At 34.7% G+C, this 72,089-nt stretch overlaps 6 protein-coding genes, 1 non-coding gene and 1 pseudogene across 7 annotated transcripts in view; 3 read left to right on the top strand and 5 right to left on the bottom strand.

Moving 5' to 3' along the window:
* The window catches only part of LOC141691574 (secreted RxLR effector protein 161-like), a 597-nt gene extending 492 nt beyond the window's left edge, over positions 1-105 (top strand). Inside the window, exon 1 of the mRNA XM_074496313.1 lies at positions 1-105. This exon is cut by the window's left edge and continues 492 nt beyond it. Within this exon, the coding sequence (XP_074352414.1) occupies positions 1-105 (105 nt within the window).
* Positions 106-6,745: 6,640 nt separating this feature from the next.
* LOC141689164 (uncharacterized) lies at positions 6,746-8,096 on the bottom strand. The gene is made up of 4 exons (XM_074493351.1): positions 7,954-8,096; positions 7,246-7,348; positions 7,020-7,086; positions 6,746-6,931 (listed from the first exon to the last, which is right to left on the bottom strand). The coding sequence occupies exons 1-4, from the start codon at positions 8,030-8,032 to the stop codon at positions 6,890-6,892; spliced, it is 291 nt and encodes a 96-aa protein (XP_074349452.1). The 5' UTR covers positions 8,033-8,096; the 3' UTR covers positions 6,746-6,889.
* Positions 8,097-12,700: 4,604 nt separating this feature from the next.
* LOC141691573 (mogroside IIIx synthase-like) lies at positions 12,701-16,709 on the bottom strand (annotated as a pseudogene).
* Positions 16,710-27,122: 10,413 nt separating this feature from the next.
* On the bottom strand, positions 27,123-32,405 carry LOC141693973 (uncharacterized). The gene is made up of 4 exons (XM_074499175.1): positions 32,262-32,405; positions 30,266-30,514; positions 28,225-28,472; positions 27,123-27,701 (listed from the first exon to the last, which is right to left on the bottom strand). The coding sequence occupies exons 2-4, from the start codon at positions 30,480-30,482 to the stop codon at positions 27,354-27,356; spliced, it is 813 nt and encodes a 270-aa protein (XP_074355276.1). The 5' UTR covers positions 30,483-30,514; positions 32,262-32,405; the 3' UTR covers positions 27,123-27,353.
* A 3,687-nt stretch (positions 32,406-36,092) lies between these two features.
* Positions 36,093-46,998, bottom strand: LOC141691572 (putative inactive disease susceptibility protein LOV1). Its single transcript, XM_074496312.1, has 4 exons — positions 46,901-46,998; positions 45,799-46,451; positions 40,868-43,546; positions 36,093-36,370 (listed from the first exon to the last, which is right to left on the bottom strand). Exons 1-4 carry the CDS (start codon positions 46,996-46,998, stop codon positions 36,093-36,095), a joined length of 3,708 nt encoding a protein of 1,235 aa, XP_074352413.1.
* Positions 46,999-51,436: 4,438 nt separating this feature from the next.
* LOC141694328 (small nucleolar RNA R71) lies at positions 51,437-51,542 on the bottom strand. The gene has a single exon (XR_012563645.1). It is a non-coding gene; the product is annotated as a small nucleolar RNA R71 (small nucleolar RNA).
* On the top strand, positions 51,537-55,778 carry LOC141691570 (uncharacterized). Its single transcript, XM_074496301.1, has 6 exons — positions 51,537-51,732; positions 51,957-53,182; positions 53,229-53,926; positions 54,116-54,245; positions 54,291-54,752; positions 55,152-55,778. The coding sequence occupies exons 1-6, from the start codon at positions 51,537-51,539 to the stop codon at positions 55,776-55,778; spliced, it is 3,339 nt and encodes a 1,112-aa protein (XP_074352402.1).
* Positions 55,779-55,815: 37 nt separating this feature from the next.
* On the top strand, positions 55,816-56,379 carry LOC141691569 (uncharacterized). The gene is made up of 2 exons (XM_074496300.1): positions 55,816-56,081; positions 56,172-56,379. The coding sequence occupies exons 1-2, from the start codon at positions 55,816-55,818 to the stop codon at positions 56,377-56,379; spliced, it is 474 nt and encodes a 157-aa protein (XP_074352401.1).
* Positions 56,380-72,089: the final 15,710 nt, after the last annotated feature.

Raw genomic sequence — 72,089 nt, 5'->3', positions numbered from 1 at the left:
AATCTTGTCAAGGAAGATCCAGTTATAACTTTTGTGGATAACAAATCCGCAATTTCACTTGCGAAAAATCCAATGTCACACAGCGGAACAAGCACATCAATATAAAATATCATTTTATTCGAGAACAGATGAACGAAAAAATTGTGGAGCTGGAGCACTGCAGGACATAAGAAAATTTAGCGGATATTTTCACCAAGCCGTTGAAGCCGGACGTGTTTGGAAAAATAAAAAACAAGCTCGGAATTTAAATTCGAGTTTGAGGGGGAGTGTTAGAATTTCAAACTCTCCACCACCTTAATAAATATTTACAGCTAGTTTTTAGTACATGTTGAATAAAAAGCACAGATTCTGAGGTCAAACATTAATGCATGCACCAGCTAACACTAGAAGTAAAAGATTAGTATTAAAAATATTAAGGCAACAGCTGTTGAGTTGTAAAAGATCAAGGTTGAATCCTAGAAAAATGGTAGGCTGCTCGTGTTATCTACAAGTGAAATACAGTAGTTGTGTATGAAAAGAAGACTAATTTGCATGTATTCAAGCCTATAAATATGGCGTTGCTGGTGTATTCCAAGTTACAACACATCAAGTGATGAGAAATAGCAGTGACAGTGAGAATTTTAGAGAGTTGAAGCTCCCTGAGAAAAAAAAGGTTGTAGCCTTGTGTGTAACCAAGAAAAGTTGTATCTTATTATTATTAATATATAAAAGTTTGTGTTTGGTTTATAATCAAAAATATAAATATTTGATGGAGCCCATTCACGTTTTCAACATAAACTACGTGTGTTTGCATGTTGTAATTAAGGCAGCAAGCAGGTTTCTATGCTGTTTTTTTCATTACTAACAGCTCCAAATGCCATATAAACAAGCACAAAACGTTTCTAGCTGGAAGCCTCAAAATCTATTCCTCAGAAGAGCATGTAATACGATAAGTTGTCATAAATGTAGTTCCTGAATATCATAACTCATAACCTTCAATTTAGTCGAGGATCAAATCCAGGCCCTTGCTAGGCATCATACATATGCCAGATATACACACTTGTTGTATTACCAATACAGACCTTAGAGATTTCTAATAATGGTAACTAGAGGAAGCCGTAAATACAACAGATAGAGAGGATATCATTTATATCCTTTTTAGGAGTATTCAGTTAAGTTACAATTGGTGAATAAGTTTATTCCATTAATCGACCACTAAAAAAATGAAATATAATTTATACTTTGCCTTGTAGCCTAGTGGATGTCCTCTCCTCTCAGTAATAAGAAGTTGATGGTTTGAGCCTCCTTGGAAAGAAGCAAATACCCACAACATATTGTTGTCCCAGTGTCAGTGATTAGTATAGTGAGTATGCTTACTGACTTTTTACAAAAGAGATAAACTAGGCATAACAATTACTAATTTAGGCACATATATATGAGGCAGAATAACCTTCTTACGTCTAAATATACGAGAAATGAGAGAAGTCAAGTGAAATGCATATTAGAGCAGAAGGCATAGAAGAGAGGACAAGTTTGATCACTATGTAGGGCTTACAACATAGGACGTAGAGAAGAAAAGCTTCTCGAATTAACATTGAGATATTTCAATTTGAGTGTGATTCTTTCCAAGCAGCAACAAACAACATTCGTCTTCCAGTTTCTTTCTCAAAGGGAAAAGAATAATTGCAAAGTAACCCGATGAAGAAGATAGCAAATCACAACTTAAAGAGTTCTAAAAGGTATGTGCATTTTACTGTACTTATTTACCTGTCCAATACCAGGGCGATAAGACATAATGATTGAAAGGAATGACTAGAAAACATGTCACAAAAATAAAAATGTAAAACTTAATCACTATGTTGGTGAAGCATGTGCAGAGGCCAACAGAGTTCCAACTTCAAGATGCTAAAAAAAGTAATAGTACAAAGGAAATACAGAACTTGAATCTGTGAAAAATGAAAAGTAATCCTCCTAAAGTGCTACGACTAATGACACCTTGACCGAAGCCTTTACAACTAAATATAACGTGCTTCCCTCTTTGTTCTTAATGCAAATTGACAGGTTTAATGAAATCAATGACACCTAGTACGGGAACACAAAGAAACAGGGCACCTTAAAGGGGAATAGAAGGTTGCTGGAGTAGCTCATTGTATTTAATTGCATATTATACATAGATATATTAGAGAGAAAGAGTATAATAGGAAAAGGAGGGGAGATCTACAACAGTTTTAGAGATTCCTGCATGCAGTTGGCTAGCAGAACACCCATCTCAATTTCTTATAAGGTGAAGCAATTTAAAAGACACAAGCTAATAATTAAGATAAAGATGGACGAAAGAATGTAATAACTCTTAATATATACAGATCTTGCCTGCATTGAACATTCGGGAAGATCCATCTCCTTCCCTCCAATATCCACTCTAGAAGTTACAGATGTTCTTTCTCAGAGGTCATAGATTCTGGTCGCCCTTGATATTTTCTTAGATTTCTGTTCCATTTTCTGACCAGACACATGCTGCATATGCGCAGAGACATATTCATTTCCCACCTGGATTGCCATACTCCCCTGGCCTTCTCATCTTTCTATATGAACAACTGAAAAAACAGCAGATCTGCGAGCATACTGAGTCAGCAGATCTGCCAGTCGCCTAAATGATTCAGTTGACTTATCTGACATTAATAAAGAAAAGTTGACTATCATCGATAAGTGTTGCATCGGAGATCCATCATCCAAGTGCAACTCATCTATAATCATTTGCATGGTCTTTAAATATGCATTACAAATGGTATACAAGGTACAAAAATGATTAAAAGAGAAATAAAACTATTGCCTACTCACTGGTAAGAAATAGTTAAAGACCGCCACTGGCTAATTGCTAAATCTAGTGATAGAGGATATTATCATACAAAATATGTACTTCAAGAATTTACCAGAGTCAAAGGCTGAGGTTGATAATTACTAATGTCATCATTCTGTAAACAGTTTTTTGTACTATCATCGAGAGATAAATAATGAATAGTACTTGTACACTGAACTTCAAAGGAAGCACCAACAGCTGCAAAAATCACCACACAAATAGATTAATGATATCCATGTTACATAGGGAGAGGAATACACTAATAAAATTATGCAGATAAACCTTGTTCTCATTGAAAGCGCATAAGTAGCACCATTTATGTACAATGCACACTCAACATAGATCTTCTCTATCTTGTCCTCTGCAGACTGCACCAGAGTTCTCATTCTCTGTTTATAGATTTGACACAAGCAAATAGGTTAATTGACACTAGGCCTACTCCAAACTTCACACAATTTAGAACTATAATACATGCTCCAGATGTTTCAACATTAAAATGCTCCAGGAAGTAACATAATGTAAAAACAACGACCTTCTTACCTCTGTCAAGATATTTTTAGTATGTTTCATCTGAGACTCTGAGTCAACTGCAGAAGAAAACGTGTAGCAACACTTATTCTGCATGCTAGTTTCAAAAAATCAGTCAATTCAATGATGAGAACAAAGGTATTCATCAGAAATAATTTAACATTATAAGTGAAAACAAAGATAGGATCAGAAACAAAACTGAATTAGATTAAAATGAGTTTGCCAACTTGTTTTTTTACTTATATGATTCCGCAAACAAGATGAACTTGAAGGATGAAAGATGAAAGCACTAAAGCAGTAACAACTGTTGGGCTTGCTGAGCAGGCCTAACTCCACATTAGTATGATATTGTCAGCTCTGGGCCGAGCCCTCACGGATTTGTTTTTGGGCACCTCCCAAAAGACTTCATACTAATTGGAGTTGTCTGACTGCTTATATTCTAGCAAATTGCACCTCCCACAAACGATGTGGGACAACTCCTAACAATCTCCCCCTTCACACATCGGGTCTGACACCTGTCGATTCTGCCTCCTTTAGTGTGACCAGGCTCCCCCTCGACCCATACTGAAAGTCCATATGGCTATCTGCTCCCCCTAGGCCCAAACTGGAAGGCCCGTCTGCCTTTTCCCCCATTCTAGGGCAAGCCCATCTGCCTCTTCCTAGGTCACTTCTGGAGCCCATCTGAGATTGTTATGGACCGTTTATAACCTGAAGCTCTGATACCACTTGTTGGGCTTGCTGAGCAGGCCTAACTCCACATTAGTATGATATTGTCCGCTCTGGGCCGAGCCCTCACGGATTTGTTTTTGGGCACCTCCCAAAAGGCCTCATACTAATTGGAGTTGTCTGACTGCTTATATTCTAGCAAACTGCCCCTCACACAAACGATGTGGGACAACTCCTAACAATTGTTGTTGAGTATACAACAACGAAAGCAAAACCCAAAGCGAATAAACAAGAACAAGAAAATAAACGACAATCACACAAGACAAAGATTTACGTGGTTCAGAAATTCCTACTCCACAAGCCGCACTAATTTTGTATTGCTCCCTCACAATTTGTTGTGTTATGATTTTACAATTACATGAGTATTTATAAGAGAAAAAACTAGGCCTAAATCAAAATTACAGTCCAAATCTGAAAAGTAGACTAATCCATAAACTAATCTGAATCTGAATAGTCTATTTTCATGGGCTTAATTAATAGACTCCACAAAACCCAACAATCTCCCACTTGGAGTCTGGCCAATCTTCACTTCACTCTTGTAAGTCTAGTAAAATCAATTTTTCAATCAATAACTCTAACTAGTGCAGTGCCTTCTCATCAATCAATTCTGAAGGCCAGTTGAAGCTACACAAAGCTTCAACTTTTCATTCGTAACCACCTTAGTCAACATATCTGCAGGATTCTTTGAACCAAGGATTTTCTTCAAGGACAAAGTACCATTGCTTATCAACTCTCTTGTAAAGTGATATGTCAGCTGAATATGCTTCGTCCTAGCATGAAACACGGGATTATTCGCAAGATGAATAGCACTCTGACTGTCGCTATACAAAGCATTGTCCGCCTGTTTCTTTCCCAACTCCTCAAGAAAATTTTTCAACCAAATCATCTCCTTACTAGCTTCAGAGATAACCATATATTCTGCTTCTGTGGTTGAAAGAGCAACACTCTTTTGAAGTCGAGACATCCAACTAACTGCGGTGCCACCCAAAGTGAAAATATAACCCGTTGTACTTTTTCTTGTGTCCAAACATCCACCCAAATCTGCATCAGAGAACCCTTCCAAGATAACATCTTTCTTACTGAAACATAGTGCAACCTTGGATGTGCCTTTCAAGTAGCGTAACAACCACTTGACTGCTTCCCAATGCTCTCTTCCTGGATTAGACATAAATCTGCTAACAACTCCCACTGCATAAGCAATGTCTGGCCTTGTACACACCATAGCATACATTAAACTGCCAACTGCAGATGCATAAGGAACTTTAGCCATATCTTTCTTGCCTTTATCCGTTTTAGGTGATTGCTTCTTTGTGAGATTAAAGTGACTCGCCAACGGTGTACTTCTGGTCTTTGCATCCTGGACACTGAATTTATGTAACAATTTCTCAACATACTTCTCTTGAGATAATTTTAAAGTACCTTCAGTTCTATCCCTTATGATGCTCATACCAAGTATTTGTTTTGCTGCACCCATATCCTTCATCTCAAACTCCTCAGACATCTGTCTCTTTAACCTGTTGATTTCCCTCATATTTGATCCTGTTATCAACATGTCATCAACATACAACAACAATATGATATAAGATGAATCAAACTGTTTAAAGTAATAACAATGATCCATAACACTCCTCGTGTACCCATTCTTCATCATAAAGCTGTCAAACTTCAAGTACCATTGTCTCGGTGCTTGCTTTAAACCATACAAGCTTTTTATAAGCTTGCAAACAAGGTTTTCTTTCCCAGCTACCTGAAATCCCTCTGGCTGAACCATGTAGATGTCTTCCTCAAGATCACCATGTAAGAACGCAGTCTAACATCTAGTTGCTCTGGATGTAACTCCTCTGCAGCCACAATACTTAGCATAATTCTAACTGTAGTCATCTTAACAACGGGAGAAAATATATCGGTATAGTCAATACCCTTTTTCTGTTGATAACCCTTGACTACTAACCTTGCCTTGTATCTCTTGCTGCCATCGCTCCCACTCGCCTGAAAACCTAGGCTCTTGATACCAGTTGTTGAGTATACAACAATGAAAGCAAAACCCAAAGCGAATAAACAAGAACAAGAAAATAAACGACAATCACACAAGACAAAGATTTACCTGGTTCGGAAATTTCTACTCCACAAGCCGCACTAATTTTGTATTGATCTCTCACAATTTGTTATGTTATGATTTTACAATTACATGAGTATTTATAAGAGAAGAAACTAGGCCTAAATCAAAATTACAGTCCAAATCTGAAAAGTAGACTAATCCATAAACTAATCTGAATCTGAATAGTCTATTTTCATGGGCTTAATTAATAGACTCCACACAACCCAACAACAACAAACAAAATTTTTACTAGCGACAATCACTATATAATATCTTACTTCAGGTTGCACAGACGTGTCAACAGTCAATACTGGGAACAATTACGACTAACTGATCATGCATTAATCAAGCTAACGTGCATTAATCAAGCTTACAATGCACAAACCAATTATTTTCTCTATATGTCACTACAATCAATCACAAGTAATTCAACAGCATCAAAATCTCAAGTATTCAATTAAAACATGGAACCAGTAAGACACAACCATCAATCAAAATCACAAGCCAACCAAAAGGATAAAATCTGAAATAACAATCATTAACAAGCACCACGTAACTAATAGCCAAGGTCGAAACCACTGTCAATTAACTTCGTTTCTACAAGCACAATTATCTGATTGATTTATTACAACCATAAACTTGACAATCCTAAAGTTCTAGTTCTAGATAACTAGATAATAAACACGAAAATCAGAATCTTGTTAGCCCGAACCCTTGGAATCCAGAACAGACTTTGGCCTCAACTGCATTGTAAAAAACACAAACTAAAAATCAGTAAGTGCCTGAAATTCATTCCAAAATCTGTTCAATTATGCGAAAAATTATCTATACCTCATTGCTGTGCCCGCATTTCTTCTTGCGGCAATTCTTTGCACGCACATCCAAACGCGCATAGCATCTGTTCATTTACGGTTCTTTAATTATAAATCCGTAATTAAAAGCTTAATTGATAAACAACGTTTCCAATAACTAATCAACATATACAGCAATTCTTTAAAACAACAGTAAAAAAACTCGAAACAGTTTAAATAATTTTACTAATGTAGGAGCTACTTACTTTCTGCAAATCATCCGATTCTGGTTGTGTTTCTGAGCGAGAACGACTAGATTAGGGTCAATCTTGGGTGGGCCTCCTTTCCCTCCCCTTAGTCTCAGAACATCTGCACAATAACATGAACATTAATTATTTCACTACGTGACATAAACGCAGAGAATTAGAGAGGGAGAGAGAGGGACAGAGAGAGGGAGAGAGAGGGAGGGAGGGAGACAGAGAGAGTGAGAGAGAGGGAGGGAGAGAGAGTCAGACAGAGAGAGGGAGAGAGAGAGAGACCGAGAGAGTGAGAGAGAGGGAGGGAGAGAGAGACAGAGAGAGAGAGGCAGAAAAACACAAGAAAAATAAACAGTACGGACAGAAAGTCGGTTAACTAGCATAAAATCAAATCAAAACAAGCAAAAGGAACAGTACGAACAGAAACTCGCCTAACTCCGTACAAATATCAAATCAAAACAAGCAAAAAAACAATAAGAACAGAAACTCGCTTAACTCAGTCTACATATTAAATCAAACACGACTCAACTCGGTAATATATATTGCATATATACTTTACCGCTACTTCGTCCTCAAGCAAACAAATAAAAACAACAAAACTCGTCGGACGACTCACTAGTCCACACTAAATACAACATTACAACGAGTAAGACTCAGTAAACTAAGCGATTAAACATAAAAACCTGTACGACACAGTAACGATTCTATTCAACTCACCGGAAGTCTCCTCAACAAATAGCTTGTGCGCGAACTCAGCCGAGTCGGACGAGTCAACCAGTGAAATGTTAGTGCTCATTTTTTCTCTTGTGTGTGTAAATGTGTGTGATTGTGTGTAGTGTGTGTGTGTGAAATGAGGTGAGGTGGTGCAAGTATATAGTACTGTTAGTGTATGTATTGATCAGGTTTGTGTGTATAGATGCATTATTTCACTTGTGCTTGGGCAACACGAATTAAGGTAAAAACAATTTACTTTCTTTTAATTAGTGGGTAAAAATAAAATGATAAATTTAAGTTTTAATATTAACAAATTTATTAGTGGCTGGGCTTAATGTTTCCTAATTGATTAATTCAAATTCAAATTTCATTTTTTTGTCAAAAATTAAATTTAAATTTTATTAATATATGTTATTATCTCTATTAATTACAATTGCAGAGGAGATAAATTACAAATCCTATTGGTTTTCTAGTAACTTCATAAAGTAATAGATAATTAATTTTCTAGTACTGTATAAGCACTAAAGATTTGTGGTTTTGAACCAATATCATGATTATAAAACTTTAGGGTGATTTTTTAAAAATCGTTGTTATCGATAAATCAGATAAAAAAATATTTGATTCATTAAATAAATTATTGATATTCAACATTAATTTCAATATTTAAAATTTGTAGCCCTAATAGATATGAGTATTTTTGATGTAATACAAGTAAATTATAAAAATTGGATCATAATTAGCAACAGACTCAGTAGTAGAAAATTGTTTGTTTGTATTTACCGTCAAACTCAAGTTTATGGGGGGAAACATAAACTTTTAAAAATAGACGGTCCAAGTATATGAAACATACACAATCACACTATAAGATTATTATAACATCTTTCCGTGAATAAATTTAACGTTAAAAATTATCTTCATAAAAGAGATCACATTATCTTTCCCCACTTACTATATTTGTCGTTGCTATAAAAACAGCCGGACATCACAATCGAAACAATCAATTGCAAATAAATGGTCTTGATTCCTATACTAAACTTGGAAATGTTTATAGAGGGGTGCCTATATATAGGGTTGCAGCTTCATATCAACACGCAGCTGCGCTTATATTTAATAGCTTTTGACCCAAAATCAAATTCTTGGCTTGTTTAAAAAGGCGTGGAAATAACTTGGCAAAAAAAGCCAGGGAATAAAGTTCTAAGAGCAAGGCATGGTGGTGAAAGTTGAAAATTGTAATTAACCGATTAAAATACTTTCTCAAAATTAAATTAAATAATTAATCAAAATCAAAATAATGTTAGATATTATTCTAAAAATATTCTTCAGTTGATGTATTTGAATTTTAATTTGATTTTAATTTATAAACGCATATATATGTATGCAGATTCACATATTGTTATGAGTAATATTATCATTCATATATTGGAAAACAATTTTGAAGGAAAAAGTTTTGGAGTCTATGCCTTTTGCTATAAATACCGATATTTTCCAAATTTTATGATGATAATTTTGGAAGATAAGAGAAAAGACTCTGACATCCTTGCATTGCAAGTTTCAAATCAAACATAAATTGGTATCCCATTCGGTATAAATATAAATCAAACAATAAGAAAAGATAAATACTCTTTTAATCCCATTGAATTGTATAGTTTAGTTTGAACAGAAGCTTATTTAATAGAAAGAGTGAGTGAGAAGAAAGGAGTAAGTAGAGTTCTATTTAATTTTATATTATAAAATTTTACAATTTTTGATAAGTTTAATGAATGAAATATCATGAAAAAAAAATTTATAAAAATAAATAAAACGGACGAGATAATTAAATAGAAAACGTATTTTATATATAACGAGCATCAACATTATGTACCAGTCACATCAACATTATGTACCAGTCACATTCAAATAAGGGTACATGTGCAACCTCGGGAAGCAGAAGCTTTAGGATTGAAGGAAGCATTAGCATGGGCAAAGTCCTTGGGATTAAAGAAGTGCATATTCGAAACAGACTCGAAGTTGCTGGCAGATGCTTGTAAGGGAGAGCAGGGACGTTCATATTTTCACACGATCGTCTTAGATTGTATTCAGTTTTTTAAGCATTTTGATGAAATGCTAGTGCAATTTGTGCATAGGTCTGCGAATGAAGTAGCTCATACATTGGCTAGAGCGACTCATTCTATGTCAGACTCCCAGGAGTGGGTGGATGTTGCTCCGGGAATTATCTATGATGTATTGATTAATGATTTGATTTTATGAAAGCAAGTACGTTTATTTCAAAAAAAAAATACATGGGTTGCCCCTAGCTATGATCTTTTTTAGGCCTACATTAGTAGTAACTAGTAACTCCTATAATTAAGTAAAACCTAGCATATAATAATTTATTAATCCTCCAATTCTAGTAATAATCCCAAACAGGATAGATTCAGCAATTGCTTCCAAAACTGGGTGAACCAGTTGGGTCGACCCATGAACTTGAATATTTCCCTGTAGAGCTGTTCGCGAACCGAGCTCCAGCTCGGCTCGTTAAGGGCTCGGTTCGTTAAGGGCTCGAGCTCGAACTTGAACACAAAAATGTGTTCGTTAAGAAAACGAGCTCGAGAGGAGCTTTTGGTATGTTCGGCTCGAATTCGGCTCGGCTCGGCTCGAAAAAAATTAAAAAAAATAAATTATTTTTTATATATTTAATTATTATGAATTTTATTCAGATTTTTTATAAATATTTTTAAATTATTGAATTATATGAATGTCTAACTATATTTTGAAAAAATTCAGATATTAAAATTAAATTTTTTAATTTGATATTTTAATAATTAACAAGTGATTTAACTACTACTTGTAGCTAGTATTTATTTCCTGATTGGTGTTTCGATTTTTTAAATATTTATGAATGATCCAACCGTACGGATGTTAATATCTATATATTTTAGTGACATGATAAAAATTTTAGAAAAAAATAAATTTATTTTGTTTGTTATTTTGACAATCAACCAATTGTTTGAACACTACTTGTAATTAGTGTTTAGTCTCATATTAATGTTTCAATTTTTTTAAAAATATTTATTAATGATCTAACCGTACAGATGTTAATATCTATATATTTTAGTGACATGATAAAAATTTTAGAAAAAAATAAATTTATTTTGTTTGTTATTTTGACAATCAACCTATTATTTGAATACTTCTCATAAATAGTGTTTAGTCTCATATTAATATTTCAATTTTTTTAAAAATATTTATGAATGATACAACCATACGAATGTTAATACCTATATATTTTAGTGACATGATAAAAATTTTAGAAAAAAAATAATTTTATTTTGTTTGTTATTTTGACAATCAACCAATTGTTTGAACACTACTTGTAACTAGTGTTTAGTCTCATATTAATATTTCAATTTTAAAAAAAAATATTTATGAATGATCCAGCCATACGGATGTTAATATCTATATATTTTAGTGACATGATAAAAATTTTAGAAAAAAATAAATTTATTTTGTTTGTTATTTTGACAATCAACCAATTGTTTGAACATTACTTGTAACTAGTGTTTAGTCTCGTATTAATGTTTCAATTTTTAAAAAAATATTTGTAAATGATCCAACCGTACGGATGTTAAGATCTATATATTTTAGTGACATGACAAAATTTTTAGAAAAAAATAAATGTATTTGATTTATTATTTTAACATTCAACCGGTGTTTTGACATGTACTTATAACTAGTGTTTAGTCTCGTATTAATGTTTTGATTTTTTTAAAAATATTTATAGATGATCCAACCGTACGGATGTTAATATCTATATATTTTAGTGTCATGATAAAAATTTTAGAAAAAAATAAATTTATTTTGTTTGTTATTTTGACAATCAACCAATTGTTTGGACAGTACTTGTAACTAGTGTTTAGTCTCATATTAATGTTTCAATTTTTAAAACAATATTTAAGATTGATCCAACCGTACGGATGTTAATATCTATATATTTCAGTGACGTGAAATTTTTTTTAGAAAAAGATAAATATATATGATTTGTTATTTTAACAATCAACCGGTGTTTTGACATATACTTGTAACTATTGTTTAGTCTCGTATTCATGTTTTGATTTTTTAAAAAATATTTATAGATGATCCAACCGTACGAATGCTAAAATCTATATATTTTAGTGATATGACAAAAAATTTAGAAAAAAATAAATGTATTTGATTTTTTATTTTAACAGTCAACCGGTGTTTTGACCTGTACTTGTAACTAGTGTTTAGTATCATATTAATGTTTCGGTTTTTTTAAAAATATTTATGAATGATCCAACCGTAGGGATGTTAAGATCAATATATTTTAGTGATATGACAAAATTTTTAGAAAAAAATAAAAGTATTTGGTTCGTTATTTTAACAGTCAACCGGTGTTTTGACCAGATTTTTTTAATTCAGCTCGGCTGGGCTCGGTTTTGTTCGATAAAAACTCGTGTTCGGCTCGTTCGTTAACGTGCTCGAGCTCGAACATGAGTTTTTGTTCGTTAAGAAAGCTCGGCTCGGCTCGGCTCGTCAAAAAAAAAATGAAAACTCGACTCGGTTCGATCAAAACTCGGCTCGGCTCGATTCGTGAACAGCTCTGGATCCATGCATCTCGGTTTCGGTTTTACTGCTTGTTTCTTTTGGACACAGAGCTTCTTCAATTCTTTTAACAACTTGATCAATTTCTTTATCCTTTTTCATCTTTATTTGATAGCTCAATTCACTTACTTTTTCCCTTACAAACTCATCATTTAATTAGCAATCTTCGAATCACACTTGCAATCTGCTTAGGATGCAGCTGTCTTGCATTGATGGGCTGATCAATATGCATTGGCATTGCAATGATTGGCACACCAAACTTCATGCTTTCAATCACAGAGTTCCAGCAACAATGACTAACAAAACCACATGTGTTCGCGTGTCCTAAAATCTTTTTGTTTGCGGAACCCAACCCTCCACAACCATTCCCCTGTCATAAAATCCGAGTTTTTACAGTTTATCTTCAAGACTAATTTTCTCTCCAAGCGGAAACCTCATGACCCATATGAAATTGACATTACTCTGCAACAAGCCCTCTGCAATTGCTTCAAAATCCTCGTTCGAGAGAAAGTACTCACTCCCGAATGAAACAAACACAGTACACGCCTTCTCCTTCATGTCAAGCCATTTTATAGTCTCTGAATTCTCATCTGTCATCTTTAACATTGTTAGTAGGTTCTTGAACCAAAGGCCCAACAGGAACTATTTTTTTCCCACACAAACTCGACAAATACTTGTTGTACTTTTCATCAATCTCATTAAACCCCTTAATCAAAACCACCTCAGTAGATTTCTCAATGCAATCAATAACCAGATTCGACCGATATCTCTTATGATCATCTACAGATTTTCTCAACTCCGCGATATTAGCAGTCTCATAATCTCGATAATAAATCTGCGAGTAAGGGAACTCAACATCCGGCTTCTTGTATGCATGAAACAAAACTGCAGTTTGTGTCGCGCTGCTAGTTATAAACTGAACAGCAGGAATATCAAGCTTGAAAGCGGCCTGGGGTGCCCACGGCTGAAGAAAATCATAAACAAGCAAATCAGGTTTATATTTTGCGAGAATATCAGAAAAGTCATGTTTTGACATGTCAAAGGCGTTTTCCAGAGTAGGCATGAGGTTTGATGGAAGTCCAATAGTGAAATGGTAACAAGGAGGGAGATCTGGTAAATTTACGAGTAGTTCAATCAGTTGAATCGAACTGTCCTCGAAACCAACCTTGTTTTCGATGGATTTTAAGGTTAACTGGTGTGGAACAAAGATATACTGTGAAATTTCTTTGGCTAAGTTTGTTTGCGAGCTCTAAGTATGGTGATATGTGCCCGTGGCCTAGCCATGTTGGGTCTTATTTTCTATTTTGTTCTACTTAGTTTTGTTTGGTGTTTGAATAAACAAAGTGTAAGTTGCAGTATCAGACTTGATCTGATGTAGTTGCTATTTAGTAGGAGTCCAGTTAAGCGTGTGTGGAGAAAAACCAGGTGAACATCCCTGGTCTTTAGGTTTTTTGTGAGTGTCAGTTATCTTATCTTATCTTATCTGTAAGTCCTGTATTATTCTCATAATTTAATATGAGTCCCAGTTATATTTCATTTCATTCAGAAAACTATCAGCCTAATTCTTTGAATGCTAGTTTAATCCTTACATCTGGTATCAGAGCTTTCTTCCACCTAGTAAGCACTCTATCAACAAGAATGGCGACGGAATCAAGTAAGAGCAAGGAAGGACAAATCGGCTTAAGCTATCATATGCTGACGAAGACTAACTATACTGCATGGGCTATGAAAATGAGAGTTTATATGCAAGCATACGACGTGTGTGACGCAGTAACCCAAAGATCCAAAGGCCAACGTGGATGATAAGATGGATAAACGAGTTTTGGCCATAATCTATCAAGGTATCCCAGAAGACCTATTGTTGACACTTGCAGAGCGAAGAACAGCTAAAGATGCTTGGGGAGCGATAAATACACTATCATTGGGTGCAGAGAAGATTAAGATGGCTAAGGCTCAAATTCTTAAAGCTGAGTTTGAGTCCTTAAGCATGAAGGATTCGGAGAATTTAGACGAAATCTACATGAAATTAAATGGCCTGGTTGCAAACATTTGGGCACTTGGAGAGACAATTGGAGAGGAGTATGTTGTGAAAAAACTGCTAAGGGCGGTTCCAACCAAGTTTCTACAAATTGCTTCATCCATTGAGCAATTTGGAGATCTGGGAACGATGTCTGTTGAGGAAGTAATTGGCTCTCTAAAGGCACATGAGGAACGGATATCTGGACAGGAAAACAGCAAAGAAGAACAACAACTCTTATTAACGGAGGATGAATGGTCAAAACGTGAAAATAATAGTGGAAAACTCTTGCTTACACGCGAAGAGTGGCTGAAGAAATCAAACCGATGAGGGTCACAGTTTGAAAACGAATATCATCATGGAAGAGATAATCAAGGTGGGCGTGACAGAGTTGACAGGAGCAAAATCAAATGTTTAAATTGTGGAGCTTATGGACATTTTGCGGCCGAATGCAGAAAACCAAGAGGGAACAGACTGCAACGAGGAGAAGCTAACCTCACACAAACAAATGACGATGAACCTGCACTTCTGATGGTTATGAATGAAGTTTGTGAAGATGAAGTAATTTTTTTGACTGAAGGTGTGACTCTAACACAAAGGAGACAGAGGAGAATACTTGGTACCTAGACAATGGGGCTAGTAACCACATGACGGAGCACCATGATAAATTTCAAAATTTGGACAAATCGGTGAGCGGACAGGTAAAATTTGGTGACGGTTCTCTAGTCAAAATTGAAAGGAAGGGTTCGATCAGGATTGCTTGTAAAAATGGTGAAATCAGAGTATTACATGGAGTGTACTATATTCCTACATTGTGAAGTAACACTATCAGCTTAGGCTAGCTTTCTGAAGAAGGGAATCGAGTGGTACTTAACGGGGATAGTTTGTGGGTTTATGACAGTTGTGGGCGTCTTCTTATGCATGTAAAACGTTCTGTCAATCGTCTCTACAAAATTCAGATTGAAGAAACAAAAGAAGCTTGTCTACTGACAAAGGCGGAGGAAGAAGCATGGCTATGGCATTCACGCCTTGGGCATGTTAATATCAAAGCAATGCATCTGATGTCGAAAAATTAAATGGTGTGTGGACTTCCCTCAATCAATCAGCCGAGAGAAATCTGCAGTGGGTGCCTTATGTCTAAACAATCTCGTAAGCCTTTCCCTTCTCACCCAACTTTTTATTGCTAAGCATGCATTACAACTTATACATGGGGATCTTTGTGGGCCTATTTCGCCACCTACTCCAGCTGGTAATAAATATTTCATGTAGTTGATGATTACAGTCGTAAAATGTGGGTCTTTATGCTCAAACGAAAAATGAGACACTGATTTCTTTTAAGAAGTTTAAATTACAAGTTGAGAACAGAAACCAGAAAATCCAGGTGTTTCGCACTGACCGTGGAGAAGAATTTTGCTCCAGAAACTTTGAATCTTTCTGTAAAGAAACAGGCATATCAAGAAATTATACCGCGCCCTACAGACCACAGCAAAATGGTGTTATAGAGCGCCGTAATCGAACAGTGATGGCCATGGCTAGAAGTCTTTTAAAAGAAAGGAAAGTACCTACAAAGTTCTGGGGAGAAGCTGTCAGGCACGCAGTTCATATCTTGAATAAACTTCCTACTCGAACACTTTCAAACATCACTCTACATGAGGCTTGGTATGGTCAAAAACCAAATGTTAACCATTTGAAAGTGTTTGGTTGCATTTCTTACATGAAGATCCCAACTAATTTCACACACAAGCTTGATGATCAGAGTAAATTGTTGGTTCATTTTGGAAGAGAACCGGGAACCAAGACATATCGATTATTTGATCCAGACACAGGGCGTATACATATAAGCAGGGATGTCATTTTTAATAAATCAAAAGGATGGACTTGGCAGAAATCAGATGATAGTAGTTGTACACAAGCAACGAGACAGTTTACTCTCGAAAATTATGTACCAGATACACAAGAGGATCCTGAGCTCGACAATGAGTCGTCTCCAATGACACCAATCACAACTGTGTTTTCTTCACAGACACCTGAAACCGAAGACAGTACCAGCTCTAGACCTGAAACTCAAGCAAGTGCCAACTCCAGTGTTTTCAGTAGTGGTGTTTTCAGTAGTGACAGTGAGCCACAACGCTACAGACATCTTACAGATATTTACAACACCACTGAAAAAGTAGAGATCTAAGACGAACTACTCTTGTCAGGAGTAGATGAGCCAGGAAATTTCGAGCAAGCTGTCAAAGAAGAAGCCTGGAGAGTTGCAATGAATATGGAAATTGATACTATTGAGAAAAATAACACATGGCAGCTCACTGAGTTATCAAAAGGACACAAAGCAATTGATCTAAAATGGGTGTTCAAACTAAAAAAGGACACAAACGGGGAGGTGATCAAACATAAAGCACGTCTGGTGGCAAATGGCTAAGTGCAAAAACATAATATAGATTACGACGAGGTCTTTGCACCTGTAACCAGATTGGAGACGGTTCGTCTGTTATTAGCACTCGCTGCCAAAAATGAATGGGAGGTCCATCATCTTGATGTTAAGTCTGCTTTTTTGAATGGTGTTCTCCAGGAAGAAGTTTATGTATCACAACCTAAGGGCTACGTACGAAAGGGTCAAGAACATAAAGTTTATAAGTTGTTAAAGGCCTTATATGGGTTGCGTCAAGCACCCCGTGCATGGTACTCTCAGCTAAACAAGTGCTTATTTAACTTGGGTTTTGTTAAGTGTCATTTTGAGCATGCTGTCTACATTCGAAGAATCGGCCATGAGTCATTACTTGTGGGCGTTTATGTTGATGATTTGATAATCACTGGAACTAGTCTTGCAAGTATTGTCAAATTCAAAGGGGAGATGAGTAGTGAATTTGACATGACTGATCTTGGAAAGTTATCATATTATTTGGGTTTGGAGGTTGATCAAGGGAAGGATTTCATCAGTATAAAACAAACTACATATGCTAAGAAGGTGCTCAAGAAGGCAGGAATGAGCGAGTGTAATGCAGTGAAATATCCTATAGAGCCAAAGCTACATATTGATGCAGATATAATTGGTGAGCCAGTTAACTCGACTTATTACAAGAGTTTTGTTGGAGGTTTACGATATCTGGTTTATACACGTCCTGACTTAGCATATGCGGTGGGAATAGTTAGTCGGTATATGTGGAATCCTACTGTGCTGCATTTAAATTCTATAAAGAGGATATGTCGTTATGTGAAAGGTACATTACATTATGGTTTGACATATACCAAAGGGCGTGGCAATTATCTTTTGTTTGGGTTTTCTGACAGTGACTTGGCTGGGAGTGTAGAAGACAGAAAGAGTAAAGGTGGGGTGATTTTCTATCTCGATAAAAGTTTGATTTCTTGGATTTCACAAAAACAGCGATGTGTTGCACTCTCGTCGTGTGAAGCTGAGTTTATGGCGGCTACGACTGCAGCTTGTCAATGCATATGGCTTCAAAGGGTTCTTAGTTATATCACTGACATTAAACCAGGTCCGGTTGTCTTGTATATTGATAATAGGTCTGTTATCGATTTAGCAAAGAACCCGGTATTCCATGGAAGAAGCAAGCACATTGATGTGCGCTACCACTTCATTCGAGATTGTGTTGAGCATGGGTTAATCGTGATCAAACATGTCAGTACAAGTGAACAACGTGCTGATATACTGACTAAAGCTCTGTCTGCAGCCAAGTTTGAAAAGATGAGAAGTTTGCTCGGAGTTAAGAACCTGGAACGCGTTTAGATTAAAGGGGAGCATGTTGGGTCTTATTCTAAACATGCCTTATTTTCTATTTTGTTCTACTTAGTTTTGTTTGGTGTTTGAATAAACAAAGTGTACGTTGTAGTATCAGACTTGGTCTGATGTAGTTGTTATTTAGTAGGAGTCCAGTTAAGCGTGCGTGAAGAAAAACCAGGTGAACATCCCTGGTCTTTAGGTTTTTTATGAGTGTCAGTTATCTTATCTATAAGCACTAGTATAGAATGGACTTTTAGCGTCGGTCAAAATTGGTCTAAGGCGTCGGTTATTGGGCGTAGTACATGAAGGGGACGCTATAGGTATAGGTCTGTAGCGTCGGTCAACTAGGCGACGCTAATACGGTGTCTGTGTCGGCTGAAAAACCGACGCTACAGGTCTACTAACCGACGCATAAAATGTGTGTAACAGCGTCGGTTTTTTTAAATGGCGATGCTTATAGTCATTACATAAGTGTCGGCTTTCAGAAATGCCATCGCATTAAGTCTATGCTATTTAGTGTCGGTTGTTGAAAAATGTCGTCGCCTTAAGTATTTGTCTTTTAGCGTCGGACACATAATAACCGACACCTAAAGTCTTTTTTTTTGTTTTATTGACATTCTAAATAATCTGCTTCATATATATATAGTCAACAATAAAAGCCACAAAAATAGAAACATAACAGAAATCTCATCAGAAATTTAATTAAAAATAAATTTAAAAGATTTGATGTTATATATCTTGTTTACAAGGAAGAAGTACATTCACTAACAAATCTAATAAATTACAATTTGAAGAAGTTCTCTGGCACTCTATTTCCCTTTTAAAATAATGTTGTACCTCTGACTTTTGATGTAAAAGTCGTCCCTTATTTCCATACTTAGTCTTCCTTTCTCATATGTATCACACAAAGACGACAAAATACTGAATCTGCATCATAAATTATGGAAAATTTCAAAAGAAAGTTAGTACCAAAAAAAATACTAATTACCTTTATAAAATCAGTCAAACAACAATACCGATAACATAATTATTTGTTGCAGCCATACTGATAAGATCATAGTGACCAAATAAAAGATGACTAGAATTATTTGTCAACTCCAAAGAAATTTGTGTGAACCAGAAGACTCTGATTAGGATAGTTTGAAATGCAGTTATAATAACTTAAGCAGGAAAATTAAATGGTCTTTTTTTACTCAATTGGCCTTCTTAAGTGTCCTATAAGTTTATATCTTGAGACAGAGATATCATCAGTGAGGCCTTAGTAGTTACTTACCAGGTTTATAAGTTTCCCTCTCTTAACTTCATATATACACTATAAAAGAATGTCTTTATGTAAGACTAAATATTAGCAGGTCATCAAATTTTAATGTATTTCATAAGGTGTAAGCTCTAAAATCTGAATAATGTTAGTTAAGACATTCTTTTGCACAAAAGACGGATAATCACCTCTCTATTCGATCACTAAACCTCTCATGGTTGAAGTGTTTCTTTCCATCTCAAATTAGAATAGTTCCAGATTATAATTTTATAATTAAAATCTCAGAACAAACAACATGATTAAACTTAAAGAAAGAGAAGATTTAACCAAGCAAACCGGAGAAAAGAAAAATATACTTGTAGCAGAGACAAGGTCGGTAAAGAATTAGATTTCTGCATGGTGAGAAATAGAGCCTGGAAGAATGATTTAGAGATACCTTTAACCTGTATATCACAAGTTTAATTTGTGAAGTAAATTTTTTGATATAATTAAATCATTTTCGAAACCAAAATATCAATTAAACCACTGATAAAACCACAACCACTAGTTCCTCTCCTGCATAACATATAACACATAACAATTGAACAGTTTATTAAACCATAGTAATAGACTCACAAATGATGTCGCATTATTAACTAGCAATCCTGCATTCACAATCACTGCTGGTTAGAGATTAAATTAAAAGCACTAACTAAATTCAACCCTTTAGAAGTAGCATATAGTGTTAATAAAAATCTTATTCTAGCCAACTTGCTGTATAGTGTAGATTGCTTCACTTGCTTATATGTCACCTAAATTATTCTTATAAGCCAATCCTCTGTTCTAAAATTGTTGACACAAAAACCAAGTAACAGCTTTCTAACAAATAAGTACAGTAACATAGTAGCACATAGTCCTATATTATAGAGTATGTAACCTTTACTATCTGAATAGATGAAATAGATCACAAACCCAGATGTTTTCAATAGGGATCTCAAATCGAGCAACAAGTGAGAAATGCCAGGTGGTTCCGTTACCTTATTAGGGTTGAGCAAGTAATCATATAGAGTATTCTCGCCCCATGTTACGGCAATATAGAGTAATCATATAGATTTGGCCCTGAAAAGATCACAGGATTAAGCACAAAACTAAAACATGCAAATTTAGATAAACAAGCACCACAGGAAAATGATGTACATCTATAAGGTTTACATGGTAAAATTATTTGTTAGTTACTACAGATACATGCTTCAATCGATTAATACATTGTATGTCGATGAACATTGCATACGACATAGAGATGTGACATCAAACTTAGTGAATTAGAAAGTACGAAGCATATTACATCAAACTAGTCATTATACATTCTTATATGCAACATATGTCATAAAAAATACTAGTCATTATTCTTATATGCAAGTGAAATAAAGCGAGAGAAGGGGGAGAGAGACAGAGAGATAGCTAGAGAGAAATAAAGCGAGAGAGAGGGTTAGGGATTAAGAAATAGAGAGAGAGGGAGGAATAGAGAGAGAGGGAGGGAGATGAAATAAACCTGGGACGAAGCAGGAAACAGAGATGGAGATGAAATTGACCTGCAGCTTCTTATCGGCAAAACTGGGGGCTTAATCAGAATAACTGCAATATGGAGATGGAGCTGTCGATTGGAAATTAGGATTGTTCGGTCGGGTAGGCATTAGACGGGATAAATTTGGAGTATCTCTTTTTTTTCAACTCTTGAATATTTATCCAGACTAACAAAAACTAGTATTTCATCATTTTTAATAACTAAGAGGTGACTATTTATTTTTAATTCCACCACAGAGGTGTTGATTGACTAAATATTTGTTCTTATCATTTTTTATGAAAAAATAGTTACAATTTCCAAGACCTTATGACGGAGAGAAAATTATTTAATTAGGTTTAAATTAAACTATTTTCTATAAATTCTTGTTAAATATTTTTTTATATGTTAACCTTTCAATAATAATAATTAAAATTTGTAAGCAAGTTTTATCAATCAATAATAATAATATCCTAAATTAACACAATACTTAATGCAAGTTTCATAGTATCTTTTATCTTTAGTTTTTAGATAACTTTACATATTTAAATTAGAATTTTAATAGTAACATATTAATATCTAAATATCAATAATTTCTTACAAATGTAAATTTATCATTCAATTTCTAAGAATAAATTAATACAAAATATTTGTATTAGTAAAATTAAGTACGTACATTAAATAATTTTTAATTTATTAATTTTAAAATATATTAATAATATACTTTGATCAAAAGTTGGGAGATAATTTTGAAACTTATGTGTGTATGAAGTTTTGATGAAAGTCCAAAGAAATTATTAGTCGTGTGTTTATTGTTTAATATTATATTTTATTATATTTTGAGATAAACCATCAATTATCAGAGGACTCTTCTATATAGTTCGTGATCTTCCCATTTCTATGAACATGTAGCAATATTATAATTTTTTGAATATATTTTTATAATTATTGAAAAATATAGTAATAAAAAAACCGGACAACTCATTTAACAAAGTAGTAATTATAAGTTGGTGAAACATATTTACTGGCAGAGAGGTTTTTGTCCTAAGAAGAATGTTTGCCTACTTTGAAATTAGCCACCGGCTTAAAAAGGGGAGATAGACTTAAATTTATAATATTTACACTAATTAGTATTCACAAGTGTGGAAAGAGAGTAGAGTGGCCACCGATGAGACGACCTTCATTTTGATGACTAAAATGTCTTTGTTCTAGAAATTAAAAAGCATTTTTAATATTTAAAATTTTAGTTATAAAATATTTGTAAATTTTTTACTAAATAAATTATTTGTATTAATTATATATAATTAATTTCAACAAATAATATACTTTATAAGTTACAATAAATCACTTAAATTGTATAATATAAGTTAGGTGGCGGGATCAAAGATACACAAAAAATATGAATTTGACAAACTCGTCTGACCCAGAAAATATTAGAAAAATTCGATTAGCAAAAGTCTACCTGGCTCGCAGACTTAAATGGGCCACATTTTTTTCTTGAAGATGTTGTCAGATATGATCCAGTAAAAACCAAAATTTAAATTTGATATGGAAAAAAGCCCAACATGATCCACATAAAACTCTAATCCGGTGAAAATCGGAATTTTATGCAAACTTTTGGTTTAATAACAAAAAATTGATAACCAAATTGTTTTAAAAAAATGGATTGAAATTATTATTGTAAGGAAATTTTTTAGATAATTAAAATATTTTTATTCATTATATTTAATTATTTAAGTACAATTAATTAATTAAGTAAGAAATTGTTATAAAAATATTGAAATTGTAATTTATGACCAACTTTCTTAATTTGTACTTCTTAAAGAAGAATAAAATATATCATAAATAATTTAAGGTAAAGGGTAGCTAGCATGAAAAATGAAAATAACCTACAGTGTCGGCATTTTTGAAGGCGACACTATAAACAGAACCTTTAGTGTCGGCATTTCTAGACCCGACACCTTAAACAGAACCTATAGTGTTGGTTCCTAATACCTGACACCTTAAACAGAATCTATAGTGTCGGTTCCTAATACCCGACACCTTAAACAGAACCTACTATTGTCGGTTCCTAATATCCGACACCTTAAAACCAACCTATAGCGTCGGCATTTTGAAACCCGACGCTATAAAACACTTTTAGTCGTCGATTTTTCAGTGACCGACACATTTAATGGTTAATAGCGTCAGTTAAATAGGCAACCGATGCTATAGATCTAGAAAAAATTACAAGAGGCGTCGGTTTAACTTATAACCGACGTATAAAAGCAGTATAGGCAACGGTTCCCTATACAACCGACGCTAAAAGTGCGACGCAAAAAAGCATTTTTGTACTAGTGAAGTCTTGTATTATTCTCATAATTTAATATGAATCCCAGCTTAATTCTTTGAATGTTAGTTTAATCCTTACAAGCATGGGAACAGCAAAACACTCAACTTTTTTTGCATGCATGAAAGTTTCTCTTTGATAACTATTTTTTTCCTCTCAAAGCTAATGTTGTAATGTGTGGGTTAGAGCTTTATTTATAACCAACAAAAATTGAATCATGAAAACTATTTTAATATGAGAAAGATGTCAAATACTATCTTTGGTAATATAATTTTATATCATGATTCTGTTTAATTTTACTGGATAAAATTTAACTTATAGCATCTAGGACCATCTTTTTTTTTTATAATTGACTTGTATACTGATTTAACATCCATATTGACCGGTTAGGCTGACCGGTTAGGCTGTGGATGGGAGGTTGGGAGGGAGTGGGTTGAGCTGGGTTGGGACGGGCTCATAAGAACCATGTTTGGGAAAGTTTGTCAAAGCACGAATTGGGTTTTGTGAGGGTTCATCAAGGGTTGAAAGGGGTTAATTTGTAATACAAAAAATTGAACTTTTCATTGGGGTGTTGGCAGCTTACCTTTTTTTATTATCCTCTCTCTTTCACTCTCTCTCTCTTTCTCACTCTCTCTCTATTAAAGTTTTTTCATTTTTTTTTTCTTTTTATTTTTTTTTTAATTTTTTAAAAATATCTTAAAATTTAGTTAAAATTTTTAGATTAAATTTAAAAATATTCACTAGTTTTTCAATATATAATTTATATATGATAAAAACCAACATTACTCCAACTCCAAATCAAACATGTCAAGGGTTCAACCCCTACTAACTCTGCACCTACATCCAAATGAGGTAAGGGTTCAACCTAACCCAACCTAACCTAACCTAGCTGAACCTAGCTCAACTCAACCCCTCCCTCCTCAACTCCCAATCCAAACAAGGCCTTAAGGTTCGGATTTATAAGATATACGAGTAATTTGATTTTATGTGTAAAATAAGAATGTAGTGAATTGTTACTCAAGAAACGTAAATAAAATAGCTAAGAGAGCCTAAAATATTTTTGTATATGATAAAGTGTTGAACAAATTTATTGAAAATCCATTTGATTTCTTTTTTGACTGATTTTATTAATTAATAGAGTAATTTATTTGCATGCTACTTAAACATATTTCCCAAGGACATTAATATTGATATGGAAATTCTTAGAATGCATACGGATATTTCGATACAATCGTGGGATATAAAAGGGACATAAATTGCTCATACATGATTGAAATCGTATGAACTTTATTTGAATATCTATTATTATTACTTTTATTTTGGCAGAATATAGTTATTATTGTTGAGTAAAATTCTTTTCTAACTTGGGGAACATTATGAAGGCAGGCAATGCAGAGCCTCGACATCAGGAAATGTTCCCGACATGCGTACGTTATAGCCATATTATAACATCTCAATATCAATCGATAAATCAACTCTATTCAATTGAAAAGGTTATATATTATGAAGATTTACCCTCATTACAAAGAATGAATATACTGTTTTCAACTTTTCATAAAAGACCCGGGCTTGGATATTATAGCATCTCAATGTTTAGCTAAAAGATCGATTACAAATTAATAATCTTTATTAATAAGCGAAACCTGTTTTTAAATGCTATTTTGATTTCACTAATTTTTTGGTAAAACCACCTTTTAGTTTCACTTTTCATTATTCATGTTATAACTCAAGTGTATTATTTTTATCCCTTTTTAAATCCTATATAATTTATAATTCTATATATATTATTTTTATTTGTTTTTTTATTAATAAAATTTTTAAGTGATACTTTATTTTCACTTATTTTTTGGCTCTATCACCTTTTATTTTCACTTTTTATGAAATATAAGTGTATTATTTTTATCTTTTTTATTTCTATATAACTTATAATTCTAGATGTATTATTTTTACCCGTTTTTCTTTATTAATAAATGAAACCTATTTTTAAGTGATACTTTGGTTTCACTTAATTTTAGTTTCACGGCTTTTTTTTATGATTCATGTTATAACTATAAGTGTATTATTTTTATACTTTTTTATTCCTATTGAATTTTAGTTCTATATATATTATTTTTACTCATTTTTTAATTTTTTATAAGCCATGATTTTTTTATTTTTTATAGCTTTAAATCCTATTTTTAATTATATTTTAAAATAAATAAGTTCATAAATTGGCTCAACTAAATAGGTTCCGAGAAATATAAACCACGATCGAGTAAATAGGCCATGTGTTTAAATTAAAATTTTTTAATTTAATTTTTTTTAATTTGTTGGTAGAATTCTATTTTAATAAAATGGTATGAATATTATAAAAACTGTATTTTGGTTTCACTACTAGAAAATAATAAAATTATTCAAACCGTAATATGATTACACTTCTATTTTCGTAGAACTCTAAATTATTTCTTGATATGATACTTGGTTTTATCTTAGTATGGTTACGCCGTATTTAGGTTTCACCCGGATATTTTTCTTTCATGTAGAGTTCTATGTTGTTTTTTAACAAAATATAGATTGGAATCATATATAATTACGATATTTCTATTTTTCGTAGAATTCTTTTTTATTTTTTATTAAAATAATAAAATGGAATCTTTTAAACAATGTTATTATTAATTAATAAGGAAATCATCTTTTAAGTGATACTTTTGTTTCACCCCTTTTAGGTATTACGAATTTTTGGTTTCACCCTTTTTTAAATCTTACTATAACTCTAAATATACCATTTTTATTTTTTTTATTCATATATGCCTTATAATTCTATATATTTTACCTGTTTTTTTATTCTTATATACCACATATTTATATTGTTTTTATATAAACGGAATAGTATATAAATTGATTCATGCCTACAGAATTCTATTTTAGCACCAAATGCAAATTTATACATACATAATGAATAATTTATTAGAAAAAATTATGCAATCACAAACTATATAAAAACACAAATTCAGCTAATAATAAGAAATTTAATATGCAATTACTTAGTAATGTTGATTTAATATTTTGTTAAATTATTCATCAATCGTGTTGCGACTAAAATTTTGATGTAAAATATTAATTATGTCTTTTTGAACAACAGATACATAATAACGTTCAGTTTGTTGTTCTAATAAGATTTGAGTTAATGAAAATTACATATAATTTAAAAAGAAAAATTGCAATAATCATACAATTTTATTTATTATATATTTTAATAAAAAATTAAAATAAATTTTTATAATCATTATTTAATATTGATATTTTGATCTCAGACGGTGCTTAGCACCGGTTATCTACTAGTATTATATAATAGGCAAGATTTTGCATCTCAATTTTTTAAGACATAAACCAATTTCCTGAGTTTTGTAATCTTTTTTTTTAAGGTTGGGTAAAAACAAGCAGCACAAAATCAACGAATCATAAGCTGTAAACACTAAAAAACTGCAAGTTCACAAAGAGACGTCATATCATAACCCTCTCAGGAGTCAAGACTCAAGACATAAACACCCCTAACATGAAACTGTAGATGGGGTTGATATAAATCAGAGTGAAACACTTCTTCATTGGAAAATATTATGGCCTACCCACATTATCTGAGAAAAATCTTGAAAAGTTGATGAACACGATAAATTTTCTTTAAGAAATTTAAGCAGATGCTAAACATCCAAGAAAACTGGCATTCATCTCAACACATTTTCAAAAAAAACAGATACCAAAATTAAAAGAAACTGGCCTTCAACAGACAGATGCCACTCAAATAGCTAACCAGGTAAACAATTTTATTCTCTTTGAAGGAACATTACAAACATAAAACAGCCAGCAAGTGGCCATATTATGCAAGTACAATCAACACTACAAGCCCTAAAGAATTTTGATGTGCTTCATTTTACCACGTCAGCGATAACGTGAGCCAGCCTCGGGGATTCGGGGGCCATGGTATTGACCTCTGGGCTCAAGTCCATGATCCCTATATCCCCCAGGAAATCGGGCCCGTTCCCTGTGAGGATCATACTGCTCCGAGTTGTAGCCTCGATGTGGTTCAGCAGCAGGGAGAGCTGCAGGATAACCACGAGGGTCACTATGGCCCATTCCACTATTGGGGTGGCTGTCCAACACTACCTTCTGATACTGCTGATGACGTGCTTCAGTTTCTCTCTTAAGAACATCATCTCTTCGAGTAGCATGCCGAGCTCGAAGTGCATTAAGCTGTTCCTGATACTGACAATTGATGGAGTTTATGCTCTGAAAAACAAAGTTCCACATTTGTATAAGTTTCACAGAAAATCAGGTCATCCAGTTACACGGAAGTATATTCAACTTGAACTGATCATAAGCAAAGAACTAGGAGATCCTTCATAACTAATTTATAATGACCTACAAAAATGAATTATGTTAATTGATTTCAGTAGCTTAGTTATGTTTAAAATAATAGAAGTTTTCATGTCTCCGTTTATGACGGTGGATAATCATTAAGAGATTAATACTTTTTATTTATTAGGATTTTACTTGGTCATGAACATGAAGTGTTAGCATCTCTATATGAACAATTTAACTCTTCATTATTTACAGCCTTGATTTACTACACTGACAAACATCAACACTGAAAATTTTGAAAGCGTTCTTGAGTTTCTGCAAAATTATCAAAATTATTTTGACAAAACTCTTTTCTTCTAATAGGTTCTTTCTATCGTTCAATCCTGTTTCAGCTATTAACCCTGTCTAGTAAATAAAGTATCAGAAGTATATATAAGATTTATGAACTAACCTCCCTGTGCCTAGCATTTTCAGCATCCTCTGCATCACTCAGTTCTTTAGCTAGTTTCATGATGTCATCCAAAAATCTTTGTTCAAGACCCTCAAAGGTCTGCAGCATGGGTTTATCCTCGTACCCAATGTCCATATCCTCTTCACCAGGATTAGTTCGAGGATCATTGTTGCTTTGTCTCTCTAGAACCATTCTTGGATCTGACCTTTGGCCCTGGTAGTAGGATCTAGGTGGATCACTCCCTTGACCTACAAAGCAAGCAACCACAGCCAGGTATAATCAGTCTGCGCAGAGTTTATAGATACGAATTACAGCTTAACATCCTAGAAAAGATAAATTCAGATATATATATTTCTAACTGCCTGCACCTGGTTTTTATATGAACACATATTCAACATAAATACACTTGTTGTGATAATTATATAAGTTATGAAGCAATACAGTTGCAGTACTAAATTATCTCTGGTTTGTAGCCTAGTGGATACCCCTCTTTTCTTGCTCACGAGGCTGAGGGTTCAAGTTTCGGTGGAGGAATGGCTGTGTGAGTAATTTAGTTTTTACCATCGGTTATTTAGAAAAAGAAAAACTATTTTACCCTTAGCCTTGTAGCCTAGTGGAGTTCTATACTCTTGGAAATAAGAGATTGACGGTTTGAGCCTCCGTGGTGGTACCGGTGCTGCAGTATTCAATATTTTACCCTTCACAACCCCCCCACCCCAAATAAAAGAAGGTAAATTGGAAATGTGCCAGTTGGTATTAATATACTTAAATGATATACAAAATTACTAAACATTTAATATATATACAAGCGTAAATGTGTAATTACATTATAAGTCGGTACGAAAATGCAGAAATACTAAAAGGGAATGGTAGTAGAGAGGAAGAAATAGATTGGCAGAGAATATATGTATATATTGGAGCTACTGCAAAAATTACAATCAGGCAAACCCTCTTCTGTAGGAAAAACTATAGAATTTACTGTCTATATTACTTACAGCTAGATAACTTATTGCTAGAGTAGAATTAGATGCCTTGTAAAGGTATAAGACACAAGCAGCCTACACTATATCTACACTACATCTGATGTAGTAATCATTCCTGCAATAACATGTAATATCTGTAACTTATACTTGCTGATATTTGTCACTTATTACCCCATCCAATAAGTGCCGTTTTATTTTGGTTTTGGTTGCAATGGACCAAAATAAGATCCAAGACAATGTGACGAATTGGTTGAAAGGAATGACTAGACAACATGTTCATAACATTATGAATGTATAATTTGATAACCCTGGTGGTGAAGTACGTGCACTTGTGCAGAGGCTAACAGAGTTCAACTTCAAGAGGCTAAAAGTTATAATACTCTAAGAAAATATAAAACTTATATCTGTGAGAAACACAAAGAAATAACACTTGGTCTAATCTTTGTACTCTATGTCTTATGACACCTAAAATGAAGCCTTAAGAACTAAATAGCATGTGGTCTCGTCTTTGTTTTACAGGAAAGTTGACAGGTTCAATGGCATCAATGACACCTCAGACACAAACACAAAGAAACAGGACACCATAAGGGGAAGAGAGAGGTTGTCAAAGTAGCCTGTATTTCATTGCTTATATAGAGAGAGTACATAAGGAAGATGGAAGATCTAATACAGTGTAGAAAATTCCTGCAAACAGCTGGCTCGCAAAAACACATCTAAATTTCTTAAGAGGTGAGCAATTTTCAGTGTCACAAGCTAGTCCTTTTGGGAAAAAAAATTGTCTCAAATTACTTGTCCTTCTCTTCTTTCAATACAAATTTAGTAGATTTCCAAAACTAACCCTATATTTATTATTCCCAAGATTTTACATTTTAAAACTTAACTCTATTCTCATTTTTCAATTTATTAAATAAGGGTATTTGGTGGAAAACCTTATCCAACTAACATTTTCCTTAATATGCGTAATTTTTTCAAAAAGGACATGTAATATGGAAATGAGGGAGTATATAGCAGAAAGATAGACAAAAAAAGTAAGAAATCTTAATATATACTAAGCTTACCTTCATTGAACGTATGGGAAGATCCATCTCTTTCCCACCTCCAATGCCCATCCACTCTAGAAGCCCCGTATGGATGTTCTTTCTCAGAGATCATAGATTCCGGTCGCCCTTGATAATTATTAAATTTCTGTTCCATTCTCTGACCAGGCATATGCTGCATCTGCGCAGAAGCATATGCTTTCCCACCCGGATCACCATACTGTCCTGGCCGTCTCATCTTTCTTTATGAACAACGGGAAAATAGCAGATCTGCAAACATTATTCAAGTCAGAATCCAGAATTTTTTATTAAAAAAAAAGTTGATGGCACAAGGATGTTTTGGAGCAATCTTCAAGATACAATCCTTGATGAGTTTAAGGCCAAAGGTGCATTGGTTCCTCAAGAGTCTAGGCCATGAGGTAAGGCGCAATAGTTACAAAAATTGATAATATCAGCATGCAGAGGCAGAACCGGAAAGGGTGTACACAGTTGCATTCTAATCCTTGATGACCCACACAAGATGTATGTGTCATGACAAGGATGTTGAGCTAGTCAAGAGCTGTGGTGAGTTCAGAAGACCTCAAGTCTTCACTATATAGTTAATAAAAATCTGATCTAGTAGCTCAGAATCTATAACGGCTTTCTCATTCCTTTCGGTTCTTCTTGAAGTAATGGTAAAATACGATATTCAAAGAATTGACTAAACGATAATAGGGCATAGTGTATCCAGTATAAGGAAAGAAAGATATTTAAGCTACTTATAGGCAAGCATGTACTAAAGGGCCTCAAAGTGAACCTTCAGTCATTTAGATTATTTTTGCCTCAAACAATGATATCAATAAAAAATCTGTTTATTTGTTAATGCTGAAACTTAAACTCGTAACCTGCTACACAAAAACTTGACCACAAACCAACTATCCTGCTATGCTACTAGAACACTTCGCAAGTATTTGTAAAATATGCCCTAATTTAAAATTCTATGGGACCGATGCCAACCCTGCCCACATTTCGTTCTGTCAGTGCATGCATTTAGGCATATAAACATAAATGTGAACTCAATAAATATCAAAGAAAATGTTTAACAAGTTATTCATTAACCAAATAGTAACACAATGGAAATGCAGTAACAATTATTGTACAAAAATAAGAAAGTAATCTGCTTAGTCACAACAATAATTCTAAACAACAGTATTCTTATAAAAACACCAACAAAATCAGAAAAAACAAGGTCAACGCAACAAATTCTAATAACGATTTCTTCCAAAACTTTAATTAATTTACAGTTTGTTAGAATTTGTAGTCCTTTGTTATTTGTACATTCCGGTCAAAATCAAGGAAACTTTTTAGGGTTAGTTTTACATTAATATTTACATTTTAAAGCTCGCAGCTACTATACAGTTTGTTCATATTAATGTAGTCTTGTCAACGCACACAAAAAAAATTAAATTGTTCATAAAATGAACATAACGTGCAAGAAAACAAAAAATTAACTGCAACATCGGAGGAGTTATAAATTGGGCCCAGCCACATCTCAAACCTCCAGAATGACATCTCCCACTTCAAAATGGACATGTCTTCCAAAACATCGACCCACTAATCAATGCTAACGACAAACACAATAATTAAATCCCGCCAATGCCTCGAAGCGTTCCAAAAACTATTCACCTAAATTCATTTGTTTGGTTGTGTAGTTGTATGTGGAACAGTGTCTAAACCTTTAATTGGGTAAGCCTGGCGGGAGGAATGTAATTGAATTTTTATCAAGAATTAGTGATAATCAAACACTCATAGTCCTAATTCCTAGAAAGCTTGGATTTTATCAAGAACATAGTGACAAAATCAACAAACACTCAACTTTATAATAAATTATCAAAAACCCAGATCATAAAAACCCTAAATACAACAAAATAATCATTAATTCAAGAATTGAACTCCATTAATTAACCTAAGAAAAATGTAAGCAAACAAAAAAAATTAATTAATAAAGTTATATAAATTAAAGGGTACTAATATTTACCTGATTGGAGCAGCTGTTGGCCTTGTTGGTGTGTTGTGTGTGTGTGTTGCGAGAGCGAGAGCGAGAGCTATGTTATGTTCTGTAATAGAATGAAGAAGATTGGAGTTGATATGGGTCGAACTTTTTATGGGTCGGGTCACTTGGCCCTATTTAGGCCCAAACACAAACTTAGCTCATCCGAAATTTGAAATATTTTTCTATTTTTATGAAGATCTTTTCAAATATCAGGCAGTTTAAAATACGCAAATACAAATTAACTGTATCTTTTATACAAAACAATTAATTTTAAATGTGTATTCCAAAAAAATTATTATTGGTATGCATATTTATCAAAAAACTATTGTTTTGAAATATATGTTTCTGAAGAAAAAGAATATGGTACATCGTTTCTAAGATATGCTAACTTATAATTTGTGCGATTCACGAATTCTTATAATTTAATTTAATATCGTATTTAATTTGTAATAGTGTATTGATAATGTTGTTTATTGTTTAATCTAGATTTCTATTTGATCTATACTAAATTATTTTGTGATATATTTGAAATTATTTTTGATAAGAATTTTCGATGTACAATTTTCTTAATTTGTTGTAAATTTGACAATAATTTTGTGATATTGAAAATTTGAACTATTTAAATTAATTTTGAAAGTGTTGATCATGTAAGAAAAAGTTTGGTGTTATTACAAATTTCTAGTCGGATTCTCAATTAGAAGAATTTATAGTTACGTTAGAATATATGTTTTAATATTTTTAAATAAATTACATATAATTTAGTCTATTTTTTCTTCTTAAAAAACTTTTTACTAAGATGTTAACTATCAACGAAACTCAATCCTGTTTTGTTTATAATATTCCCTCCTTCTCATAATAGTAGTCTCTTTCGAATTATTATTTTTCTTATAATATATGTTAACTTTTAATTTTCAATGCAAATATGTTGATATTATTTTAAAAGTATCTTTTTTTAAAATTGTATAACAATTAATGAGGGTTAAATTAGAGTTTATATTCATTTATGAGGGATATAAGTGCAAAGATATCATCTCATTAATATTTTTTTAATATGTGTTATTTTTTGAAAATTATGAAACGAATAGAGTAATTTTTTTGAGAGGAGGCTATAAACTTTTTCCTTTGCATTTGTAAAGTAATTCAGGAGTTTACCGGGAACAACACAATGCTAACGTGTGCGCAATTCAGCTAACATTGAAGTAGCAAAATATTTAAAAGACTTCAATTTCATAACAAAAGGAAATATAATATAGAGTTAGGAGTTAGAACAGTCATCAACACTTTCACAGCAAACAAATAACCATTTCACAAACATAAAATTTGTCCCCCACTTCTTCACTCGCAAGCAAAATTTGGTACCAGACGGCTTGGTCCTAACAAACATAATCTTAATTGTTTTAATTGGAAGACCGACAATTCATCTCAAACTTCAAATCTCATTGATCGTAACAAACCTAATCATAATCTTATTGTACGAAAGATCATCAAAAACATACCATATTAGCTTGAGTACTTTGACATTGCACAGAGTCCGTTATCATCACAGTCTTCAGAATCGGAAAGGTTATGTTACATGCATATATTTTTGGGTGCTTTAAAGTCGTCACAAACGCAGCCGCTATCTTTGTAGTTGTCCGTCACTTAATCATTGTTTTAGTTTAAATAAAATTTAATTTTTTTATCAGCCGGCAAGTAGGCTTCAAATTCAAAATTAAAGAGTAAGCAAGTTGTAGAAGAGTTCTCGACATAAGAAAATAAATTAACTGTTTCGATAATACCATTAACATTATCGTAAAACTTGTTCAGTTTTGGGTTGGAGCAAGCTCATTCCACTTAAATACATCAAAAGCATATTGACAGGGATATTTGTAGTGAAAGTGGAAAATAGTAGATTTTTTTTGCCTTAATTTTGTACGTTTGTTGGTGTGACTCCAACTATTCAGGCTCATCCAGTTTTCTCTTCTGTTGTTATTCCTTGTTACATCATTTTCAACTCCGTTAATGATCTTCATTATATAAAAAAACACTGATTTGATCTACTAAACAGAAAAATCCAACCTAACTTTTGGGAGCGCACCACAAATTATTAAGTATTGACTGATAATTACGGGGCTTTTGCATTATATTATAAACAAAAACATGATCTAATTTGATTAATACTCTGTCATATTATAAAACAAACATGATTTACTTGATTAATTTAAGGAAATTTAATTAAAAATACTCAATCATGTATTCAACAACGTAACTACAAACAATTCCAATTATAATTGAAAATTTGAATTAATGATATTGGTTTTCTATTAAAAGTAATAATAATTTCCTTAAATTTTTGTATGACCGTATTTGTGTAAATATGGATTATTGCAGTTTATTTTTTGACGTTGATTTAGATTTTTAAAATTTCAATTATAATAAAAAAATATGAGATTATATATTTTTACACCTTTCATATCTTGATGTCTATTTGTTTTAAAGTTAGTATTTTTGACTTATAAGATTAGAATGTAATTTAAAATTATAATATTTTAGCTTATAAATGTTAGAGGGTCCATATTACAGGGTCTAAACACAACACTAATGTTATGTCTCATGGGTATTTTGATCGGTGTGCACTAGAGGGTGTCTATGTTACTTCCTTTCCAAAAGGCAACTTCAGCTAGATGGATAAAAGGTGCACAATTATGTTCATGTTTAGAAGGTTTTAATCAAGGTGTTTGAAGAAATGACTCACTAAATGTATGCATGCATGATGCATGCTCTTTTTAGGTAATTGCCTAACTTTGATTCTTTCTTATTGATGCAGTGTTAACTGTGTTGAACCATGTATAGCAGTATTAAAATTTGAGCTCAGAATTATAAATTTATTCCCCTCTTTTGTTTTTCTAGGTGTGATTTTTGTTGTTATTGTTAGTATGTACATATATACTGGAATAATTTAAACATGGTTTACGACATTTTCGATATCTATTAGGAAAGAAAAATAAATGCAAGTTTAAGTCATGTATATGTTGAAGATCACAATGCAGAACTTTGTTAGAGATAGTAAAATGTGGATTTTTCTTGAGCTGGATTCTTATTTCTGGGAAAGTTCCTTATTGCATGACAATGACTCTGTTGTATCTTTAGCAATTAGCATGTTCTGTTTGTTTGTGTGTGTGTGTGTCTCATGTTGTTAACTTAAGAAAGCTACATCACAAGGCAAGGCTTATTTAAATCTTCGAGTGATTAACTGTTTAGGGATGAAGGACTAAAATTTATTTCGAGATTTGTTCAATTAGAATGTATTACGGCGAGGACAATTGCTTGGCTTGGATGTTGGTGATAACTGATAAGTATGTCAGCAAGGTTCAGATCATCACTATCAGGTTACATTGCACTTACGGTATGTATATTTTATGCAAGAAGTTTTTTTTGAGGAAATGTGCAAGTACATAAACTTAATGATCAGTGCTTTTCTCCTTAGGTAGTAAGTTAGTATATCCTCTTTCTTGTGCCCACTGATCCGATAATTATTTGGAGCGGTTAAACTGTAATCGGAATTGTCCTTGTTTATTTCTTTTATACAGTAATAAATTAGGATATTAATGTGAACTTCACAGTTTTGAATAGAACTGCTTATCATTAACATATCTGTTCAAATAAATCATGGATAAATGATAGCCTCGTGCAAGCTCAGCTGCTTCAAGTACAATACAACGCAGAAGTACACTGAGATTGGCATATTCTGCTAAAACTTGGAAATTAATTTAGAACAGCACAACAAAGTACATAAAGATCCAGTTAATTACATTGAGAAATGAATGGAAATATAGATTAGTTCCTTACGACAACTGAACCGATATGTGCAATTTGCGGCCAATCTACACCCTGATCCTTTGTTACCCTTGTTTTAAAGTCATCAGGCATACTTGTTAACTTTAATTCCCGACAATGCTTAAGGTGTCTTAGGCCTTCTGGAATCATTTTTAACTTTATGCAAGACCTGATCTCTAAATGTCTAAGTATTATTAAGGATCCATCTTTCACAATCCATTCCTCAAGTTCATCTAACTTCCACAAATTTAGGAGTCGAAGCAAAGGGAATCCCCCCGAGGAGCAAATCATTTTGTTATTAGTAGAGGAACCTGCATATAAGTTGAGAATTCTCAGATATGGCAGCTTCTCCAGTGTCCGCATTGGATCAACAGTTAATCCAGAAAATGACAAAGTAATTTCAGTAAGGCTTTCTGGCAATGCTTCTAAGACAAATGGATTTGCTAGCCTTCCAAGTAGATACAGACTGGACAGCTTGTTAAGTCCAGAAATAGTTTTTAAATAAAGAAGAGATGGATTATTTATATCATCAACTGATCTCAGTCTCAAGGATTCCAGGTGATGCAATCTCAGTATCCACTTTGCTAATATACCTTGCTGCAGCAATGGTAAACGATATACCAACCCTAGTTTTCTAAGATTGGTTAATCTCTTCAAACTGTTTTCAATCCGTATTTCATCATCTACAAACGCACCCCATAATGTCTGGATGTTGAAGAGTGAAATAGGAATCCCGGGTGCCATTATCCTGCTGCGAAAGTTCTCACTCAAGTATAAATGTCGCAGCTGTTGCAGCTTCCATATGGAACCGGGAAGGCTCCTGAGGCAAGTGTGTTTCAAGTCCAAGGTTTGAAGGTTAGATAAATTACCTATTGACTCAGGAAGAAACTCCGTCTCAGTGTGACGAAGGCCTAGATACCTCAACTCAGGTAGCTTTTTTATTGAATCTGGTAATATTGGCCTAAATGTACCCTCAAGATCAAGTACGCGAAGCATTCTAAAGCAATTTAACTTAATGCCTCGATGTATGAAGTTGCCTATGTCTTTTCCGGGTACAGGCCCTTCCCTTGAATCAAATGAAAGGAAAGAAATGAGCTGCTTGTAATGACGCTTAAAAGAAGAAGAATCAATGCTGTCATTCTCGTGGATGTGTGAGAAGATCGAACAATTCTTGTCAAGGTGATCTGCTACTCGAAGGATCGTATCCTTTCTTCTAGATGACTTAGAGGTAGCTACTTGCAAGTTTTTTCTTAGAAAGTTAGCTTTACCTGCTTCTGACACTAATTTATCCATCAAGCTGTACTTCAGTCTGCATGTTTTAACTTTTCCGTTTGGCTTCCATTTTGCAACTTGGATCATGCAGTTCTGTATCAACTCCATCAGAACCTTTTCACCTGCACATTCTGGTGTTTCTGCACTATCTTCTGGTTGATCCACCAGTCCTTCAGCAACCCACAATACAATTAATCTCCTGGCTGGAATTTCAGTCTTGGAGAAATGTATGAATTGCATAAGGAATTGTTTGTCACTTGACGACATAAGATCAGAGCTGGAGGTCAGGGAAGGATTATTGGATTCCCGGGAATCATTAAGCTGACTAAGTGTGATAAACTGCTCCTGTGTAGCTGCTTTGCTAGAAATAAAATTAGCTAACCTTAATACTGATGAAGGGCTACCTGAGCACTTCTTTACAATGTCTCGTGCAAACTGTTCAACTTCTTGATCGACCTGAAAATCTAATCTGGAATTGAACAGCTCCCATGCTTCATCATCACCCAAAACACGCCTTTCGTGAATATAGCAATCCGGGGAAGCTTTTAAAAGGCCTCTTTTCTCAGTGGTGATCATGAGTTTACTCCCATTTGATTGGTTTGGACATAGTTCACGAAGAGTCTTCATGGCTCCTTCAATTGCATGTGCATGTGCATCGTCGAGGACTATTAAATACCTCTGGTACCACCACAAACAATAGAGATTGTACCTTATTCTTTCGATGGAGTCATTTTCAGCAAAGCCTACAAGAACTTGCTTTGCTATGCTAAACAAAAAAGAATTAGGTTCAAAGTCAAGAGAGACAGTCACCCAAGCACGACAAGGAAAATGATGAGCAACTTCACGATTGTGGTAGATTTTTCTGGCCAGAGTTGTTTTTCCAATACCTGTCTTACCGATAATTGCTACTAGAGCAGCTGTTGTTCGACCTCCAGTCAACTTGGTTGTTATGACTTGAGTATCTTCCTCTAAACTTACGGTAAATTCATCTTTTCTTTCTTCTTCTGCCACTGCTTCCTCACTAAATCTGTTATTAGTTAGACGTATTGTCTGCTCACAATTAGCAGATGTGAGGCCCAATATTGTTGCCCTGTCATGGAGTCCATTGATCTGAGCCTCAACTGATGAAATCTTTTCATTAAACCTCCTTGCATATTCACGTACTTTGGTAGGAGAAGTGTATTCCATGACTTCATCTGAAATAAGATTGTTAATGATATCTCGATCTATCATTCTGATAATCTCTGCTACGGAATTAGCAAATTTCTCCAGCTCCCTGGTTTCGACCTTTGAAGCTGCTTCTGAATCGATCCTCTCAAAAACAGCTTCCAGCATGGGGGAAGTATTGTGAAGTTTTGAGGTTACCCAGTGAATTTTTCTGTTCAGTCCTTCCCCCACTATAGATTCCAAAAAGGGAATATCCATTCTTCTCAAATGAAGTGAAAGACGTTCTTTCATTCTTGATAGCTTCCCGCAGACCTCTAGCAACTGGAACTTGGTTGTCAGCTTCTCGCGGAAAACACTTGTGCCAACTTCTTGATCCTCACTTTCCTCTGTACATAAAATCAATGTTACAAAACAAATAGCAAGGTACGAGCATCATTGCACAAATTTATAGTTGGAAACCTCAAGATAAATTTACAATGTGCTTGGCTGGAGGATAACCAATTTATTTATCCACTCAATTTTACAAGAGTAAACAATAATTCACTCCTGAATCAATATAGATGTTTATAATAAGTGAAACAATAGTTTACTCCTTCCTTCTTATAAGTTTCTCCCTCACTGCTATTTTAAGAAATGTTAACAATTGGACCAGACATCCAAAAGAAAGTGTTAACGAAATGTTATGACAGAGGGGGTATAACTTTATGCTTATTCCTTTCCTCCGTCCATATAAAGTTTCAAAAATTCTATTCACCCTTTTCTCTTATCAGAAAAAGATAGTAGAATTAGCAGAGAGAGATCAGTACAAATAATCCTATATAGTCACCTGAAAGAATACTGGCAAAGGTTGTATTCTGATCTGAACTTTGATCTTCCATTTTATATCTATAAAATACACAGAAGTCCTCAATCAGTATATTTGTAAATATATAAGTATATAATCTTGCTATTAGTAGGAAGATAAAATAGGGACGTAATCACGTAAACAAACCCCGGAATTCAAAACTGGAGAGGTCTACAGCTCTCTGTAAGAATGCACATTTATACAGCATTTTTAAAATGCTTAGGGTGTTAAGCTAATGTGTCGGAGACTTCGAATCGAAAATATTCAGCATCTTTTCCTAGAAGCTCCGACCAATCTTCCTGGGTAACTAGTGTTAAGTACCCTAGTAAGTGCAACAACATTCCTTGTCTCATTATAAGAATATATCGACTTCCTGTCAATAACGTTTGTTTTATTACCCTATATGTTTTGGTTTTATCCCCATGACTAACTTTAACATTTGTCTTCTATGTTCTTTTCATTTATACGTTTGATAAGTGCCCACCTAGATGATGAGGTCCTAGCCTAGTGCCGAAGACTGCGGTCCTGTTGACGATAGGCCACAAGTTCGATTCCCCCTTTCCTGTGGAATTTGTACACCCCATGTGGCTCATCTGGATTCTGGACAACATAACTCCTGGTTACGGGGTGGAGCACCGAAGCATGGTGGCTGAAAATCCAAATGTTCAGATAGTTACTTAGCCTTCATCTTCAACCCAGTAATATACCCTCCGGATTTACTTTAATCGTAACTAATATAGATTTAAGTTTCTTTAAGAATTTAAGTACTCGAAGCTAGATTGGGTGGGTGCTGTCATGCTGACACCCTATTTGCGATTTGTGAAGGGGACTAGTTGGCTTATCGAAGGTGTTGATTAATAAGTGCAGGATAGATTGTTACCATGCAAGTTGGTTTTGAGGGTTAATAGTAAAATTAAACAAATACCAAAAATTAAAATTTATAAAACTAAACAAAATTGATCGAAACAAAATTAAATTGAGTAGTGCAGCAATGAAGGTTTAGACAGTGTTGGACTTGAAGGATTAGTACTTCTGAATTCTGATTATGTTCTTAAATATTTTGATAAGTCTTCTGGGAAGTATTCTATTTAGACTATGATTTCATATCTTAAGAACCCTCAAAATCCTTTCTACTTTCAGGTTTATTTTCAGTAAACAATTAATAAAGATAGGCTTGTGCAAGGTTCAGTAAGATACAAGGCAACAGACTGGAATCATAGACATATTTTAGTCAGAACTCGAACGCAAAACTAAACAAATGAGAAAAGCCTAAGACATAAATAGGATACATCACGACAAAATAAATACAAACTCTGTTACCTAAATCAAGAAAAGTATAAAATTAAGAATTAGTTCCTTATGACTACAGAGGCAATATGAGCAACATTCTGCCAATCCAGACCCTGATCTTTTGTAAGCCTTGCCATAAAGTCATCAGGCATCTTCGTTATCATCAATTCCCGACAATGTTCCAGGTGTTTAAGACCTTCAGGAATCTTTTTTAACTTTATGCAAGCCCTAATCTCCAAGTGTCTAAGAATTATCAAGGACCCATCTCTCACAATCCATTCTTCAAGTTCCTCTAATTTCCACAAATTTAGAACTTGGAGCAAAGGAAATCCTCCCGAGGAGCATATCATTGTGTTATTAGTATAGGAACCTGCATATAAGTTGAGGATTCTAAGATATGGCAGCTTCTCGAGTGTCCGCATAGGGTCTACAGTTAATCCAGAAAATGACAAAGTAATTTCAGTTAGGCTTTCTGGCAATGCTTCTAGGACAAATGGGTTGGCTAGCTTTCCAAGAAAATACAGACTGGACAGTTTGTTGAGTCCCGAAATTGTTGTTAGATAAAGGTAATCTGGGTTATTCATATCATCAACTGATCTCAGCCTCAAGGATTCCAGGTGATGCAATTTTGATATCCAATCTGCTAAATTACGCTGCTGGCTTGATGGTGAACGATAAACCAACCCTAACTTTTTAAGATTGGTTAGTTTCTTCAGACCATCTTCAATCTGTGTTACATCATCTACAAACACACCCCATAGTGTCTGAATGTTGAGGAGTGTAATAGAAATCCCGGGTGCCATAATTCTGCTGCGATAGCTCTCACTCAAGTACAAATGTCGTAGTTGTTGCAACTTCCATATGGAACTGGGAAGGCTCCTCAGGCAGGTGTGTTTCAAATCCAAGGTTTGAAGGTTAGACAAGTTACCTATTGGCTCAGGAAGCAGCTCTGTATAAGAGTGACGAAGGCCTAGATACCTCAATTGAGATAGCTTTGTTACTGAATCTGGCAACTTAGGCCTAAATGTACCTTCAAGATCAAGTACGCGAAGCAATTTTAAGCAATTCAACTTGATGCCTCGATAAATAAAGTTGCCTATGTCCTGTCCAGGAGCAGGCCCTTCCCGTGAATCAAATGAAAGAAATGTAATGAGTTGCTTGTAATGATGCTTAAAAGAAGAAGGACCAATGCTGTCATTCTCGTGAATGTGTGAAAAGATAAAACAATTATTATTAAGATGATCTGCTACTCGAAGGATTGTATCATTGTTGCTGGATGACGTAGAGGCAGCTCCTTGTAAGTTGATTTTGAGAAAGTTAGTTTTTCCTGCTTCTGCCTGTAAAGCATCCATTAACCGGTAATTCAGCCTACATGTTTTAACTTTTCCGCTTGACTTCCATCTGGCAACTTGGATCATACAGTTCTGCACTAACTCGTTCAGAACCTTCTCGCCTGCGGATTCTGGTGTTTCAGTACTATCTGCTGGTTGATCTAGCAGTCCTTCAGCAACCCACAATACAATTAATCTCCTGGCAGGAATTTCAATGTGGGGAAATAGAATAAAATACATAAGGCACTTTCTGTTAGCTGATGACATAAGATCAGAGCTGGAGGTCAGGGAAAGGTAGTGGGATTCATGGGGATCATTCATCTGGCTGAATGTGCTAAACCACTGCTCCTGCGTTGCTGCATTGCTGGATATGAAATCTGCCAATTTCAAGACAGATAAAGGGCAACCAGAGCACTTTTTTACAACTTCTCGTGCCAACTGTTCCATTTCTTGATTGACCTGGAAAAGTAATTTGCCAGTGAACAACTCCCATGCCTCTTCATCACCCAAAACTCTCCTTTCGTGAATATAGCAATTTGGGGAAGCCATTAAAAGGTCTCTTTTGGTAATGGTGATCAAGAATCTGCTCCCATTAAATTGCTTTGAACATAATTTAAGAATAGTATTGGTGGCTTCTTCAATCACATGCGCATCATCGAGGACTATTAGATACCTCTGAAACCACCACAAACGTGATAGTTTAAACTTTATTTTTTCAATGGAGTCTTTTTCATCAAATCCTACAAGAACTTGCTTTGCAATGCTAAATAAAAAAGAATCAGGTTCAAAAGCAAGAGGTAAAGTCACCCAAGCACGACAAGAAAAATGATGAGCAATCTCAGGATTGTGGTAGATTTTTCTGGCCAAAGTTGTTTTTCCGATACCTTTTCCACCAGTTATTACTACTAGAGCTGGTGTTGTTTGGCCTAAAATCAACTTGTTTGTGATAACCTGAACATCTTCCTCTAAACCCACAGTACCTGCACCCCTTCTCCCGTCTTCCTTATCTGCATCCATGATGCATCTATGTTTTGTGATACACGATGTTTGTCCACATCCAGCAGATGTAAGGCCCAAAATCGATGCCCAGTCATGGAGGCCATTGATCTGAGCTTCAATTGATGATATCGATCCACCAAATTTCCTTACATATGCACGTACAATAGTAGGAGAAGTGTATTCCAGAACTTCTTTTGAAATAAGATTTCCAGTGATGTCTTGATCTATCAGTCTAGTGATCTCTGATAGAAAGATCATGAACCTCTCTAGCTTCCTTGTTTCAACCTCTGAGGCTGATCTTGAATTAATTCTCTCTTCAGTAGCTATCAACATAGGTGAAGTAATACGCAATTTTAAGATCATCCATTGAAGTTGGCTATAAAGTCCAGGCCACACTACGGATTCCAAAAAGGGCATATCCTTATTCTTTAAACAGAGTTTAAGGCTTTCTTCTGTTTCAGATAGCTTTCTACGAACTTGCAGCAACTGGAAGTTAAGAGTCATCCTGTCACGGGAAACATGATCCCCTCTTTCTAGATCATCAATTTCCTCTGCACAAGATTTCAAGCATTACACTGTTGTATAGTCAAAAACATAAAAAAAATGTGATTTTTTTTGGTAATTGAAATAAATGTGAATTGGATAGAAAGAACAGGTGATTGTAAAATATTCATAATGAACTGACAACACTTTTGGTTGGAAAGAGCAGAATTCTGTAAGAACAAACTCTTTCATTCAAATCGACAAATTTAAACCAGAGTTCACTACTTCCTGTATATAATTTAAAATTAAGAATAAATTCCTTATTGCATCCATTATAAATGTTGTATACTGAAAAAAAATTACTCAATCATATTCATCAGTCATCACCCTAACCTCTAGGCAATTAAAACAAATGTAATACCTGAATGAATATCAGCAAAGGCCGAATTCTGATTTGGACTATTGTTTTCCATTTTGCACATATAAATAACGCAGAACTCCTCAATTTGTATGTGCGCGATTTTGTTACTGGTTGAACACTAATTAAGCATGCTGAACATAACCCTGAATTTGAGATCAGAGTGTTTTTACAGCTCTGATAAAATGCACATTTATAGTCGATGTAGAACTGCTCGGTCTGCCATTTTGAAGCCTCCGGTAGTCCAGTAGGACACGTTCAGCATAATTTCCTAGCAAGTACCACACTAACTACCACAGATCTTTCTGTTTGTACTAGTACATAAATAACAGCATAATTTCCTAGCAAGAACCAAAGTAACTAACGACCACAGATCTTTCTGTTTGTACTAGTACCTAAATAACAACAATGTTCTAAAACACTGTGTAAGATACTTGTATTTGTTAAAATATAATAGTAGATTTAATGTCTGAACTATGTATAAACCTAGTACCATGACAAAAAGAGCAATGTTTAAATAATAATCTTAAAAGAGTTAAGTAAAGAGATCTCAGGCTACTTATTTTCTCTTAAAAAATTATCAGTAGCGTAGATTTTCATGCAGTGCACTATAAATTATTCATATATGTAAAATTAAAGAAACAATATAAAATTTTAATCAAGTACAACCAGAGATACATGATGTGGTTTAAACATGTATATTTTGATAAACTAGAAGTTGTGGCGGAACCAAATCGGACCTGACTACCACATGGCTTAGCTCCTAAAAACAGTTAAATTCACTTCCCAATCTTGAAAAAATCATAAAATTTCGGAAAAAAAATAATATCTTGGTTAAGATATTTATACTAGTTTAGCCTGGACTAATCACTAATTCATGTTTGTTGTTCCGCCTGCTACTGAGAAGGAGTATTAAAGTTTGCGGCAGACAATTTTTATTATTGTTAAATTCGCAAGAACAACATTGTTCATAGCTGCTAGCTAGAGTGTGCAGCAGGCTGTTTTTTCATCGTTGTCGTCGATACCCATACTTAATGCTCTGTTGTTTGTAGCTGATATATTGTGCTGCAGGATGCTTTCTTAACAGTAGGCTGTTTTTAAGCTTATCTGCTTGTCTTCTCTTCGCACTATTTTGTTTTACATAAATAAAAGCATCGAAGCATTTTCACATATATAAAATTCTTAAGTTTCGAGTATTCACTGGTGTTATTCTTAGCAGTTCTGAGTTTCCAGAACATCTTTGAAATAAGATTTCCGGTGATGTCTTGATCTATCAGTCTAGTGATCGCTGATAGAGATCAGATAGCGAAACTCTCTAGCTTCCTGGTTTCGACCTCTGAGGCTGATCTTGAATTAATTCTCTCTTCAGCAGCTTTCAACATAGGTGAAATCTTAAAATCTTCATGATGAATTGATAATGCTTTTGTCTGGAATGAGCGGAAATGTAGCAAGAACAAAATTCAATTAGTTTTTTTTTTCTCTTATTCAAACTCCGCAAATTTAAACAAGAGTTCCATACTTTCTGATTAGAATCATTTCCTTCTGGTGTCCATTATTTTAAAAAAATGGCTCCATCATTCTCACGAGTCTATCTACGCTACAAGAAAAGGACTAGTAAATTAAATGTAATATACAATATTTAGTAAAATAAATGTAATATCTAATATTTATATTATTCACTCTAAATATACTATTAAAAGTTTAGATTTTAAATCGGATATGCTACATTTTAAATTTATTTACTGTATGTCATTGATATTAAAAGTTTATTTAATGCAGATCGTCGTGGCTTCCCATTCAATGATAGAAGTTATCTAATTCCCAATGTAAAGCTTCTCACCGGCATCAGAAGTTTTGAATAAGAGAAAATCGCCTTGTCTGAGCAAACATGCCTAGTAGCACCAGTATCAATCCACCACGGATCAGAGCCAACCAGGTTCACTTCAGAGGCCGTAGCACAGAGGTGTATATCACCCATCTCCTTTGAGATATCATCAACCATGTTTGCTTTTTTCTTTTTGTTGGCCTTCTTACGCTTCTTGTAGTCAGAAGACCTATGATCCACTTTATCACAGTTGTAACACTTTCCTTGAAATTTCAACTTCGAAATCTCTCCCATGGGTGTCAGATTTGCCCCTTTGCCAGTAGTGGTCTTCTTGAACTTGGAGCTTTGAATATGCTCCACCATGTTTGCCTTCTTAGTGGCAACAGTTACTTTCTTCTCGGATCTCCTGTTATCTTGTTCAATGCGAAGTCTATCAATCAGATCCTCCTTAGACATCTCATTTCGCTTGTGCTTAAGGTAGTTCTTAAAATCTTTCCATCTAGGTGGCAGCTTTTCAATCACAGTAACAACTTGGAAAGACTCACTAATGACCATTCCCTCATAAATGACATGAATGATCACCTGCAGTTCTTCCTCACTGACCACGGTTTTAAAGTCCACCATTTTATAATAAAGAAAGCAACCAACAATCCACTTCCTAGCCCCAGCGTCCTCGATTTTATACTTATGGTCAATTGACTCCAATAAGGCCTTATATGTTGGCTTCGAGCTATACACGTTATACAACGAGTCAGTCAAACAATTCAACACATTATTTCGACAGATGTAGTCGGTGTGCTTCCACAACATACAGAGTCTGTGTGTTGCTCTCAGCAGTGAGCAATGATACCTCTTCCTTCAAAAAGTGATCCAGATGCAACGTGGTCAGATAAAAGTGCATGTTTTGCTGTCAATATTTGAAGTTCGTTCCGTTGAATTTCTCAGGTTTATCAGCATGTGCAGCAGGCACAGTTAGCATAACAGGTGCAACAGGCATCACATGTGTGATATTCGGCACGTGTGTCTGTACTACAGATGTATGCACACTAGTAGGCACTGCATGTACAATCGGAGGAATGAGTCATGCCGACGTCTTTCCAACAGGCACACTAAACTGTCCAATGATAGTGTATCCCACAAGCACATGGCCTGAAGGCACATGTTCAACAGGTGTCTGACCCCATCAGATATTCGATCTGTGCGTTAAGGTTAAGCGCCTGCTGGTGAACCCCATTAGATCCAGCGATCTGTGTGTTGGGACCAGCCTCCGTGTTCATCGCTTTGTTCATAATGTTATTCTTCATAGATCTGTTACTCAACAAATAGACAGATGTATTAGTCACAGATAATAGATGTTAATAGCTTTAAGATGTTAATAACAAAACCAACAAAAAGTTATGAAGGAGAATTTCTCGAGTCCAGTCGTATAACTGTCTCCTTTAAGTTATTACGGCCCTCACTGTATATGCGATTCGATAGCCTCCCAGGATAAAACGAGAACACGTCGATGTAACGCGAACTAGAACAGAGCAAGAAATTATCACTGGAACAGAGAGAGGGTAAGACCCTAAGCCTAATACGATATTACATAGGCTCGAGCGTGCGCTACTCCGCGCGTAATTAATTAAATTAATTAGTCGGTTAATAAATTAAATCTGTAATTTTATCAGATTTTAAATTTTAACAAAACTAATCTGTGATTATTCGGGCCAATTTTCTGTTGCATTCGTGTTCGTGCACGTCACATACGGGCAAGCTCGAAGGCTGCGCAAGTCTCAGAATATCCCTCGAAAGTCCAAGATTTGCACCCCCTGTGCTCGCACGTAGGTGTTAGAGCAATACATAAGTAACACATTTGAAAATGACATAAGTGTTTTGTTATATAAAGCTATGCATGCTTATTTGCAAAATCAATATGGGACTTTCATTTCTTCCACAAATTTCCATTACTAAGAGTCTAACTTTGGATGATCATATCTCATCCATCTCTTAGTTATTTTGAGTGATTCTAAGTGCCTCGGAAAGCTCTTTTGGAGGTGAACACATTTCAAATATCACTCGTTGTGTGCACGCAAAATTCGTTCACTCAAATTATTGCTAAAATTGACTTGATAATATGGGACTACTACCCCCAATTTCCAAAAAATCATTAGGCCTTGAAGGAATGACACCGGGGTTTTATCAAAAGAATTGGCAGATTGTGAGTCATGATATAGTGGAGTTGGGTTCAAAAAAATTTCATTATAGGTACAATATTGGAGGACCTGAATGCTACGAACATAGTGCTAATCCCGAAGAAAAAAAATGTTCGTGGTAGGTGATCTTAGACCTATTTCTTTGTGTAACGTTTTAGGGAAAACTATTATTAAAGTTGTTGCAAATATGTTGAAACTTCTGCTTGATCGGGTCATCTCATAAAATCAGAGTGCCTTTATGTCGGGGAGGTTAATTTCAAATAATGTGTTGAATGCTTATGAGGTAATGCATACTTTGAAATGCAAAAGAAGGGGGAGAGATGCTTACATAGCCTTAAAGCTCGACATAAACAAGGCATATGACCGTATAGAATGGAGTTACCTATAAGCTATTTTACTCATGATGGGTTTTGATGTTAGGTGGGTTCACTTGATTTTACAATGTGTCCAATCTGTCTCTTATAATACTGTTCATGCTCGGAGAGAAATTGGTCTAATTATTTCAAGTCGTGGCCTACAACAAGGAGACCCTTTATCTCGGTACTTATTCATCTTATGTACAGAGGGTCTCTCGACAATGCTTCATAAGTATGAAAATTAGAAGTTGATACAAGGGGTTAAGGTCTGTAAATGAGCCCCTAGCATAACCCATATTTTATTTGCCGATGATTCTTACTTGTACAGTAGCAGGAGAGAGTGAAGTTCAACAAATGATGGAAATTTTGGCAAAATTTGAGCTAGCTTCGGGTCAAAAGGTTAATCGGTCGAAGTCCCCAATTTTGTTTAATACAAATACCAATGTGAATATTGGACATATTCTTTGTGATGCTCTGCAAATAGAGGAGGCAAAAGAAAATTATATGGACCTGGGGTTGCCTAACATGATGCAAAGAAGGTAGCTACGTAGGGTTCTTGAAAGATAAAGTTAAAAGGAGAATACCTAGTTGGGATGGTAAAATCATTACCGAGGATGGAAAAGAAGTTTTAGTGAAGTCGATCATTCAATCATTGCCAACTTACTTGATGAGCGTATTTTTGTTACCATTGTAAATCACTAAAGATCTGGAAAGAAGCATTTCGCGATTCTAGTGGAACATAAAGAAGAATGACAGCAGGAGTATCCACTGGATGAGTTGGGAGCGTTTGAGTCATCATAAATCAAGTGAGGGAATGGGCTTTAGACGCTTTAGAGATTTTAACATAAAAATGTTTGGAAAACAGGGATGGAGGTTTATTAAAAATCCTCACAGCTTGGTAAACAAAGTTTTCAAGGCGAGATATTTTTCCGGACTGTACTTTCATGGATGCAAAGATTGGAAATAATTCCAGCTTTGTTTGGCGTAGTATTTGGGAAGCAAAGCATGTTATTTCTGAAGGTAAGAGATGGAAAATTGTATCGGGGAATTCAGTTAATATTATCGGACAGCCTGGCTTCTTGATAATAACCCTTATATAACTTCGAGTGTCCAAGGATTAGAAAGTTTTAAAGTTAGTGCATTAATGTCGATGGTACACAAAGGTTGGGAAAAATAAAATTAAGTGATATGTTCAATGTCCGCGACCAGCAATGTATTAGGCGTATTTAGCTGACAGAGAACAGCAATGAAGATGAAGTATATCCTAGGGCAAAGAAGCGTCTGGGTGATAGAGTATATTTTTATATATTTTTTATATGATTTTATTCTCAAATTAATTTTATTTTGCACTAATTTGGATATTTATTTGATAGGTTTTGATGTTTATTGTAGGTTACAAGAAAATTCTAGACTTGGAAGGATTTGGAATAAAAAGTCTTATTTTGGAGTGAAAATAGAAGAAAATTCGTAATAATGGACTACTCGAGTTGCAAATACTATTTGGGCCATATCTAGAGATCCAGAAGTCCGATTTTGACGATCTTACAGTCCATGCGAAGCCCAAGAATTTCTCTTTAATTCAGGGATGGTTCAGAAAAAAGAATCCAGTCGGAGAATCCCAGAAACTGCAGAGAACAGAAAGCTACGAATTTTAATTACAGAATCCTACTCGCTCTAGAACTCTCACTTGTAATTTGATTAGAATAATAAAAATACTTTTATTATTAGACTAGACTTCAGATTTTATTATTAGCTATCAATAAAGATACATACATACATACTATTATAGAAAACTAGGGTTTTTCTTCATCTCTTTCATTAGATACACTTGTTTTAGCTTGAATTCCTTATCCTCCATTAGTATAAATTTCAAGGTATTCCTATCTATTCTCATTTTATTAGTATCTGTTTTACATGGCATTCATAATTGTTTTTATTATTTTTACATCTAGCATGAGTGAGTAGTTTAATTCTAGGGCGCAAATAGAAGTCATGTTTGCACCATAAATATGCTTTAATTTGATTAGTAGTTTAATGGGTAAAAAGTAATTCTAGTCGATATGTTTTAATACTTAATCTGTGTAATTGACCAATATCATAGATTATCTGTATGCATTAGGGGTAATAGATTGGGGGATTTTACTTACTAGAGGCACACATACGATAACATAATTGAAACTGAGAGCGGGAGCATCACTGTAATTCTGAAAGTGTTAATGCTTGGGAAAGATTAACTTTTAGTTTAATTACTTGACCACTGGATTGCTATACTTTTATGATTAGCTTGGTGTAAATATGGTGAACCTGCATCGCCCTAGACCTTTAGTTAATTGATTTAAAAACATATTTATTTGCATTAGTAAGCTAGTTAAAAACCTTCAATATTCGTTCTTCTCTCGGAAATAATTAATAACAGTTAAATTAAAATTCTTAAAACTTAGTCTCCTTATGGATACGACCTGCACTTGCCACTTTGTACTAGCAATAGACACCGTGCGCTTGCGGTTAGATATAATTTTACACATCAAGTTTTTGGCGCCGCTGCCGGGGAGACGCCTAGTTTCCATATATTTTAGTTTAATTGTTTTAGATTGTTTCCATTATCTCATTGGGAGTTTACTTCCAATTGAGGCATATTTCACTGCTTTTTCTTGTTTTAGTTGTTGATGCCCAGGTCTAAAAAAGAAGCAGAAGTAACTCCTCTTAGTCCGGATTTTGGGATTACTTGTCAGCAATACATAGATCGAGTAAGAAAAGAAAGGCAACAAAATTTCGGCGATTCAAAGATCATAATGGCAGAACTTCCTATTAAATTTTTGAAGAACTATTCACAGCCCTCTTCGAGTGGTGTGCCTACTGGCCTTACTATGCCAACTATTGAAGCAGCAAATTTTGAGATCAAACCGGCGTTGCTCACTATGATCCAACAAAATCAGTTTGCTGGTCTTCCCTCTGAAGACCCTACACTTCATCTGCAAAGATTTCAACAACTTTGCTCTACCATCAAACATCAGGGTGTCACTGCAGACCAATTGAAAGTCATGTTGTTCGGGTTTTCTCTTCGTGATAAAGCTCAAAAATGGTTGAATGATATCAACGTGACTGAGTGGAACAAAATTACTCAAGCTTTCTTAACTGAGTATTTCCCTCCTAACAAAACTGATGACTTGATTGACAAGATGATGGGTTTCAAACAAGAATATGGAGAGTCTCTTAAAGATGCTTAGGAGAGATTCAAAGATCTTCAACGTACATGCCCTCATCATGGTCTTGAGAAGTGGTCTTGAGAAGTGGTTTCTGATTAAACGTTTCTACAATGGTCTTGACTCTGAAACAAAGGGTATTGTAGATAATGCTGCGGGTGGTGTTTTTCTAGACAAGGGAGTTGATGATGCGTATGTTTTTCTTTCAAATTTGGCTGCAAATCACTTCAATAACCCGAGAGCACCTAAGAAGAGAGGTAAACTTGAAGTAGATGCATATTCTCTCTTATCATCTCAACTCGCTTCATAAACTCAAGAAATTCATTCATTGAAGACTTCACAATCATCTTCTCCTCCTATGAGTATTAATGCACTGTCATCCATGGATCCTATGACTAATACTCTATGTGAAGTGTGTTGTGTTTAAGGCCACTTCGGTAATGAATGCTCGTATAATATTCAAAATTCACAAAATTTTCAGATGGAGCAAGTAAATGTTTTCAGCAAAGGCAACAATACAATCCTTACTCCAACACTTACAATCTTGTTTGGAGAGATCATCCGAATTTTTCATACAGGAACAACAATGCTCAGAATCCATTTGTTCCGAATCAACAGCAACAATATCAGCAATCATATCAATATCCTAATCTGCAGCAATATAGGCCTTCTCAAGGACCTCAAAATCCCCCTAGATATCAGAAGCCTCCTCAAAGTTACGCTCCTCAAGCTAGTCAAGCTGCACAACCTGATCAGACAAGTGAGATGCTGAAATTACTGATGCGAGAGATTAAAGATATGAAAGTTCATAACAAGATGATGGAAACTCAGATTGCACAATTAGCTAGTTCTTCAACAGCAAGGCAGCCTGGCTCTTTACCATCACAACCAACAAATCCAAAAGAGAATGTGAATATCATTGCTCTTAGGAGTGATCTTACCTATGATGGTCCTTCAATGCCTACTGCTGATGTGTCTGCTGAGCAAGAAAAGGAAATTAGTAAAGATGACAATGTGGAGGATATTGATGAAACAGAAAAGAGTGGAACTGGAGGAAGCAAGAAAGCTGATAATGAGAAGATTGTAAATGCTCCTCCACCGTTTGTGCCTAAGTTGTCATTCCCTAGCAGGATGAATAAAACTATGGTAGATCAACAGTTTGGTAAATTTATGACACTTTTCAAAAATCTTGAGGTAATAGTTCCTTTCACTGATTTAATTTCTCAAGTTCCATCATATGCAAAGTTTTTAAAGGATATTTTGACAAAGAAACGATCTCTTGGTAAGATGGAGACGGTAGTTTTTATTGAAGAGTGTAGTGTTATTTTACAAAATAAGTCTCCACCTAAACTTAAAGATCCTAGAAGTTTTTCAATTCCTTGTCATTTAGGTGCATTATTTATTGACAAAGCTTTATGTGACTTAGGCGCTAGCGTCTCTGTTATGCATCTCTCGATTTTTCAAAAATTAAATATGGGGGAGTTGAAATGCACACAAATGACACTGCAAATGGCGGACCATTCAATAAAATATCCTTTGAGTATTTTAGAGGATGTGCCTGTTAGGGTTGGAAAATTCTATATTCCTGTGGACTTTGTAGTGTTGGACATGGAAGAGGATAGCCAAATTTCCATTATTTTGGGGAGACCACTCCTCTGTACTGCAGGTGCTGTTATTGATGTTAAAAATGGGACTCTAACTTTGAGTGTTGGTGATGATAAAATTACTTTTACTCTAACCTCTGCTCTTTAAGTCCCCTTTGCTTGAGAATACTTGTTGCAAGATTGATGTTATTGATGAAATTGTTCATGATGAGCTATCACAAATTTTGTTGAATGATGCGTTGAAAGTAATTCTTATGCTTGAAGCTTTTGAAGGGGAAAGACATTCTGAAGTTGACTCGTTGATTCTTGAGTTGGATGGTAAGGTTGATCCAAGCCAATGTTGTGAGGTGACAAACACTATTACTTCTTGTGATAAACCTCAGGTAAAGAAATTAGAGTTAAAACCTTTGCCATATAATTTCAAGTATGTGTTTCTTGATGATAATGAGTCTTTTCATGTGATTGTTAGCTCTAATCTAGATGATGGTCAAATTTCCAAACTTCTTATCGTGTTGCGTATGCATAGAAAAGCAATTGGGTATAGTATTGATGATCTTACAGGGATTATCCCAGACTTTTGCATGCATAAGATTCATTTAGATGAAGATCATAATCCTTGCATACAGGGACAACACTGCTTGAACCCTAACATACAAGAGGTTGTTAAAAAGGAAGTTTTAAAGCTTCTTGATGCGGACATTATTTACCCAATTTCCGAATCAAAATGGGTAAGCCCGGTTCGAGTGGTTCCTAAGAAAGGAGGTACCACTATGATTAAAAATGATAAAGATGAATTAATTCCCACTACAGTTGTCACTGATTGGCGAATGTGTATTGACTATCACAGGTTAAACACCGCCACAAAAAAAGATCATTACCCTCTTCCTTTCATAGAATAGATGTTAAAAAGACTTGCAAAGCATAAATTCTTTTGTTATTTGGATGGGTACTCAGGGTTCTTTTAGATCCCGATACACCCTGATGACCGGGAAAAGACTACATTTACTTGTCCATATGGTACCTTTGTATATCGAAGAGTGCCTTTTGGATTGTGTAATGCTCCTGCTACTTTTCAGTGTTGCATGACAGCCATATTTTCTGATTTCATTGAGTCTATTATGGAAGTATTTATGGACGATTTCAGTGTTTATGGTTCTGATTTTGATGTATGTCTGCATAATCTCTCTAAAGTGCTTGAACGTTGTGAATAGGTTAATTTGGTTTTGAATTGGGAAAAGTTCCACTTCATGGTCAATGAAGGAGTGGTACTTGGTCATCTTATTTCTGAACGTGAAATCCAAGTTGATAAAGCAAAAATTGAGGTGATTGAGAAACTCCCCCCTCATGTTAATGTCAATGGAATTAGGAGTTTCTTAGGTCATGCGGGGTTTTATCGTCGTTTTATCAAAGATTTTTCAAAAATTGCAAAACCCCTCACTCAATTGTTGCTTAAGGATGCCACTTTTGTCTTTATTGATGCTTGTTTGGAGTCCTTTTACCAGATTAAGGAAGCTTTGATAAGTGCCCTGATCATACAACCTCCAGATTGGAATCTTTCATTCAAAATCATGTGTGATGCAAGTGATTATGTTGTTGGAGCAGTTCTCGGTCAGAGGAAAGACAAGGTATTGCATGCAATCTACTATGCAAGTAAAACCTTGGATGAAGCTCAGGTGAACTATGCTACTACAGAGAAGGAGCTCCTAGCTATTGTCTTTGCTTTTGACAAGTTTCGAACATATCTCATTAGTTCAAAAGTCATCGTTCACACAGATCATTATGCACTTAAATATTTGTTGGCCAAGAAGGAAGCAAAACCAAGGCTTATTTGATGGATTTTGTTACTCCAAGAATTTGACTTGGAAATTAAAGACAAGAAGGGTACTGAGAACGTGGTTGCAGATCATCTCTCGCGGTTGCGTTTTAAATCGGATATTGCATCAGACATCCATATTGACGATTCTTTTCCAGATGATCACTTATTTACAGTTGCTACTCAAATTCCTTGGTATGCGGACTTTACAAATTTCTGTGTTAGTGGATCTCATCCTCCATAATTGACCTATCAACAGCAAAAATGGTTCTATCATGATGTTAAACAATATTTTTGGGATGACCCTTTCTTGTATCGAAAGTGCGCTATTGGTATCTTTCGTAAATGTGTTTCCGAGTTTGAAGTAAATGACATTCTTCGGCATTGTCATTCTCTAGCATGTGGAGGACACCATGGTCCATCTAAGACCGCTGCTAAGGTGCTCCAATCCAGTTTCTTTTGGCCTTCTTTATTTAAGGATGCTCGTGCTTTCTGTCTGGCTTGTGATGCATGCCAAAGAACGGGTAATATTTCTAAACGCCATGAGATGCCACAAATGGGGATTCTAGAAGTTGAAATTTTTGATGTATGGGGTATTGATTTCATGGGACCTTTCCCAACTTCTTGCGGGATGAAATACATTATAGTTGCTGTTGACTATGTATCTAAGTGGGTTGAAGCTATTGGATCCGCAACCAATGATTCTAAGGTTGTGATGAAACTCTTTAAAAATATTATCTTTCCACGCTTTGGAGTTCCAAGGACTGTGATTAGTGATGGTGGTTCTCACTTTCATCATCGACAATTTGAAACATTGTTGAAAAAGTATGGCGTTACTCACAAGATTGGTATATCTTATCATCCTCAGACAAGTGGACATGTTTGAGGTTTCAAATCATCAAATCAAGAGCATCCTAGAGAAGATGGTTGCAATTTCTCGAAAAGATTGGTATTTGAAGTTAGATGATGCTTTGTGGGCTTACATGACAGCTTATAAGACCCCTATTGGCACTACTCCATATCGACTTGTCTATGAAAAGGCTTGTCACTTGCCAGTTGAGCTCGAACATCATGCCTTTTGGGCTATCAAAGAGCTCAACATGGATTTGAAGACTGCGGGTGAAGCACGACTTCTCCAGTTGAATGAATTAGATGAGCTTCGTTTTGATGCTTATGACAATTCTCGGCTGTACAAGGAAAGAACAAAAAGAATGCATGACAAGGTGATTCAATGACGTGATTTTCAAGTTGGTGACAATGTGTTATTATTTAATTCGAGGCTTCGACTATTTCCTGGAAAGCTCAAATCTAGATGGTCCGGGCCATTCACTGTTACTGAAGATAAAGTTCATGGCGCTATTGAAATTATGAGACCCGATGGAGGAAAATTTAATGTAAACGGTCAACGCCTGAAATTATATGTGGATAGTGCATTTGTTGGAAAGTTGGAGATGGTTCGTCTCAACAAGCTCGCTACTAAGCTTTAAATCGAGGTTAGAAATCAAGCTAATGACTCTTAAAAAGTGCTTTTTGGGAGGCAACCCAGTGTGTTGGTAATGTAATTTATTGTATTATTATTATTATTATATATATTTGTATATTTTTCGGATAGTATTTTTTTTATTACTCCCACAAGGTGCCTTGATAAATTTTGTGTAAAGTGTTTCAGAATTATGAAATAGAAAAAAAGTTGTTGGCAAGATATTATGGGAGTGCAGAATTAATACCCACGGCGTGGATTTTTATTTCGATCAGAGGTGCAACATTTACACCCCACGGTGCTAAAGCCTCTGGAAGATATTTATTTTCAATCCACAGTGCTTGTTTCTCTACCCGCATTGTACATTGCTTCTGTATTTTCTAAAAAGTCGGTTCCTTTTCACGCGCCTTGGTGCACAATATATTACTGCGGCGCACTGCAGACAATTTCACAATTTCACGCCATACATCAAGTTGCTACTGCTTCAGACATTCAATTTTAATCTGTCGGACTTTTTGACGTGCAACCCATTTACAAATTTACAATTTGCTTCAGACATTCAATTTTAATCTGTTGGGCTTTTTGACCTGAAGCCCATTTACAATTTTATTCCGCTGCTGCTTTAGACATTCAATTTTAATCTGTTGGGCTTTTTGACCTGCAGCTCAGCAGCCCATTTACAATTTTATTCTGTTGGCCCATTTATAATTTTATTCCGTTGGGCTTTTTTTTTTTTTGCAGCCCATTTACAACCAGCCAAATTCATTCATTTTTTTGACCTGCGGCCATTTACAATTTTATTCCGTTGGCCCATTTACAATTTTATTCCGTTGGGCTTTTTTTTTTGCAGCCCATTTACAACCAGCCAAATTCAATTCAGCCCATTTACAATTTTATTCCGTTGGCCCATTTACAATTTTATATTTACAATTTTATTTCGTTGGCCTTTTTTTTTTGCAGCCCATTTACAACCAGCCAAATTCCGATCTATCTGCATCGTCGCCACGTCACTGTAATAAAAATGTTAAGAAATGGTGGAAGTGGGAATTGAACCCTAACCTTTTGCTCGCAAGATTTCTACTTGCACTACCTAACCACCTGTGCTGCAGTGCTCCTTGTGTAATATTTTGCACTAAATTTATACATAATCAAGCGGAGCCTGGAATTAAAGCATGTGAACAACCATTCTTAATTCTTTTTACGCGAGGATTTTGGGCACAAGCACTAGGGGAGTATTTCTTACTTTCTTTGTATAATTTTTTTTTATTATTTTCTTTTTGTATTTTTTTAGGATTGTGTTAGTTATTATTATGTTATTATAATATTTTAATATAATATAGTTTTTTAGTAGTTTTTTTCCTTCTTCTTTTCTTTTTCATATTTGTTTATTGGGGACAATGAAGCACTTTAATATGGGGATGTGTTCTTAATAATATTATATTTTAAAAAATCAAAAAAAAATCATATATTATAAAATCAAAAAAAAATTCAAAAAAAGAAACATTTTGTATATAATTTTCTTGTCTCAAGAGCATGCTAGCATGGATGAGTACCCATTGTGTAGATTAATTTTGCATGATTAATTCTGACTGTTATATCCGTGAAAATCATTTGATGTTTTGTAATTCCTTGTGTGTGCTTGCGAAAATTTAAAAACTTGAGATACTTCTTAGTTAATTTCAGTGAGTCGAGTATGCTTTTGCCTTGTGAGGATTTGAGCTTAATTTATGATTGATGCATTCTTTATCAATCGATTTTATTTGTTGTGTGATGTTCATCATTTGCATGTTGCTCTAAGAGCTTGTTTTAAACCGTTTTAAGACTACATGATATTTGTGTGCATGAATATGATAAAGGAACTAGGGTTAACTTTATTTACCTAAACAGTAACCATGATAAATATATCCTTAGTGAACCCACTTGAGCTTATATCATGTTTCTTTCATATATCACCAATCTAAATTTCTTGAGCCTACTTATTTATTCTTGTCTTGATTTACAGGTAGAGCATATTGATTCAACTTTAGGGTTGGTGAATCTTAAGTGTGGGGATTACTTTTTGAAAGGCATATGTCATAGCCTACTCGTTTATTCGAGTATTTAACTCAACTCAAATAAGAATGTAATAAGTAAATAGTGGATCAATCGTCAGAGAGATCTCACAATGTAACATCTGTCAAAGAATAAAGAAACATTGTTCATCTGTAGACTTGAAGATTCACTGGAAGAAGTTCAAGAATTTGATCATGCCTCAGTGATATAAATCAAGATCGTGGATTTAATCAAGTGACAGAGATCTCGTCAGGGTATCATTTATTACAAGGATTCAATCAGAATATCAAAGTCAAGACATGAAGAAACGTCACGGAAGTTAGTCACTCATGAACCAGACAGTACATCGTTCTTGCAGCTTCAATCAATGTACGATTCTTCCTTTCTACCACTCCATTTTGCTGAGGGGTTCTAGGAGCTGAAAATTGTCTGGTAATCCCTTTGTCTGTATAGAATCCATTGAGAAGTGCATTCTTAAATTCTGTCCCATTATCTGACCTTATTGCTCTAACAGGGACGTTAGAATCTAACTCAATCATCTTGATATGATCAATCACAACTTGTGGTGTTTCATCCTTAGAGTGAAGAAATAAAACCCACGTATACTTGGAATAGTCATCAACTATCACAAGACAGTAACACTTCTTTGACATAGAAAGGATATTAACTGGACCAAATAAATCCATGTGCAATAATTGCAGAATACCAGTTATGGAAGATGTGTCAGTGCCTTTGTGACTTGCTTTCTTTGACTTTCCTTTCTGGCAAGCCTCACATAGTCCTTCTGGAGAGAATTTCAGCTGAGGCAGACCTCTTACCAATTCTCTTTTGACAAGAGAATTCATTGTTTTGAAATTGAGATGAGAAAGTCTCTTGTGCCATAGCCAACTCTCATCTGACGATGCCTTTGCATAGAAACAATTGACTTCAAGATTGCTTCCAGAGTTCATGTCAGCTACGAACAGATTTCCTTTCCGGATTCCCATTAAGGAGGGTTTTTCACTTTTCTTGTGCAGAATCTGACACTTCAGCTTGTCGAATAAAACATTGTAGCCGTTGTCACAGAACTGACTAATGCTAAGCAGATTGTGTTCAAGTCCTTGCACAACATATACATTTTCAATGATAATATTTCCAGCTAGCAAACAGCCATATCCCTCCGTTAAACCTTTGCTGTTATCTCCAAAGGTAACCACTGGGCCAGCTTTCTCAACCACATTTGATAGCAGGGCTCTATCTCCGATCATATGTCTTGACGATCCGCTGTCAAGAATCCACACTACCGGTTGTACCTGTTTAATGCCCTGCAATACAAATGGATTAGACCTTCTTCGGAACCCAAGCTTGGCTGGGTCCGGCATACTTGTAAAATTGGCCTTTATCAGGAAAAACAACATTCTTAATTTCAATATTCTCAACGTTCTCAATGACTGAACATTTGACCTTGTGAACAGCCTTGACAAATTTCTGTTTAGGCTTAGGCACAAATGTCTCCTTTCTAGCTTTAGGAGGACTAGCAGTCTTAGACCTATCATACTTTCTATTATTCACATGCTGACGAGGAGTAGTCTTATCATTAGAAACATGCTTACCATTAAAATAAGCAAACAACAGATTAAAAGCACAAGACATACAATCAGGAACACCACATGCTTTATGAGAAGGATTAACAATAGGCAACTTATGCATGGTAGACATGGCATTTGTGTTATCCAACTCATGTGTGTCTGAGTTAGTCTCAGTTGCTTTCACAACCTTGACTGGAACTTTTGACACACTTGACTTGGAGACAGCTTTCCCATTAGCATTATCTTCAGCACGGATTTCTTCTTGAATAATAAAAGAGGTCTCATCAAATGGTTCAGCAATTGATTCTTTATAGAGGGGTTCATCAACACCCTTAAGCACATGTGGTACTTCCCTGCCTTTAGCACATACATGAGGAAGGGAGTTTATGCCTAATTTTCCAATAGCAGCATTGTAATCATAACCTATTCCATGTGTTTGATTAACAGCTTGCTTATTGTAAAACTCTTTGGACTTCGAACAAGAATTAAAGTAAGCTTTAACCTTAGCCTCAAGACCGGTGATCTTGTCTTTGAGAATAGTTTCGAGTTGTCTATAACAGTCAACTCTATTCTCTAGAAAAGATACTTGTTCTTTTAGTTTATCTTGATTAATGTGCACAAGTCTTAATTCATTGACCTCTTTCTCAAGGTCTTTGATTTGTTGATTTAACAATTCATTATCATGACGAGCACAATCTAAGGAACCTCCTAGATGATAAACTAATTCAGCATCAGTAAATTTTACCTCTTTTCTTGACGATGAGGTGCTTGCATTACTAGCCATAAGAGCAAGATTCCCAACTTCTTCATCTTCACTGTCAGTATCATCCCAGCTTCTTCCCTTTGCCAGGTACGCCCTTTCAGATTTACTCTTCTGATTAGAATCGTAAGAGTTCTTCCTAGCTTGTTTTGACTTCCTGCATTCTGTGGCAAAGTGTCCCAACTCATTACAGTTGAAGCATCGAATGGTGCTTCGATCAACCATCCCTGTTTTATACCCACCACTGCTGGTGTTAGAGGATGAAGATCCACCTTTCTGGAATCTGTTGTAGTTGGACTTGTACTTAAACTTGGGATTCCTTTTGAATCTGACATTTGAGAATCTCTTGACAATCAGGGCCATTGACTCATCCTTCAATTGCTCCAGTTCTTCCAAGGAATAATAATCATCTCCTGATTGATTTGTAGTAGGAGAATCAAATTCTGCTACTATCACATTATCTTCAACCTTGGAAGACTGTATCATTCTTTCTGACTGTTGAGATTGTTGTTGATATTGTGATTGTTGTTGTTGTTCATCAGCTACTAGAGCAGTAGACGTGCTGACCACTCTTCCTTTCCCGTAAACTTCCTTCTGCTGAATCTGCTCCAACTCATAAGTCTTTAACACACCATAGAGCCTTTCCAAAGAAATCTCACTCAGATCTCTTGCTTCTCTTATGGCAGTGATTCTATGTTCGAGATGAGTTGGCAGTGTTAAAAGGAACTTTTTGTTGACCTCCCTGATGGAATAGTATTTACCATTAATATTCAGGTTGTTGATCAATGCATTGTACCTCTCAAACACTTCAGTGATTCCTTCTCCTGGATTGGATTTAAAGTATTCATACTCAGAGGTTAGGATTTCTAGTTTGTTCTCCCTAACTTCCTCTGTGCCTTCATTAATAATCTCAATAGTTTCCCAGATATGTTTGGAATCTTTACAATTCATCACATGTCTATTCATCAGGGGATTAAGGGAATCTACTAAGATTAATTGAAGGCTAGCATCCAGGGAAGCTTCTTCTATTTCAGCAGGAGAGAAGTCCTCAGGATCCTTCACATAAGTTCTCGCTTTGGTGATCACCACATCATTTTCTATTACCTCTGGTTCCATAACCATAGGAATTTTTGGACCCTTCTTCAACACTTGCAAATATTTGGGATTAGCAACCTGTAAAAACAGTAGCATCTTCTTCTTCCACATAACATAATTTTCTTTATCAATTATTACAAATCATGATTTAATTATTGTTTAATTGGGTAACAATGATGTAATCATGATTTAATTATTACTCTCAAATCAATTATTACAAATCTAGAATAAATTCGACATGAACTTTTTCTATTTTTGTAATTAAAAAAATCAAATGCTAAATACGATTTGAGATTAAGTTCTAGGGATTTTAATCCGCTAGATTGATACACAAGAACAAGATAAGTATTTCTAGTTGATTGGATTTAACTTTACAATCTAGAAATTGATCTTGAAGTTGCAGATGAGATGAAATATTTTTCTGCTCCTTTTTCTTTTGTTCTTGAGTTTGTGTTCTGTTTGATTGATAGTGAAATAATAGACTTCTGCTCCTTTTTATCAAACAGCCGAATGTAAACATGTACTGGCATGACAATCTTCTTTGGCCAGCAAGACTTTCGGTATGACAATTAGTTGAACTAGCAAGACAATCTCCTTCTTAGTGTAACTTTCGGTATGACAATTGAAATGACTTGGCATGACAATCGGTATGACAATCCAGATTGTCATGCTAGTTCATTTTCAATTGTCTTGCTGATTTAAGACTATTTTTAAACCAATTAAACTTCTAAAAATTCCTAAAATTAATTCAGAATTAATTAATCAATTAATTCAATTAATAAATAAATTATTCTTCGCAGATATAATTTATTTTCTTAATTAAATTAGATGACTTAATTAATTAATAGAGAATTAATTCTACTCGATATGTTTTAATACCTAATATGTGTAATTGGCCAATGTCATAGATTATCTGTATGCATTAGGGGTAATAGATCGGGAGATTTTACTCACTAGAGGCACACATATGATAGCAGAATTGAAAGTGAGAGCGGGAGCATCACTGGATTTCTAAAAGTGTTAATGTTCGGGAAAGATTAATTTTTACTTTAATTAATTGAGCCACTGGATTGCTACACTTTTATGATTAGCTTGGTGTAAACATGGTGAACCTGCATCGCCCTAGACCTTTAGTTAATTGATTTAAAAACATATTTAATTTGCATTAGTAAGCTAGTTAAAAACCTTCAACATTCGTTCATCTCTCGGAAATAATTAATAACAGTTAAATTTAAATTCTTAAAACTTAGTCTCCTTGTGTATACGACCTGCACCTGCCACTTTGTACTAGCAATAGACACTGTGCGCTTGCGGTTAGATATAATTTTACACATCACTGGGTAGTATATTTTTCGTAGTGCCTACAGGCTCCTTCAAAAGCAGAAAAATCTTTGAGGATGAGAGGATCAGATTAGTACGTGGCAGAAGACGTGGAGAGTAAATGCGCCCCCAAATATTTTAAACTTCATATGGAGAGCCTTATCCAATTGTTTGTCTACCATGGTCATGTTGTTGCAGAAAAACATGGTTGTCAACCCAGTTTTTCAAGTTTGTCGTCGAGGTGAGGAAATAGTGGAGCATATTTTATGTTCCTGTGACTTGTCAATCCAGTTTGCAGAAAAACGGTAGTTGTCATGCTGGCAACAATTTTTTCCATATGTACCCTTCAGTGTTAATATGAGCTTTTATTAGTGGTGGCAAAGAATTATGGAGGTCTGTGACAATGAAAAAAGAGCTTTGGTGGCTAAGGTGTGTTCGTCTTTATGGAAAGCTAGAAATGAGTTAATCTAGAACAAGAATTTTACCCGGTTGAACGTCGTTATTGCAAAAGTAAAGCAGTTTCTTCTACAATGGAATATAGCTTGGAAGAATAAACCTCAATCGCATTTTCCTTTTTAAGTTAGGGGAGAGAGTCAAGAATTTTGGGTTGCACCACATATTGACTATATGAAGATCTTAGCGGATGCAGCGATTTTTACTAAGTATAATGCTACAGGTTTGGGCTTGATAGCTAGAGATGATCAAGGGGAACTTATTCAAGCAAAAATGCAGTGCAAGTCTGGCATGGTTTCGAATACTATGACTGAAGATTTGGGGATAAAAGAAGCTCTCAGGGTCTCAGCTGGATCAAATCTAAGGGCTAAAGTAAGGTATCGATGGAATCGGATTTGGGGATACAAGCAATTTGAAGTAAGGCTCCCATGTTGTCTCTGTTTGGACAGATTATTTAAAACTGTCAGAACATGTTGGAGGATTTAAACACAGTGTCTCTGTTTTTTGTTAAACGGTCTGCTAATATGGTGGTGCATGAGTTAGCTCGTCTGTCATATTCTTTCCCATATAAGTTTTCTTATGATATAATATTCCATTTGCTTTTATTTTTACCAGTAAGGTCACTTCTCTGATTCAAATCAGTTTGCAAATCTTGGCTTTCCATTATAACAGACGGCCGATTTGTCGAAACTAACAAAAAGCAAACCTCCTTCTTAGAGAACAATGTGTTGGTTATTATTGAAGGAATTTACGGACGAGCGGAAGCATGATATAACAATTATTCCATAAAACCATGTATCGCACATATAGAAAAATATATAAAATCAAGGGAGCGGAGGAATCGTAATCATACCTTGAAAATCGAAGCTTTATAATAATGGATGCTAGCAGTTGCTCCTCAGAGTGTGAAGCACTCTACTGGTATCTACCAAGAATAATCCTTCGATTAAGCTTTTATAAAGATGAAGCTTTATAAAAGTGGTGCCCTTTTCTTTTGAGAGAGAGAGAAAGATGAAGAAGAAGGAGAGGGTGTCAACTAAGTTTTCACGAAAATACAAGTGCATACCAAAACCCTTCTCATCTCATTCTTTATATAGGGCTCATTAGGTTTTCATATAATTAATATATCAATATATATTATTATATAAATCCCACATTTTATCTTATAAAATGTTTAAAAAATAATTAAAACTATTTTAATCATTATTATTTTTCTAAACTCTTGAGAAAACAACTTGCTCTCTCAAAATACATTCATCAATAAATTAATCTTTTTATGGTGTGACCCTGTAGTTTCAATATTAAGCAGGTAGTAGAAATAATAATAATAAACATTCTATTTATTATTTATATGAATTCTAAAATTCATTAAATATAATTAACTGATTAATTATATTTATTCTATATCACGAGTGATGCTTCTCGACATATCGCGACTATCTGGATAATATGAATTCACTGCTTAGAATACCAAGAACCTGTCAGTGACTGGTTACCGTACAATGAATTCCTTCTACCCTTACAATATCCTGATTAAATACAAGGCAAGGATCTCGTGCCAGGCCTATCAAATTTAATCATATGATTTCTTATTCATAATGCAAAGTTCATATTAATGCAAATTAGAAACTCCTTTCTAATTTTCTACACTCTGGCCAGAGATTCCAGAACTCGCATACTAAGAATAACATAGGATATTCTCTTCCTATACTGGAAGGGGTAGATCCTCTATTGATGTTAACTATCTTCATACACAAATTCCTATGTCCAGAATAGACCTAATGGATGTCCTTGAGACTAAGGACTAAACCAAAGCACAATTCATTATATACAAGATAACTTTAACGATCTCAAGTCTAAGGACACTTGTACAACTATCACTCAGTGAATAACTATTGACACATGAGTAATCTCCATTAGTTGTCCAACTTATCGAGTCATATTCAGTGAACTTATTCCCTAATAAGCACCTACATACTAGCTACAGTGTCACCACACAAATGCCTACGAGAACAGACATCCTCTTGAAGGGAGCAAGCATAGTATATAACAATCTTTGCGGATTCACTAACTTCCGATTAGTTATCCTATGATCAGGAACTATTTAAGTCTAAAGTTATCATCTTCTAGATCTCACTATTATAATCTCATTATAATTCTAGAAGTTTTACTCTAAACTATAGAACATCTTATTCAAAACACTTTAAATAGATAAAGCCCATAATAAAATCAAAATAAGTCTTTTATTAATATTAATGAAATTAAATAAGAATACAAGAAAGTTCTTCCTAACTCATCATACATGATTGGATTTAGGAAAAACACTTTCAATCTCCCACTTGAACTAAAGCCAATTACCCTGGTATCTAATACCCATCATCTCTTTATGACGATCAAAGTGAATCTGAGACAATGACTTTATGAGTGGGTCTGCTACGTTGTTATGTGTGTCAACTCTCTCAATCTTGATATCTCCTCTTTCAATGATTTCCCTAATCAAATGAAAGCGTCGTAAAACATTTTTGGAATTTTTATGAGACTTAGGTTCCTTGGCTTGTGCTATTACTGCGTTGTTATCACAATACAACACAATAGGCTCCTCAATATTAGGAACAACTCCAAACTCAGAAACAAATTTTCTCATCCAAACGGCTTCTTTTGCAGCCTCACCTGTAACTATATACTCTGCTTCCGCTGTGGAGTCAGTCGTTGTAGACTGTTTGGAACTCTTCCAACTAATCGTACTACCATTCAGAGTAAACACGTACCCTGACATGGATTTGCTATCATCACTTTCTGATTGAAAACTAGATTCAGTATAACCCTTTATTTTCAACTCAGATCCACCAAAAACAAGAAAAATATCCTTAGTCCTTCGCAAGTACTTAAGGATGTTCTTCACTACTTTCCAGTGGTCTTCTCCTGGATCGGACTGATATCTGCTTATCACACTAATTGAGTTAGTAACATCAAGCCTAGTACATAACATCACATACATGATAGATCCTATTGCTGAATCATAAGGAATCTTACTCATACACTCTCTTTCCTCAGGTGTCTTAGGTTACATCCTTTTGGAAAGGGATACTCAATGGCTCATCGGTATGAGACCTCTCTTGGAATTTTCCATGCTAAACCTTTTAAGCACTTTCTCGATGTATGTACTTTGGGTAAGACCTATCATTCTTCTAGATCTATCTCTATAGATCTTAATACCGAGAATGTAAGATACTTCTCCTAAGTCCTTCATAGTGAAGTTCTTCGATAGCCACACTTTGACTAATTGTAGCATCGGTATATCATTTCCCATAAGAAGTATGTCATCCACATACAGTACAAGAAATATTACTGCGCTCCCACTAACCTTCTTATAGACACATGGTTTATCTACGTTTTTTATAAAACCAAACTCTTTGATTGTCTCATCAAAATGGATGTTACATCTACGAGAAGCTTGCTTTAATCCATATATGGTTCGTAGCAGCTTACACACTAGGTGTTCATTCCCATTGGAAATAAAACCCTTTGGCTGTGTCATATACACTTCCTCTTCAAGTTTCCCATTGAGAAAGGCCGTTTTGACATCCATTTGCTAGATCTCATAGTCGTAGTAAGCAGCAATCGCAAGCAAAATCTGAATTGATTTCAACAGGGCTACAGGCGAAAAAGTTTCATCAAAGTCAATCCCTTGCCTTTGTCTGAATCTTTTTGCCATGAGCCTGGCCTTATAGGTCTCCACCTGGCCATCTGCTCCAATCTTTCTTTTGTATATCCATTTGCACCCAATAGGCTTTATATCCTTTGGTGCTTCACCCAAAGTCCATACTTGGTTGGCATACATAGATTCCATTTCTGATTCTATGACACTCTGCCATTTCTTCGAGTCAATATTACTCATAGCCTCATTATAGGTCATAGGGTCGTCATCATCAATGAATGACAACTCATTGTCATTCTCAATGACAAGGCCATAATACCTCTCAGGTTGGCGAGACACTCTCCCTGACCTACGATGGGCTGTTCCATAGAAGGTTGTTCAGTTCGAACAGGTGTTTCCTCTTGAACCGTAGTAGTTTGCGCTTCTTGAACTTCATTAAGTTCTATTTTTCTCCCACTGTTTCATTCAAGGATAAACTGTTTTTCCAAAAAGGTAGCATATCTGGAGAAAAATACCCTATGATTGGTGTAAAAGTAATACCCTAAAGTCTCTTTAGGATATCCCACAAATCTATATTTATTGGATCGAGATTCCATCTTATCAGGGTCAACTTTCTTGACATAAGATGGCATCCCCAAATCTTAACGTGTTTAAGACTCTGTTTCCTTTCTTCCCATATCTCATATGGAGTTTAAGGAACAGTTTTAGAAGGCACCTTATTCAGTAAATATGTTGAGGTTTCCGATGCATAACCCCAAAGGAATACTGGAAGATCTATATAGCTTATCATGGACCGAACCATGTCTAACAAAGTTCGATTTCTCCTTTCAGATACCCCATTCAACTGTGGAGTATATGGAGGAGTCCACTGAGAGACTATACCATTTTCTTTGAGATAAACTAGAAATTCTCCATTCAAGAATTCACCACCTCGATCTGATCGAAGGGTTTTAATACTATGTTTGGTTTGTTTCTCCACTTCATTCTTATATTCTTTGAACTTTTCTAAGGCTTCAGACTTGTGGTTCATCAAATACACATATCCAAATCTAGATCGATCATCTATAAAAGTAATGAAGTATGAAAATCCACCCATGGCTTGCGTAGACATTGGTCCACATACATCTGTGTGTACCAATCCTAGCAAATCTGCAGCCCTCTCTCCATGTCCACTAAATGGAGATTTGGTCATTTTACCCAATAGACAAGACTCACATGTAGGATATGATTCAAAATCAAAGGGGTCAAGTAACCCTTCCTTATGCAATGTCCGCGGTCTATTTTCACTAATATGACCAAATCTGCAGTGCAATAAATAGGTAAGATTTTCATCATCCCTTTTCATTTTATTAGTGTGTTCAATTTGTAGTAAATTATGCTCTACGTCACATACATACAGACCATTATTTAAAATACCACTACCATAAAGAACGATCTCTAAGAATTAAACATTTATTATTCTGAATAACAAATGAAAATCCAGCCAAGTCTAACATGGAAATAGAAATAATATTCCTCACAATCGAGGGAACAAAATAAAAATTATTTAAAACAATTGTCTTACCCGTAGGCATATGTAAATCAAATGATCCTACAGCTTCAGCAGCAACTCTTGCTCCATTTCCCATTCGTAGAATCACCTCCTCTTTCTCGAGAGTCATACTTCTCCTTAGTCCCTGCAACTAATTGTAAATATGAGAACCACATACGGTATCTAATACCCAAGTAGAAATTTGACTTAGTGACATATTCACTTAAATTATGAACATACTTGAATCAGAAGCGGCAGTCTCACTACCCTTCTTCTTCTTCAATTATTCAAGGTAAATCTTGCAGTTCCTCTTCCAGTGCCCCACCTTGTTATAGTGGAAGCAAACAACTTTGCTCTTGGGGTCTTCAGCTTTTGGTGGAATTGGCTTTTTCTCACCTACTTTCTTCTTCTTCTTGGGAGGGTTCCTCTTCCTTTTCTTAGGATTAGAACCTTCACCAATTAGAAGAACAGAACTCTTCTTAGAGGGAAAATTCGATTCCGCAGTCTTCAACATGTTGTGGAGTTCAGCCAGGCTGACGTCTGTAATATCCGGGATATATCGTGTAATTATTTTTGCTATTATATAATTATTATGTGTGTTCAGTATCTATTCTGTGAGTTTATTGTTAAAGTGTTATCTGTACTTGGTTATTCAAAAATAATATTAATTGAGTATTTTAATTTTTATATGTCCAAAATAAAATATAGATAATTGTCATATCTTTCTAATTATTTTTATGTTAGTTTATGGATTTATAAGAATCATATGAAATTTCTAAAATCTTTTTCCGGGTAATTAAAATCTATTTTATAAAAACAGGAACCAACCGACGTCAACCGTTGTTACATTTTTGGAACCCGAAACTCTTTCGAGAACTCCTTCCTAACCTAATTGTAATATTCCGAGCATATTCCATGTTTCGACTTTTTCGATCCGGCGTACGGTTTGTCCTGCGCGGGTCCCGGCGCAACATTTTCGATACAATATTCGTTTCGGTAAATCAATAAAACCCGTATTTTCGATAAACGGGAGCTTTTTATTAAACTATCACAATTATCACTTCGTAATATGTGTAACCAGGTGCTGAGACCAAGACCGCAGTACAAATTATACTGATTTGGATAATTATCCCGAAAATCGATATCGTTTGGATCAATTTTTACAAATAAACGTACCGTTTTATATCCGGAATGATCCAACGGGATACTAATTTTCTGTAATTATAAATAGCCTTTTACCGTATTTTATTTCGTATCAAAATCATTTGCAGACAGATAATTATATAATTTTCAGAGAAAAACCCTAATTTCCTAAAACTGTTCTAAGAATCAAACAAGCATTTGGAGGTGTTATTGAATTCGGTTTGGAAAGCTCGAGTAACCAATCTGAAGGTCTTGAAGAGCTCTACCAGATTCTGTAATCCATACACCTGCAGAAATCAAGGTTATTTTTCTAAAAATTTATTTATTTTTGAATTTATTTTATTAAAAATATGAATTTTTGTTCGAATGATTGTTTGTATGATTTGATGATTGTATGTTGTAGAGCTTGTTTTTCTGATGATTTTCATATGTCATACGTCTGATTTGGAGCTCAATAACATGTTCAAATTTGAGTTTGATTTTCGAATTTTAAAATTAGGGTTTATAACCCGTATGAATGTTCTTAATTGAAATTTGGGGGTTTCTTATTCTGTGATAGATTGATGTTGTGTTATAGTGGGTTGTGTTCTCTGTGAAATTTGCAATCTAGTCGTATAAGTTTCATGAACCAACGAGGTCTGTAGAGAAGGGAATTGTGTTTTGAAGTTTTCCGATGTTCGCCGGAAACTGGAAAATTTCACGGCCAAATTTCGGCCAACTCAGGGATTGTTAGGATGAATTGATTGCATGGTTGTGTTCCTGGTGTTGTGTAGATGTGATCTGGAGGTGATGGTGGCCTGAGCATCCCTGGAACGTGTTCTCCGGCCATCCCCGACTGTTTTCCGGCGACCCCCTAGAAAATTACAGTTTAGTACCTATAGTTTTGAAAACGATGCAGTTTGGTCCCTGTAGTTTCCAGACTTTGCAAAAATTGGATTTCTGTTTTAAAAATGTTTAAAAATCATATTTCTTATTTATTTTTATTATAAAAATTCATTTTTAATTTCTGAAAATTCTAAAAATTATTATTTTAATTCTGAAAATTATTTTTAATTCACAAATATATCTAAATTAATTAGTTAATTAATTTCAGTTAATTTCTAATTGATTAATTGGTCAATTAATTCAAAAATTAATTGATTAATTGATTTAATTAATTATTAATTGATTTTAATTAATTATTTAATTAGATTTAAATATTTAAAAATGATTTAAAAATTCTGAAAAATAGTTTCGAGCTTTAAAATATTATTCTAAATTATTTCCAAGGCTCGATAATTATTCTAAAATTATTTCGGAGCCAGAATTGGCCAACCGAACCCTGTTTATTAACCCGAAATTGATCCAACGACCCGTTTTAATTCCGAAAATTGTTTTAAAAATCATTTTAAATACCAGAAAGCCTATTTATGACTCGAGACTTCTTTATAAATAATATATCATTGATTACGTGATGTATTATGTGCTATATGTGACTTGTTAATTGACTATCGGTCTATATATTCGGTGTTTACTTGATTATTACAAAACTTTCAATCTGTTAATCGGATTTGGGTAAAACGAAGGGTAGATAGAAGTATGTGTTGAATAGAATTCCATGAGTAAATTATTGATAGATGCTTATGATATGTGAGCAGAAGAGGCAAGACGTAGGAAAGGGAAACAGAGAGTTAAGGAGTAAGACGGTTGTGATTGGAAGCGAGTGCAGTGTAGTAAGCTAATATCAGGCAAGTATTCCAAACTTTCTCGAAATATTGTAATACGTGATAGTCTTGTTGATATTGCAAGTGCTTTGAAGCACTGAAACCTAAACTCTGATTCCAGTTATTGTTCTTGAGCCATGAACCTTATTCTTTCTAGACCATTGATTGTTGTATACCCAAACACGAACCTCAAGTATACGATACTACTCCACAAATACATGCAAACAAAATCCCAAACACTGAACTGAATTACTTGTACATTCATCATTGTATCCTATGCATTGAAAGCCCAAATCTTTGAAACCCTGAAATATTGATTCCTTTGTTATCCAATTCTTTCATTACCCAGCATCCAAGCTTTTAAATTGCCTTATTGATCCTTACAAGGATTGAAACCCTTTCATTGTTAAAACATTTATTGTTGTTAATGATTT

This window comes from Apium graveolens, chromosome 10 (genome assembly GCF_009905375.1).
Source record: "Apium graveolens cultivar Ventura chromosome 10, ASM990537v1, whole genome shotgun sequence".
Lineage (NCBI taxonomy): Eukaryota > Viridiplantae > Streptophyta > Magnoliopsida > Apiales > Apiaceae > Apium > Apium graveolens.
The sequence above is the reverse complement of the archived record's forward strand: the minus strand, read 5'-3'. Positions and strand labels throughout refer to the sequence as shown.

Bases quoted from the DNA above. Each gene is read 5' to 3' on its own strand.
- LOC141691570 (XM_074496301.1), top strand. From the start codon at position 51,537: ATGGTCTTGAGAAGTGGTCTTGAGAAGTGGTTTCTGATTAAACGTTTC. The intron at 54,246-54,290 runs GTATGTCTGCAT...CGTTGTGAATAG, and splicing joins TTTATGGTTCTGATTTTGAT to GTTAATTTGGTTTTGAATTG. The intron at 54,753-55,151 runs GTGAACTATGCT...ACCTATCAACAG, and splicing joins AAACCTTGGATGAAGCTCAG to CAAAAATGGTTCTATCATGA.
- LOC141693973 (XM_074499175.1), bottom strand. From the start codon at position 30,482: ATGAGACGGCCAGGACAGTATGGTGATCCGGGTGGGAAAGCATATGCT. The intron at 28,473-30,265 runs GTAAGCTTAGTA...CTTGCTTTGTAG, and splicing joins TTCCCATACGTTCAATGAAG to GTCAAGGGAGTGATCCACCT. The intron at 27,702-28,224 runs GTTAGTTCATAA...TTTGTTTTTCAG, and splicing joins AAAATGCTAGGCACAGGGAG to AGCATAAACTCCATCAATTG.
- LOC141691572 (XM_074496312.1), bottom strand. From the start codon at position 46,998: ATGAACACGGAGGCTGGTCCCAACACACAGATCGCTGGATCTAATGGG. The intron at 46,452-46,900 runs GTCAGACACCTG...TAACGTGTATAG, and splicing joins CAGATCGAATATCTGATGGG to CTCGAAGCCAACATATAAGG. The intron at 43,547-45,798 runs GTGCTACTAGGC...AATCTTGTGCAG, and splicing joins TCCGTGGTGGATTGATACTG to AGGAAATTGATGATCTAGAA.
- LOC141691569 (XM_074496300.1), top strand. From the start codon at position 55,816: ATGGTTGCAATTTCTCGAAAAGATTGGTATTTGAAGTTAGATGATGCT. The intron at 56,082-56,171 runs GTACAAGGAAAG...ATTTAATTCGAG, and splicing joins GCTTATGACAATTCTCGGCT to GCTTCGACTATTTCCTGGAA.
- LOC141689164 (XM_074493351.1), bottom strand. From the start codon at position 8,032: ATGAGCACTAACATTTCACTGGTTGACTCGTCCGACTCGGCTGAGTTC. The intron at 7,349-7,953 runs GTGAGTTGAATA...GTTATTGTGCAG, and splicing joins ATTTGTTGAGGAGACTTCCG to ATGTTCTGAGACTAAGGGGA. The intron at 6,932-7,019 runs GTATAGATAATT...TTTACAATGCAG, and splicing joins AATGCGGGCACAGCAATGAG to TTGAGGCCAAAGTCTGTTCT.